Here is a 56405-nt window from a genome sequence, read left to right as displayed (position 1 = left end):
TGCACCGCTCAGCAGTGCCAGGGGTTCATGTGTAACAGTGGAGACTGTATCAGTTCTCAACTGTATCAGGACGGTGTCGTGGATTGCAGTGGAAGCCTCGAAGAAGATGAATTGATAACAACTACTAATGTTACAGTGAATCCTACGGTTTATTGCAATGATGATAACCACTGTACGACTAACTTCACAAATCTTTGTATGGAACCCGATAAACAAAGATGTTCTTTCAATTCTCCCCACTGTTATTCAAGGCGTCACAGATGTATTTTTGAAAGATTCACAAACGGTTACCCTGTTTGTAGAAATCTCGAGCACGTATTGAAATGTGAAGAATTTGAATGTCCAGCTGGTACTGTAAAATGTCCAGCATCGTACTGTATACCAATCAGACAGGTGTGCGATGGTCAATCTGATTGTCCCAATTCAGAAGATGAACAAAATTGCGAGACATTTTCATGTACAGGAATGTTTAAATGTGGCCTGGAAAATCGATGTATCCCACAACCTGAAGTTTGTGATGGTGTCGTTAACTGTAGACTTACAACTGATGACGAGGCTTTCTGTATAGTCACATGTCCGAGAGGTTGTAAGTGTCTGGGGTATTTTGTTGATTGTGGAAATACTGGTATAAAAGACATCACTGATCTTTCGGCATCAACTCGGATTTTGATTTTGTCGAATAACGAAATTATCTTTGACACGTCAACATTCTTTTCCTTCATCTATTTGCGAATGCTTAACATCTCCTCCAATGAATTGTCGTATATTTTGCCAAACTCGTTTTCAAACCTGCATAATCTGCATGCATTAGACCTTACAAATAACAACATAACATCTTTATCTGCAAATACATTCACCGGTTTGTATAGTTTGGAAGAATTATTCATAACTGAAAATCCAATATGGGATTTAGAGGATGGCACCTTCCAAGATTTGAATTCACTAACATTTCTCGACCTTCACGAGTTTCATTTGACGGTGCTTGGTAGCAATGTGTTTAGAGGTTTATCTTCATTGCAGTCGTTGAATATTAGCAGTAACAGAATCCATCATATTTCGCTTTACGCATTTTCTGGATTAACTTCAATTGAAATTCTGGATATAACCAACAACTACGAAGTTATTTCTGCTGACAGAAATGTTTTCAATAATCTTACATCTTTAGTCTCCCTTATGTCTGATGCTTACAAATTCTGCTGCATGGCTCCGAATGTTGACCATTGTTTCCCTGAAGCTGATGAATTTTCCTCCTGTTCTGATCTGATGGGTAACACAGTCCTCAGAACTATCATCTGGGTCATAGGTTCATTCAGCTTTTTCGCTAATGGAATTGTCGTTTCTCTTCGCATTTATGCGATTAAATTCTCATCCTCAAATTCATCTTCCGACATCATCATCATTAATATTGCTGTGTGTGATTTCATGATGTCTATATATTTGTTTTTGATCGCTGGAGCCGATTACATTTATAAAGGTAACTACTTTCTCTATTCTGAATCATGGACGGACAGTTCGTTTTGTCGTCTTGCTGGAATCGTGGTGTCTATTTCTTGTGAAGGTTCATTGATGTTTTTGCTCGTCATGACGCGTCATAGATTTTCAAATATCGTTGATCCATTTTCTGGAAGCCCGATTACATCACCGAGGTATGTGTGCATTATTTGTGGAGCATGTTGGATTGTCTTGTGTTTCATTGTATTACTACCTCTTACACCTTTCCCTTACTTTGGAAACAATTTCTACGGTACGACTGGAGTTTGTTTACCCATAAATCTAATTTCTATTGATGTCAATGCCTGGCAATATTCATTCGCTATTTTTTCTCTATTCAACTCCATGGTACTTGCTACGATAATGGCAACGTATGCGCAGATGTACAGACACGTATCTAGAAGCAGGTCCGGTTCGGGTAGAGCTGATCCTACCGAACTGATTATGGCACGCAGGAGTTTGGTGATAAATCTGTGTAATTTATTTTGCTGGCTGCCGATAATAATCGTTCAGTTTTGCGCAGTTTTCCGGGTAGAAATACCGAATCAGGTGGCGGCTTGGCTGGCAGTTCTTTTCCTACCGATCGACTCGTCCCTCAATCCTCTTCTCTACACAATACTGACCATCGATATGAAATCCATACGAGCAAAAACCAAACGCAGGCAACATCGAAAAGATAAATAATATACCAACATATATATTGCCAACGCACCACCTATAGATGTCATCATTTTCTAGTGGGATTGTTTCCTAGAAAATCATTTTACACTATGGTGCCAATATCTATGTGGAGGAATAAAACCCGGGTTAGATTATGGACAGAAGACAGCTTTTCTTATTGATTTCCTATGGTTACCGATCAGGTCGCGTTCCCGAATTGGTGCGGTCCTGCGCCGAGCTTAAGTTTCGAAGTATGGTGTGTCAGTGAGTTTTAGAGTCCATTATCTTTCCGACCATGTGACAGACTTCTCATGGACGATTGCTCATAAGGCGCAGTATCGAGGCCCGAACGCGTTATAAACTCACCACCACGAAGTCAGCGACTTCTTTGTAAAAAATGTATTTATCATCATTATCGTAGTATTAAATGAAATACTTAATTGAGCAGATTAGTGTTTATGGTGCATTCTGATAAAAGTTGAATTGTATTTAATGCATTATTCACGAAGTGGTATTATACTCCTGAACATAACGACGGATCAAACCTTACAGGGATGAAGGTACCGCGAGGTGCGAAACCCAGCCTCATCCTGCACCAGCAGGGACCCGAATGTGAATATAGAGAACCTACCACAGCACAAACCCCTATCTCAGTAGACTTCATGAGTATACTTCAGAGCAAGAATATATGGATGGTGACTGCTGTTCTAAATCATTTAGAGTGTGTTGATGCGCTTGATGAATTTCAAAATCTAATACGGGATAATGAATAAAATGTGTTAATATCATTGTTTCGTATCATTGTTCGCTAAAATCAAGGAACTCTTAGATATTGATATGGATATTTTATCCACTACAGACCAATTGTCCTTGATCCTAGCGAGTGATCACATTATTAATCACGTCTGTAAGTTTGTAAATGATGTGTCCATTCTGCGTAATGCACCGCCATGATGCTAACCAACAGAACTTTTTGTCTTGTAAGCCTATATAGGCTGGCTTTTATTTATGTATAAAAGATGACAATAAACTAATTATACATATATATCAAGATTTAGATATAGTATATATGGTGATTTTCGGTAATTTCTAGCCGAAACGAATTGTTATTTACGGGTTTTCCATCCATATAAAATATGCTCATTGCTTTACATCATATATAAAAAGGGAAATAGAAACTCAGAAAACTAAAACGAGTTCGATTAAAAGCTTACGTCATTCACATGTAAAATGCGCCATCTGCTGACCGCATGACTTCGCTGAGCAAAGATGTCTACGCGGCCCGAAATTGTCTAAAAAAAACTATAGTCTTTTTGAAGGGATTTGTCGCCCATAAATATAACATACTGTCATACTGATGTGTTTATACCAGTTTAATACGGCTCCACTAGGAATCTTAAATCGATTCTCATAATGACATACTTGCCACGCACCATTGAATTGAATTTGGAAAATTTACAAAATTGTCTTTACAAAAAGAGTACCAGAGGCTTTATTTTACGAAGTTTACACTCAAATCAAACTGACAAAACACCCATCTACCATACCATAAGTATACGATAAGATTTCTTGATTTATTTTTACTCGAATAGACAAGTGTAATGTATTACCATTATTCCCTTTTGTTTGTAGCCGCCTACTGTAGCCGCCTAATGTATTTATATTTGTACCATGATAAACATCAAATAAATCAAATCAAAATATATATATATATATATATCACTGAATAAACTTGAATGTGTCTAACTCATAATACATCTTTATGTCACGTTTACAGATTTTGAATTTGAAAAAAAAATTGAAATAAAATGTACTGAGTATTTAAAAGACAGATTTATACTCGATATTTCAAACCCTGTTTACCACAAAGTCAAACTGGAAATAACGAAAACACTTATTATACATACACCTAAGAATGCATGATCTATTTTCACTACGACAAGTCAAATACTTCTTGACTTACATAATTAAATCACTACATATACAAGATGACTATCGCTAAATTTTTGACAAATGTTTAGGAACTGAGTATTATTTTGAACTCTAATTCGTATTTAGGTCACATTTACAAATCGATATAACCTCGTACATAATTGAACGTAGCTCGTTGACGGCTGCACACTTTGACTATTGGATACATCGAGCGAGTAATGTTAATAGATTAGCGGTTAGATCGATACATATTAGCTGGTTGTATGAATTTTCTCTGTTTACCGATCAGGGTAAGGCGAACCTTTTTCCAAAACGTAGAACGGGCTTTATCGTCTCGCGGGTATTTCATGTAAACAACATTTGAAATGATCGTCCGCAAGGATTCGGGCATGCGCGATTCGGGTATATGATCGATATCGAGCACGAGTATGATGTTATTGCCCTCCTCGACGCACCGGTTTGCCGCCATGCTTATTACAAATTCTACCCATCTTTCCTCGATGAATGATTCGGTCAACAAAAACACGACCCACCGAGACCCGTAAATAGCGTCGATATTGTTCTGTTGTATGTAGGCACCGATTGTAAAGTCTCGAAACTCGATGCAAAACTTCGAAGCGAAATCTTTGGATTTTTCTATTTCGGGTATGAAATCCAAATAGACAAATTGAAGGTCTTCCATGCTATGGCTCAGAAATCCGTCAAATTTCATATCATCAGAACGGCTTACCGTCGCTATACGTAATAGTTTCGGTAGAAATCGATTGATTTTTACCATCCACCAATAAAAGATTTCCCATCGCTTTTTGGCGACAATTCGCCCAATAGCCATAATAATAGCAGCGACGCATAATGTCGAAAGAGAAATGACTATATCTTTGTGGTTGTCACATTCTATCCAATGTAACTGAAAGTTTGGGATAGGAACTCCGGATAGTTTTCTTGGTGAATTACAAAGGAGTTTGAGCGTAGTTAGATTGTGTATGGCTTCTGCAATAAAGTCGTAATGATAATGCTTCTTTGGTCTACGACTACCTAACTCTTTAAGCCAATTTTGCAACTTTCTCAGTTGACAATCGCATTCAAATGTATTACCGAGAAGAAAAATGGATTTGAAATGTTTTAAATTCATGATTTCAGTAGGATCGAACGTTTTTAGTTGATTTGATGCTAAATCCAAGACGCGTAGGTTCTTTAATGGTTTTAACAGACCCGGTTGAATCATCGTCAGTCTGTTATGCTTCAGCCTTAGAAACTTCAAGTTGGGGGCTGTTTCAAAAGTGGTTCCATCCAAATGTCTAATTCCATTTCTGGAGAGTTCGAGGTATTCTAGTGAAGGAACTCTAGTCAGGATATGACGGAGTACACGACTAGGACAGTTGCCAATAATCGTCCCAGCAAGGACGAACCAAGTTAGTTTATGAAACGTCCTATTCCACATGAGGCTTTCACACGCGTTATGAAGAGTTCGTTTCTTATACATATCAGACGCTCCTGCAAGATTGCGTATAGTAATAAGAGTCATCGATTCGGGCAACAGATCGAACGACTTCAGGCATAAGAAAACAAAAGAGCTTGTTATTTCAAACATTAAGTAGCGCAACTTCCTCAGGTTCGTTATGTCCTTTCTCAAATAGAAATTTCGGTCTAGGTAACCGCGTGGACCACGACACGGCGATTCAGCGGAAAATTGTCCAGTAACACTACATGATAATAGTAACGATAACAGTCTGTTGTTTTCGGCAAATAATAAGCGACTATCGAAGCATGTTAAACCCACCGAATTCACTGCATTAAATTCTCTCAGTTTCGGGCTGGATATCAGGAATTGTGTCATATTTAAATTACGCATGTTGTTCCGTGTCAAATCAATTCTACGAAGATTAACGAGTCCTTCGAATTGACGCTTTTTAAAATTCGTTTTGCAATAGTTCATCTCCAGGATTTTCAATCTTTTGAACCCACGAAAAAAGCCTATATCTATTTCGGGTATCCGATTATACATTAGGCTTAAAACCTTCAAATTCTGTACAGGTAAATATTTCAATATTGATGCGGTCAACGAAATTGCTTCAGGCAGCCACGCACCTCGTAAATATAAATATTCTAAGAAAGCGCAATTTTGGAAAGAATGAAATAAATTATGAATATCTTCGACAGTGTGCTTTGAATGACACACCTTTCTGACAAATGCCGCTGGAGGTTTGACTAACAGAACAAAATTGTAAGCGAATAATCTCAGATGCTTATTCTTCATGAGAGCATGTTTGTCAATAAACCGTACTGGATTACATGAAACATCGAGATACGTTAGACTCGGTAGATAATGAAGTGATTTGCGTCCCACCAGTGAACTCAGTGCGTTTTCCCGTAATCCTAGCCACGTCAATCTCGGTAGTCGACGGAACGGTTTTATGCTCTTTATCCTATTCTGTGACAAGTAAAGAATATTTATGTTATTCTTTATTCGCGGGAACTTCGTGAGTCCTTTATTCCTGCAGTTAGCGATACCGAACCTGAAAAAATATGTTCAGGTGTTAGTGTTGCGGAATAACGTTTTCTTTAAAGTCGTTGAACGCTTTCAATCAAACAACTGCAGTGGTAGCAATAAATACAGTCCGGATGCTGGGGTGAGGTTGTTTCGGGGTTTGGAACCCTACATTTAGAGGTTACCACTTTGTCCAGACAGTGATCACAAAAATAGCTTTTATTCTTTTTTTACAACGCCTGCCGATATTAGATTTAGACCCGCTCCTGAGTACATTTCGACTTACCCGCGTTGATAATAACAGCGACACACTGACGGGCAACCGTAGTAAAAACGTCTGCTGAGGATATCGTCGCGTCGGTTTGGACGCCGCTTATCGTCGACTATTCCAGAATACAGCATCATACTACCGCCGAGTGACCGGTATTTCTCATAATCTAGTAAGTTACTTTCTAAACTCCACGGCGTTCTGTCGATTTCATCGATAATTTCCGATATGGCACCACAGCGGCACAGCAGTATCGCAACCACGAGAATTAGAAGTTTAGTCGCGGACATTTTCTTCAGTTTGTCACTGATCGCATCGAACAGACGACCAATATACCGCGAATAACGTTCACCAAGAACCTTAGTGTCTGATTATGGTTACACTAGGATCATAGTAGAGCGACTGGATCTCAGTGGAGAGAGAATGACTACCAGGACTGGGTGAAGCACAACCATACAATGGATTATGCGCTATAAATTGTATATGATATGAATTGCCAATTCCGCGTACAAGGATACAATAAATGAACATAGAAATATGGAATATCAATTCAAGCGAAGCTTCCTTTTCCGATTTTTTTTTTCATACATTTCCCTTTCAATTTCAATTATTTTTAGATAATGAATTAGATAATCATAAATCACTAAGCGGACTAATTTCGCATTACATATTACTGAAGAGAAGGGGAACAGTCTCGAAGGCCAGGCTCGAAAGCCCTTAACCAAGTTTCCACGGCCATACGACAATCACGCTACACAATCAAGCAACATTTTCACAATGCACGTTTGAAAATAAATTCAAATCCAAATCAGAATCTAACCCCTGCCCTATGAGCTCATTACAAAACATGAGAAACCAATTAATATAAAGATTACGAAATTGCATTTCCGTTTGCAAAAGCATCGCTGAAAGTGTTTAAAACATATGATTTTCAAAGGTAAAAGGGGTTCTGATTTCATTTGAACGTTCATTAGAATATTCATTCTATGAAGTCAGCTTTGGAAAATTTACCCTGATGAGATGGTGGCTAGCAAAAATGGATTATTCAGAATTTGAATTTGGTTAAGTCGTTTAAGCCGTCACACATAGTCACGTCATGTTTAATTACGAATTCATTATTATTCGTTTCTAAAAATGTACAATCTGGTGTTTTTGTATAGCGCAGTGTAGTCGATGTCCTTCTGCGTACTAGCGAGATTCAAGCAAAAGAATTGTAAGTAAAACGTAGTAGTAATAATAATAATAATGATAATAATAATAATAATAAAAACCAGATTACTGTCAATTAAAATATTGCCTAAAGAGAAATTTTTGTCAGCTTAGTTTTAAGACTAACTAAATCACTGCAGGATCTTATTCCAAAAAGGTAAAGCGTTCAATGAGATTGGAGCGGCTAGGGCAAAGGCGCCGTGACTATAAAATTGAGTGTTATCTGAGACACAGAATTTAGTAAAATCGAATAAGTAGATCTTTAGGATATTAAGTCCAGTTATATTTAACCAAGGTGACTTTATTTTGGACCTTTGGAATTTGTCTACAATTGTAAAAATAGGACATCGATCTCTGACCTCTAAGTCGGTAACATAGGATAGGCCTTACTCAGCGAGCTGTTATCTTATAAACGCATAAATTGTCTCTGTCACAACAGGAATACCAACGACTGAATCGAACTCGAGAACCATGGACGATCGTACGTACAACGAAGCCTTCAAAATCTACCATCAACACCGCAGTTACAACCGCCACCGATTGCCACAAATACTACGAGGATGCTACTCCGAAATACCCGAGGTTAAAGATAGAAGAGGGTTGCGGATTTTATCGGTAGGTCCGGCGCACGGGCATCTTCTGGAAGAGGCGCTGACCGCCGTCGGCGAAGATGTGAAATTCGACCGTTTGGATTGCGTAGAACCGAGCGAGCTGATGTCCGAAGAGTTGACCGTCCGTATGGGTTTACTAGCCGAGAAATACAACTTCGAGTATAAGTTGTTCAAACGGAAGTTTTCGAACGAAAGCGCCACCTTTTTGCCGAACGAATTTTACGATTTGGTCGTATTTTCGCACGTATTCTACTATTTCGACGATCAGGCGCGCGTGTTGCAGACGACATTGCATCGACTGGCGCACAAAAACGGCCGCGTCTACATATCCGTAATCTCGTCCACGTACTCGAATTTGGCGAACGAAATTCATCAGTTGAAGGAGCGAGAAGGCTTTGTAGCTAACGTCGACCAGGAGGTGGTGACCTTCGCCGACCAAACCGGGCTGCAGCAAGTGATGGTCGACGCTCGCGCGAAGGTTCTATCACACGCTGAAGATAAAGAAGGTATTTTCGTGCACCTGGCACTGAAACCGGCTCAAGCGTGCCTCTGCGAACACGACACCAACATGCGCTATATCGGCGACCAGATCCTAGCGTTTCTCGGCCACGGGCGATTTCCAGAAAAATTGCGAGCCCAAATCCAAGAGCTCGTTCGCAAATACACGGTCGACTGTTACGGATTTCCTATCGTTCCGATAACGATTCTCAACTATCTAGTTACCAGAGACGACTGATCGTCTGCTCCAGGAAGTTTTGACAAAAGCAAGACCAAGCGCGTGGGACCGATAGAAAATCATCAGGCCAAGTTTCACTGAGTTGTGAGTTAGTTTATTGAGTTTAACTCAGAGTTAATTGATTAGTTCATTATCTAAGTCTGGAGACAGATTTTGTCCTCGAATTTTGATTTCCTTTCGATCGATTGGCGCCCTTGACACCGGGAGTTAACGGAACTCAGGTCCCTGCTCTTATTTAGTCAAACTTACTGTCAACAAAAAAGTAACGTTTCCAGAATAAAAGAAAAGTTACGTAAAATTTATCTATTTCGTTTATTGTTGTGTTTTGTCAATTTTCCTTCGTCGATACAAGGCAAGTTATATCGTTATGGGGAAGAAATCGCGTTATGCGGACTCACAAATCTCTTCACGACCACGGCATCTAGTGGCAGTATGCAAAACTACGATTCATCCGGCGAGGGGTAACTGTACGGATGTTTGTTCGATTGGTTATTTAAAGAGATTCTCAATTCTCAGCTGTTTGTTTTGCTTTAAGTCGTTCGGACCATGACTTCCCGAGACTAACCCTGGAATGTTCATTAGTACCTAGCCAGTGTTCCTCAAACAACCGAGGGAAGGGAACCGTAACGACTGGTATTCAGACTACCTAAGATCCACCTCTGGGTGTTCCCCGCACTCCACATCTACACCCGTCAAGGCATTCGAACCCACTAAGCTGAAGCCGTTCCGCGAGGCAGTGGCAGCGAGTGCGGGAGCGACACCATCCTCCCTCTGCAGGGACTCGAACCTGATGGCATCGCTACACTCACGGCACGAACCCCTGCATCAGTAGACCGGGTGCGCAGGTACATGCGCAGCTATCCGAACGAAAACTGGCGGCACCAATCAGATTGCTCGTTGTATAATCGTTTCAAGGAAGAACTATAAATAACGCGTTCTCAAATGTTTTGATACTTTCTCAGTTTGTATCAAAAATATTGCCGATTTTTGGTCCTTAAGTCCTGAAAAATGATAAATTTACAGTGTAAAATCGTACAAACGTGTCATCTATACCTCAAAACACTTTATTTCCTGACCAATTTATGATGTTATGTGTGGGCCATAGACCTCAATATCTGCCTGTGATCTCAACTTTCAATTAAGATTACGTAAGCTACTCGTGCCCAAAACGCGGCAGGCGCACAATAGAAAGTTACGCGCAGGGTACTTTTATTGTCGCCGACATAGAGGACCGATATTTTGCTAATTGGATTCGGGAGGTTTAAACCTCCCAATGTCAATTTACTAAAATTGTGACCTTCAGGGAGATTCTACGAAAGGCCGATCGTTATCAATTTTGGTTGAACTTGATACCATAATGCTCGCTGGTTTTAATGTCAAACCATGTATTCCATATTTGGTAAGTTGTAAATTACGTAAAACCGAAAGAAAAACCAATTATTGGATCGAGTTTTTCCTAATTACACGAATTACGTGAAATATCTAATAAATGAAATGTATACACAATACCAATAAGAACAACCTGATTTGATTCTGTTCAGAATTCATTCCTATATTTTCGTCATAAAAATCGGAGGCAGTATTTCTCATTGATTTTTTCAATAGCGTCATTTCAGCCATGGACTGTAAAAAAACGTTACTGATTCCGTGGTTAAGCTCGTTTTCGAGTAAAATATTGCATTTGATTCATTTCTCGTTGTGGTTTTGTCAAAGCTATATTTTCACAGTCCGATCAGTGATACAAATAGCTAGTCAGTTACCAACGGTATAGCCAATAGTCTACAGAACCACCCGAACAGCGAAAATTAGCAAATTGTACCAGTGATACCAGTTTTTGTCATGATTTTATCGAACATGTCATTCAATAATCGATGTGATCGGGTAAAAACTCGCCCCGTAAAGGTCCCTTTCAGTAAAAATCCCCTTGTTAAATATACCCCAAGGTAAAGGCCCCAGGTAAAAAACCCGAATAAAGATTTTTCAGTGTCTAGTTGGATGTTCTTTTCTTGTTCCTCTGTATACCTGTATACCTTCTCTATCAGATAGAAATGTTGTTAACTGCAACTATCCGTTAATCAAACTGTTGAATTATTTTTGATAATCGGGAGTGATGAAAAGTTAGGAATGAAAATTAACGGTTTAGCTACTTATATATAGTTTAAAATCATGTGTTCTGCTTTAACAAATGCACTGTTTTATCTAAAAATATTATCTGACCCGAGTGCCTCAATCACAGTCCATCTCACTGATTACTTCATCACAAATAATCACCAGCCATTGAAATGTTTAATCCTCATACAATACAATACAATTATCTCAAATCTAAATTTCATGAGATAAATGCCCCTAGATTTCATAGGTTTTATTCCAACTGTTGCGACAGTCATATCAAAACTGGACCATTCATATCAATAGACGTTAAACTGGACTGTTAATATATGAAAAGTCTTTAAGGCCATATCATATATCTGAAGTGCGCTATGTTTTGCCTTGCAGTAACAATTTGATTTGTCACATGATTACTCCATATCTTCATATAATTTCCAAATAAACGAATACATTTCCATTGTTATGTTAAATGACATCAGCAAAAGCAAATAGACACAAACTACTACACTACTGTGTTTAGGATGGTTTAAGAGATTGGACGCCGATTGATACGAAAAGTAGATTTCATGCAATCATTTTCTTTCTTTAAAATCGTTGCGAATTAACGCGCGAGTGTTCGACTCTGGACGAACGGTTAATAGAATTTTATCGGGTTAGTCTTTCTATAGCCGACTAGCTATTGAATACCAGTGATTAAGCCATAAGTAAATAAAGAAGTTACTTGGGATGTTTAATCAATTGATGACAATGTACAAGTAAAACCAGGCCTATGAGACACCCGTAATGTAAAATGATATCATGCAAGATATTCATATAAGCGTATTTTAGTCCTGATTTGAATGAATGTACCCACATTTTAGGCAATGAATCGAGACTTGGTTTTATCCCATAGCGTCAGCGCTAGTACATGCTTGAGATGAGATTTTTGTTGGTTTATATTTTGAACTCTGTAAAGAAGTTTTGTACATTTAAGCGTGAATGACGCACTGTGATGAACTATGTACGAAATAACATATTAAATTCAATGAAAGAATCTTAATGTTCCAAAAGGAATATAAGTGTAGTTAAGATTAATAGTTGTTTTTTTTTCTTAATGAAAACCGATGATATAAAATAATTTAGCTTATTATCCCCAAAGTAAAAATCCCCCGGTAAAATATTCCCAATATTTGATTTAACTAACATAAAATCAACACAATTTATTATGTTCAAAAAAACTCAACTCATAGATTCAAGATTTTATTGCACTCTATTAACTGAAGATGATAGTAATGATGTATAGATGTATAATATGATGAACGAACGTTTGATGAGGAATAACTACTGTGGTTAGATACAATTCTCATTCTTAGGATACGAATCGGTTGATTGAATTCGGTCGTTGAAACTACTGGCTAATTTACAGTGGTCACTATTGAAACGATTAATTGAAGTGCCCTTGAAATCAAGATAGATTCCTGTTGCGTAAATTAACTAATTTTTAAGCGACCACCTTCTATTGTCGGTATTCGGTTAGCTCTTGGTTAGCCAGAGGTTTTACCATACAGACTCGGACTAGATGATTGAATTAAATCTTTGAATCAAAATATTGTCACTGGAGTAAATATATATTCCTTATTACACTTTCAGCAGTGATCATATTTTACATGTAAATTGAAGGTATTACTGTCATCTAAAGTTAATAAGGGATTAGAATCGCAAAATTTAAGTTGTTCAAAACCAACATGAAAATGAGAAGAAAATACACAATATCCGTGTATGGTGAATAACGAGACAAATCCCACAATGAATTCAGCTAAAAATCAAATGTTCTACGAGCAATGTTTCGGCTAATGCTATTAGCCATCATCAGGCCCCCGTCAACATGAAAATATTGATACGTAAATCGAATCCATATCATAAGCATACTATACCACAAGTTAAAAAGAGTTATTTAGTTCGAATTAAAATATAGTATGAATAAGAATATGAAAAGATAGTATGAATAAAAAGTTCATTAATTTCATTTATTCTATGAATTTATTTAAAGATTTATTTCATCAAAAGAGATCAATGCACAGTTAAATATATTGCAGTTGTATTGTGGATGAATATGTTTGAATAAATATCGTGCTTTCAAATGTTCTTGAAAAATCGCCAAGTGAGGATTTTACCTAGATTTTACCCCAGGCCCTAAATCCAGTAGGTTTATGGCGAAAGGTTAAGATTAGGAATGTATTAGCAATATGATTTTTTGAAACAGTATTTTGTCTCCCGATGATTTGATTTGCAGGTCAGACTTATTGTTGACCAAAGTTCTTAAAGTGAATCGCTTTAAAGTAATAAATATCAATGAAACAATATCATAAATTTTGGAGTGAGTTATTTTGTAATAATCCAATTTAAGTGCACTCCGATGCATGCAAAATTCTTATAAATTCATTTATAAATTCAATTTATACATTTTCCCTCCTCACTTGTAATTCTATATTAGTTTTACTAATGAACATAACAGTGACTTGTGCCTAATGTCAATAAGCAGCGATTGGGTGCCGCCTTTCTGTGTTAATCTATGACGAAAGATTTAACTCGATTAGAGCCGCTGAATACGTATTTCTTTGCAGCCTAGAGTTTATGCATACATGTTCTAAATCAAGACAATATGCTCTATATCAGAGCCTATACTAAAGCATGCACTCATAATTCGTTGAAGAGTCCGAGGCTTAATTGTGAGAGTTGTTATACAATGAGTAATTAAATGGTGGGATTACAATGGGAGAGATCATTTCATCAGCCACATCGTTGCCCCAGGGAGTTAGTTATATTCGTTATAGCCAAAATACCTTGACCATGGACTCTAAAACGTCCATGACTTGACAGAATATAGAAATTTGCCCAGAAAAAGTTATGCATATTCCAACAAAAAAAGAATCAATAAAGACTTATATTATTTGAATTTAAATGAAGAGACGAGTAGTACTTTAAAGGTTAACTATTTATTTCGACGCACGAGCTTTCGCTTCTGATGTATAGAAGCTTCAATGAGTGAATTATTAGAATTGGTACATTTAGTAAATTCCGGAAACAAAACCTAGTCTTAAGAACTACCATTAACCAAGTTTCAAAGAATTTTGTTCCCTTATGATATTGAATGGTGTGAAATTGAAGTGTCCCTAATGATATATCTTTATGTAAGTTCAACTAACTTACCCAGTTAGTGATGATAGTTGAATAATTAACAAAATAATAGTTGGAATATCGTTTAGGACAAATTAGGATTTTACCGGATAAGTTTTTTCCTAATAGGCTACCTTTTTGAAGAGCATGCATCCTGAGATACGTATACAAAAATTCGTTTGACGCTAAATGCAGAGTTTTCACGGTAGAACATATTTGGACATCAATTAATCACGTGAAGGAGATGAAATGACAATTTGTCACTGCTGAGCTTATTTTCCTTCACTGAACTTTTTCTAAGTTTTTTTCAATATTCTCTAATCCGACATTATATACGCTGCGTACTAACTGTACACAATTTCGGGTTTGGGTTGTTTTTGGAAAAAACAGATTCCCAGAAAATTGTAATTTTTGGGTTCTTGAAAACGGTCAATATGTTATAGCAGGTTAATGTATAAACCGCATAGAATAGCTACAATAAACAAAATGTATCCAGGAAAATATATATTTCAGAACACGATCGATTTCACTGAATTTAGCCTCATCATGTAGGATAAAATGAACTTCTGTTGATATTGCGATTGTGCTGTCGTTAGCTGTCGCATAGCTTATTCGAATCGCTATCGAAAGTAACAAAACAATGGTCACATGTGTCAATGAACTTATCGCTATTCGAAGTAATGGGCGTATTGAAAAATTTCTCAAGCACTTCGAATTTCCGATTGCTTAATCGCCAAATTTGCATTCGAAATATTAAGCCAATCTATTCTAATTCATACCTGGTCGTGTTATAAGCAATTCAAGCGTTTAGTTTGTACTTTAAAATAGAATGAAATAGATTTATTGATGAAATACAAAACAAGTCAAACAAACACTCAACTAACTGACTACTGCTGAGTTATTTATATTTGATGAAAGAACATATTCTAGTTACTGACATTGGCTCGCACCTTGATTATTGTCTAAGTTGTACTATAACTTACATGCCAATGGATGTTTGCATGCGCCTCTCTGATTGGCTAGAATCCTTGCATTCGATAGAAACTGACGGCATCAGTGAACTAACGGGGAAATTAGAATTGTATGTTTGACCACGGATTCTTCGTTTTTGAGTCCATGGTTTTGGCTCTGGTTTTATCGTGAGTTTGATTAACGTACATTGTAGAGAACAATGGTGGGGATTCGAATAACGTGCATCCTTTATTCAGAAAGAGTATCATTATGTATATACATATAGAAATTAATACAATAACTTTAATCAGAATTATCTCATCACGCAGAACCAGTGAAATAGCCGTTGTAAAGCCGCAAAGTAAATTGAATGAAATTGACATAATGTCAACGTCTTACGGTCAACAAATGAAACATATTGTACAATAATGAACGAATCAATGAGTAGTGCTCACGCATTTGTTTCCATTTCATAAGAATCAATTCCAAACAGATGAATCAGATTCGAATTTTTGCTTCTTCGTTATGCAAAGTTTTTTTTTATACCAGGGACTCTTAAACGATTTAGGTTTTAGAGTCCATGGTTATATGAATATCTTATGATTTCTCAACTTTCATCAAATACTTAGGAATGCCATTGAAAGATTTTCAAACCATTAAACGTTTGGGTAAAAAGTTCTGCTAAATTTGATTACCATCGGCTTTTTAGATAATCTCCACGAAGGTCACAATTTTAGTGATTTGACCTTGGGAGGTTTAAACCTCCCGAATCCAATTTGCGAAATATCGGTCCTCTTCGTCGGCGGTAATGAAAGAATAAATAGAGCGAAGTTTCTATTGTGCGCCGGCCGCATTTTGTTCACGAATAGCTTACGTAATAAATTGAAAGTCGAGATCACAGGCGGATATAGCGCTCTATGGCCCACGCTCAATTCATAAACTGGTCCGCAAATAAAGTGTTTAGAAGTATAATTGACACGTTTGTACGATTTTGCGCTGTAAATTTATCATTTTTCAGGACTCAATGACCAGAAATTGGCAATATTTTTGATACAAACTGAGAAAGTATCAAAACATTTGGGAACGTGTTAAATGGGAAAACCCGGGCTAAAATAAAACGGGATTTCTGATTGGTTAAAAATCACATCATCTGAACTGCGCACTCGGTCGATTATGGCAGGGTTTCGTGCCGTGGCAATCACGATGCCATCAGGTTCGAATCCCTGCCGGGGGAGGATGGAGCGACACCGGACCACTGGCAAGCGAGGATGCACACTCGAACGGCCAGAATCAGACTGAGAAGATTTATCAAACCATTTGTAAACGAGGGATGACGACTTCAGTTTCAACAAATCGAAATAAAAAGCGAAAAATAATCGGAATAATTTATCAATCATAATTCTAATTACAAAATTTCATATTTTATTCAAAATCAAAATACAGCAGCCATTTTTAAAGGACCATATAAAATATTTCGTAATAAATAATACATGTACATCGTAATAAAGTATATCTCATAATCACACGGTTTAGTTTTGATCGATTAAGTTTTATTTTCTCGTTTCGCGGACTGGTTATCAAAGTTATTGCTGCTCGGCTCAAACGGATCTGATTGTGTTCACGGCGGCATCGTCGCGCGCGCGCGCGCGTGTGGCATCGGAGGTTTTATATCTCGTTGTAAGCAGATCGACCGCGCACTTTTCCGACGACGAACATCGTGCCGTCCTGAAAAGTCGAACATCGAAAATTAAACAATCGCGACATCAGATCTGAAAAAAGGCGTTATCTGAAAGAAAAGTCCCATGAATCGAATAGGATCAGACATTGAGCCCTCTACTCCACCCTCTCCCCTCATCTTGAAGCAGTAAAGCTTGAGCATAAGTTTTAGTTTAGTAAGCTTATCGTTGGTGGTAAGTAAGCTCGGATGGGCTTACACCAACGTGAAAATATCCGATCGTGAAACTAAACCAGACAGGTTACTCAAAAGTTGGTTAGTGTTTAACCAGTGGATAAATATTGTGACAATTGAATTTGTATTGTTACTAATCCATGGTATTTGCAGGGTTCTTTCCGATCTATAAATCCAAAATTCCCTGATCTGTAAGAACCAACCCGCGATCAGCCCTCGGCGGTTTTCAGCACTTTTGGTGCAGAAAAAGTAGCAAAAGTAACTTGAATTGCGCCCATGATTAATTTGTAACTCGTCATGATTTGTCAATCACTTATGTGATTTATGTACTAGGACATGTCCATCCTCCCCCGGCAGGGATTCGAACCTGATGGCATCGAGATTGCCACGGCACGAAACCCTGCCATAATCGACCGTGTGCGCAGATACATGCGCAGTTCAGATGATGTGATTTTTAGCCAATCAGAAATCCCGTTTTATTTTAGCCCGGGTTTTCCCATTTATAGTTCTTCCTTGAAATTTGCCTCAACGATTATACAGCGAGCGATCTGATTGGTGCCGCCAGTTTTCGTTCGGAAAGCTGCGCATGTACCTGCGCACCCGGTCTACTGATGCAGGGGTTCGTGCTGTGGCTGAGTGTAGCGATGCCATCAGGTTCGAGTCCCTGCAGAGGGAGGATGGGACATGTCTAGCGTCAACTCAAAGCCAGTGGCATGGACAATCAGCTATTTTTTTTCCCTGAAAAGTAAGCTCAAATCAAGGACCTTAAAAAAGTAGCACTGCTTTGTGTACGCTCGCTACGATTTACAAACTACGCCGCGATCCCTCCCCGATATAAATCACTATTTGATCACCTTAACAAGACGGGGAAAATCCGTCCAGAATGTAACGTTCGGTATACGCTTCACGCCTTCCTCTTTCTTCCAAAACGTCAGAATCAATACACCGGCAACTATATAAACAATCACCAACACTAATAACCTGAAACGAATTCATTCATCCGTTAGACAGGGAGAAAATGAAACGATACACCGTACCTTGTTTCCGCTAATCGGCCGGGTCATTTACGTACACTGTAATCAAATTTGTAAAAACAAATGACTGTAAATCCACAATACGAAGAATTATTATAAGTAGATTTTGACGTAGGCTCAAATGCTATGAGCCATTTTCAAAAACATTATCAGTTTTTGAAAATGGCCCATTCGAGCTGACAAGTCAAAATCCTCTTACGGATTTTCTTTCGATTGTGGGTTTTGTTCTTTCCTCACTTTGACTCTTCTGAACTGCTTGCGTCCACTTTGCTAGGGACAATCTCCACTACTGATCAACAACTCTGGGCAATGAGAGCCATCTCGGCAATGTGTCTGTCGCGCCTGATCCGATATATCAACAAAACTGTCGTTGGGAAGTGTGTCATTCAAGGATACAGCGTAACCTGATTACAGCGTAACCTGATTACAACGCACTTCAGGGCCCCAGAAAATCATTTCGTTATTCAGCATGATATTAGTAAAATTTTCCTATTTGGGAGGAACGAAATCTAGGTTTGTAATAACCAATAAATCCTAACAATAATTTATATGCTTTTTCCACAAAGATCAAACCCCCAGCCCCAGGCCCAGCCCCAGGCCCAGCCCCAGGCCCGCCTTGTTGTACTTACACTATCAGCAGTATAGATCCGATACTTAGACTGTTCGACGTGTAACATGCGTACACCGATTTCAGTTTGAATTTCTGCAAACAATTGAAAGAGATTTCATCAGAGCAGGCGGTTTTTAAAAACCGTGCATCCATAAGTAGGAAATGAATCCCACGCTGTTTTATCAGCGTGGGATTCTCGACTTGTAATGTTACAGCACGAAATAGTGTTTCTTCAATGGTTACCGCGCATCCAGTTCCATAACACATGAAAAATGTAATTAGTTACCAGGAAAGTGACAACGGCGTTATCAAAATTGTTAGGCATACAGCCGTCAATTCAAAATGGAAGGAAAATTCTTTTTTCAGACCATTTTTTGATTTTCCATACATTTTCCATAGGAAGAGAAAAAACACAATTTCCATAGCTTTTTTCAAGGCCTGAAAATCCCAAATTGCAAGACTTTCCAAAACCGGTCAGAACCCTGCATCAGTCAGTAAACCTTGCTTTGCCCAACTCGAAACTTATTAAGTTGAGACCATTTTTGTGAGTCCATATATCATATTTTCACTTATCATCAACTCGGGCTTCGATAACCTCAGACCGATATTGTCAGTCCAAGTTGGTACTAGTTAGGCGAGGTTTACTGTAGCGCAATATTTTCAAATATTTCAGCTTATCTCATTAAATTTTAAAATGTTAACAGTCAGAGTCTAATTTCAACTCATAAATCGAAAGCTTTTCAAGTATAACTTTGTGAATAGTTCGTTGAAAGTTTCTTACGTAATGTAGTTGTGGGTTTTCCCCTAGGAACAGAAACTCTGTATCGGCATCAGTGCACTCCAGCAGTACATGCATGTACCTGCAACGAAAAAACAAATCATCTCATCACATGAAATTCACAAGAAAAAGAAACCCCTACACCACGATTTGATGGCAGAACTTGACATCAGGAAGACTTAATAAAGGCGTTAGAGGGGTCAGCCCTTGGCAGGGAATTGATCCTGATGACATCGTGAGACTCTGCCATGCTCTTCCCTCGGTGCGGATTCGAACCTGATGGCATGGCGACACTCAGCCAGGTTCCTCCCTACTGTGATGTAAGAGGATTGAAAAAAAATCAAAACCGCCGTCAACCATGTACACATCTTCCTTTCGTAGCTATTATGACATGATTCAAACTCCCCCCAAAACATCAAGCGCAAGGATTTGCAGTTTGTGGCCACAAGAGAGCGCTGCAGGACACCGAAGTTCAACAGATGGCCGAAAAAATATTCAAGCTGTTACAACACAGTGGCGCCCCCGGTGACCAGATACAGCAAATATTAAAGCCATTGGAATTTACGAAAGGAGAGTGCACTATGTAGTACTAGAAAATGGAAATTTCTTTTTCTCAGTAAACTTGACAATTGCGCGAGGTGCGGCCTCTATAGCTAAATAAAGCCATTCCAGATTTGCATCTTCCAACGAGCCGCTCATTGATACTAGAGATCTACCCAATAGATACACTGTGTTAATACTGCCTAATGGACGTTGGCAGCCCTGTCAAACAAAACGAAAAATTTAGATTTCAAATAGCAGGGGATGGATTTAAAGGGGGCCCGGGCATTGCTTCGTTTTAAAATCACATCGAAAGTCTATTTACAGTCTATTTACTTTAAAGAAAAGGAGTTTTTAAACGAAATTTCGCACAAAAAATTGAAGCACAAAAGACCGAATAGGCCTAAGCCCCACATGGAAGATCTTCATTTGCCAAGTGGAATCCTATATATTGCCGCAGTATAGTTGATGCCCAACTGTACACACTAGCGACACCTGGTGGATCCCCACTTTCCACAAGTGGAATCATCCATTGCAGCGGTAAGCATTGGAGCACTAAGCCTCTCTGATTTAGCTCATTGACTCAATTGGATTGATAATATACATTGAATCATTTTTCGTAAGAAATAATGTTTCGTAAGAAATAAAGCATTAAAAATCTGTACCATTACAGAAAAAGAGGTTGAGATAGGTAGGTAGGGAGTGCGAAGGGTGAAAACAAAAAACTCAAACCTATGTCCATCGTTAGAATTAGCATCATAAAGAAAAGTTAACGTCTTATTTTCAACTGCTCCTTGTACAACCATTGACTTGACACTAGCTAGCGGGTAGGCAATTGAAGCGGAATTTTGACAACCCTGCAAATAGTGTACAACAATAGCGGGTGTATAAACATTCTTATACCCCTTTGACATCATCAAATCGAGGATGTAGATCCTCTCGGAAAGGATCATAAATTCGTCTATGACATCATTTAATTGTCTAATCATGATTTGATCTATAGGCCCTTTTAGAAAATTATGTCTGCCTCCATAATCTCCCTATGACATCATCAAATTGTCTACTAGTGATTTGATTTGTAGACACTTCTAAGAGATGTCTGCCTCCATAATCTCCCTATGACATCATCAAATTGTCTACTAGTGATTTGATTTGTAGACACTTCTAAGAGAGATGCCTGCCTCCATAAATCCCCCTATGACATCATCAAATTGTCTACTAGCGATTTGATTTGTAGACACTTCTAAGAGAGATGTCCGCTTACATAAATCTCCCTAAGATGTCATGAAATTACCTACCTATCGTCCGAAGATCAGGATCAATTTGTTGTCGTTCAATATGAATTTTACTTACCAGAACTTGCGAGCAGCCGGTGGATGATGTGAGAGTGTATGGCGAACATGGATTAAACGTATAGTCATAAGTGTCAGAACCACTTTTGTCCTGCACTGTAAAACTACAATGAAATTAAATACTAAATCAAGTGATGAAGAGTATTAATTTAGCCACCATCATTTTTAAAACTGTCGTTTCACAGTAAGAAAGCTCTCTGCGGATTACAAACTATCTACGGGCCGCTTCAATCATATTTTAGTTCTTTTCTCGGTAAAAGTGCAGATCCGCACCTCTCGTAAATGGTTCAATCAATTACATTAAATATCGCTGTTTTTAAATATCACCGTCACGATTTTTGAACCAGACACCATATCGGATGGGTCAATCTAAAGTGAAGATTTGTTTAGAATATTTGCTGAAACAATGTTTCATGAACCACTCAATTTGTGGAAGAAAAATAAAAATCTTGTCAATTTCAACAAATATATCAGACAATTTGGCTAATAGCCCTGGTGATAGTCGACAAAAATTTGATTAGTTTTATGCACTGATTACCCTCACATCGTTTCAGCAAACACTCTAGACAAATCTTCACTTTAGATTTCCTAATCCAATAGGGCTATTGAAAGATCGTCACAATTCAGAGATAATAACCTGGACAAAAATCTACTTTCTAGTGAAGATATCATAAGATATCATAAATCACTGCATTGTATTCCGTGATTCTGAAGCTAGAACCGTGATTTGTAACTCAGTAGATTGCGTCAATCACAAGAGGTGCGGATCCATGGGCGTCTCTAGGGGAGATTCGGTAGTTCGAACGAATCCCCTTTTTGCAATTGCTGAATTAGCAAAATAAAATCGATACATTCAAAGTAAATGGAAACCAGTCTATCTATAAACTGGAACCAGTCTACCTATCGGTCTCAGATTGTCCCAGAACGCGCCTGCTTGCAAGAAATGTTCAAAAATTTTGAAAAAAAACGAACCCCCCCCCCAAAAAAAATCCTGGGGATGCCCATGGGATCTGTACTTTTACCCTTTTCTCTATTCTGAAAATGAACTTTGGGTAAAAGTGCAGATGCGCACCTCTCGTGGTTGACGCAATCTGCTGAATGACAGAATCCAGGCTAAATCTTTCTACTCTCTCTAGTGAAGATATCTTTAAATTAACCAATTTCAATGTAGGCCTACTGAATTGCTGATGACATTTTGATGAGTCTGAAACAATTATATTTCATGTAATTGATTGAACCGTTTATGCGGAGAGGAGCGGATCTGCACTTTTACCGAACTTTGCTATCTTGGAAACGAACGTGCCAAGTCTAACTCGAAATTTTGTCCCCAAATTTTCGACAACCAACAAAAACTTGGACGAATAATGCGAATGGATTGACGTTGATCAATTCAATCAAGATTTTATTACTAACTCACATGGGTTTATTGCCGGTATCGAGCGGTTTCAAGTCAATGACACCCCGACTGTTCGAACAAGAGCAATCCGAGTTCGCAACCTTAACGCATGTCTCCGTCGAGCACGAACTCAATGCGGTTAGAAATATCAATATTGGGTAAATAAACGAAAGTGGCGTCTCCGGCAACGACATCACGGCTACAGTTTAATTCGCATCCGACAAATGCTAGTTTATTGCTCACGGATTTGATTTGTATTGAAATGCCGAACGCGGGGTAGTTCAAACGGATCGAACCCCAAAAATACCTGGAATTTCATCATTCTAATCTATTCGATCGTGCCCTCGAGCCTCGTGGTGTTTGAATTTCAGAAACTTTTATGAGAAATGAAAGTTTTATATTTAGCTTCAAACTCGGATATGATCCTCAGTTATTTATGTTTAAAAGATGTCGTGTGGGAATTATGAATGAGGTTGGTTGTTGAATGTTTCGCTATTTAAATCTGGCTTCTGATTTTCAATATTTTAAAAATCTTTCAGTAAAAAACGTTCTGTAATATTTTGAAGCTAGCTTGGCTTTGGTTCGTATTAACTGGCTATTTCTTGTACATATAGGGTGGCCCTGACAAGGGCCGATAGGTTATCTTTCGATCTACGATTCGAAGTTCTTATTTCTTAGCTGCTGCCTTCTTTTTCGGAGCTGCCCTCTTCACCTTCTTAGCCACGACTTTCTTCACTGGTTTCTTCGCTGCCGGTTTTTTCTTAGCTGCCGCAGACTTCTTCGCCTTTTTCGGAGATTTCGCCTTCTTCACTTTCTTGGCCGCGGTCTTTTTCTTCGGTTTCTTGGCCTTCTTCGCTTTCGGTTTCTTGGCCTTCTTGGCGGCTTTCTTTGCTGGTTTTTTCTTGGCCGGTTTCGGTTCTTTTCCGATGCGGAATCTTCCAGTAGCGCCGGTGGCAGTCGAGCCTTTCGGTCGAACGATAGCTCCGGTCTTCAGGCCTCGAGCGATGGCTAATTTCAGCATGCCCGGTAGCCGGCTGGTATTCGCGCCCGGGTGATTAGCCATAATCCATTTCTTGATACCGGCGTAAGAGGCGCCTTTGCGATCTTTCAACGCCTTGATAGCGGCTACGACCATCGACAGAGTACTTGGACCAGTCTTCTTTCCGCGTGCCTTCCTGGTCGGCGATCTCTTCCTTTTCGGCGACGCTTTTCGTTTCGGCGACGACTTGCGCTTCGGTGACGCTTTACGTTTCGGCGAGGCTTTACGTTTCGGAGACGCTTTTCGCTTCGGTGGCGATACGGATCTTCTGGGAGATCGACGTGGCGACGCCGGACGTCTGGGCGAGACGGATCTTCTCGGTGATCGGCGCGGTGAAGTTCGTCTTTTCGGCGACGCGGCTTTCTTGACGGCCTTCTTCGTCGGCGACCTGGACGTCGAGCGTCTCTTAGTCGGCGAGCGGGAACGCGATCGGGATCTCGAGCGGGTTGAACGTTGACTTGGCATGATGAAGAATTCTTTAAGTTTTCCAGTCCAGAGACAAATGCGGAATGAATCCGAGCCGCAGCGCGCTCTACTGAAATTCCCCGATTACCGACTTCGATGTGTGCGCTGCGCGGATACGATCAAAATAACGCCCGCTCCGAATCTAAAAATGACTCCTACAACCTTTTCAAGCTTATTCTATGCCCTTTTCCTATACTTACAGCGATTCAATGTCGAATCGAATCGAAAGTACGGATTCGAATTTAGGAATTGGTTTTTTAAAATTGTCAGAATTCGCCATTTCAGATGCGGAAATATCGCGCTGAAGTTCAGTTTTTCGATCGGCCCGTTTCACTTCTTCGATTCAGAACAAATTTAAGCTTAAAATCGTACGAATCAATTCTGAATCTTACATAACATTAAAATAGAGACTGTGTTTTAGTAAATGATGCATTTTATTCGTGTCTTTGTGTTGAAATGATGGGTTGAATCGGGCCGTAAAGTGACCAGACCGCGCGCTTCAAATTCTAGAAAATCCAAGATGGTTCCTTATTTCTGCCCAGTTCATTTCACATTCATCCGACCCCTGGTCTTTTCTTCTGAATCAGACTACGATTTTACCAATGTTTAATATCCTTTTCGGAAGCGTTTTAAATCAAAAGCAATGAATGCCTTGTTTTTCGTGAAATTAGATGAATGAGGGCAGATTTTTTGCCACGACGAGAGTCAAAATTTAGGCCTAAAACCTCGGCTCATGTAAAAAGTTTTGCACCGTCAATCTGCCTCGAAGTAATCTCAACTCCAGACTTTACCGGCTTTTATGCGGTGAGGTATAGCCCAATATGCACGGATAAATAAATACGGTACCGAATATTTCGACTTCGGCTACTCAAGAAAAAAGGACCGGAATTGTTTGTAGGGTTTGAGGCTTGAGATTGGCCACGGGGGTAGGGCCAGCCGGGGTGTTCAGTTTTCTTCGAGCCCTCGATCCCAAGTCCTAAACTCTGCACGATAAAAATATCACCTGATATCATAATGAAGAATTTTTGAATGATCAAAATGACTTGTACTGGTTCTTCGAGACTAGACTAGGGAAGCCATTTTAGTGTGAAACAAATCTACCTGAATTTTTCTGTGTTAACAAACTATTATTCTTCGGTGAAATATTGCTCTTATATGATATCTGCCCTTTATATTGAATTCCTGGATTGTGGGAATAATGACAAGAAAATATTTATCTAATACCTGACGCGGATGAGATGCGGGTTTGATTCAAGACCAAGCCATATAGATCAGATACCGGTACCCAGAAAAAATATATAAAAAAATCATTTAGTCAACGACTCTCTGCATGCAGAATACTCAAGCTTTGTACCTCAAACGACGGTGACGACGACATTGATCGGAAGCTCGAAATTAAAACAAAAACTGTCGTCGATTTTATAATAAGTAGTTTTTTTTTATTCCGTTTTTCTTTCATAAAAATACGTTACATATTTACATACATTATATTATGCACACATTATCATTATCATTATCATTATCGTTTCAAGTACCCGCAGAATGAAATGAGAGTTCTGATATATTATCAATATAAACTATTAATACATGATTGATATATTCGACAGGCTGGAAAAAATGTTCCCACACAAAATACTCTAGAATATTCATGATATATATTATTATACTTTGATAGATATTATCAACATTTGAAATGACTCCGAATCAGTTAAACAAAAACCCAAATAATTACATCTTGTATTCATCTAATTTACTAAATAAATTAATTACACGCTAGATATTCTATTCTATAGTATACTATAAGACAAGTGAGTGTCACTAACCTATAACGGACTATTTTGTTTCTAAGACAAGTGAATGTTTGTCATAAATTTGAAGAGAAATCCCAGAGTTCTACGGAGACAAACTAATAACGAGTAGTGACGTAGATTCAATATTCCAGCCAGCTTTAGAATTTTCAGGCTCATAGAATTGCTAGGCGTCACTAGTCAACTCCAAGTTTCTGGGTTAATATTTCCTGGGATATTATTTTCTTACGTTTTATTTGCTTATATATAAATCTAACTTTTGTCCATCCGGGCTTCGTAGCCAATCAGATCATACGTTGATCATACAAGGCTTCCGATTGGCTGAATAAATGCTTTGATAAATTTGAGCGGTAACCAGTCTTCATAACACGATATGCGCAGTGCCGTAGAGGTTTAGAGAATTGAAACTCTTCTAGTTAGAATTTATTCGGCATTCAATTTCGCAACGATCTTATGATTCAAGCTTCATGCTTAGCTTGGACTTAAAAAGCAATTTCATATCCGCTTTTGAATGACTTTGTAACCAGCTCACTGTGAGCCCGGAAAACGAATCATAGGGTTGCACAATCGCGTGGCTTTGATTACTTAGTTCTCTTACTAATCTAATAACTTAAACCCAGTCTTGTTTTAGTGCTATCTAACAAGGTAAAGACCGGTCTAGGCACAATTTAGTTCTATAACCATTCTAACAACCCACATGGCTGCATACCCCAGTAACAAATTGAATTTTTTCAGAACGTTTCATTCAAATATGAACGAAAATGTTCTAATCAATCAATAACTAACAGCAAGACCCACAGTAATATCGTTCATATTTCTGTTCAAAGTAATCAGTAAACAACTTAAATTGGACTTTGTTAAGTCACGACTGTTCCACTGGGCCCTGATTTCATGCCCATAAGGACTTCACTGACACACCACATATCCACCACCACCACTCACAGTCTAAATGCATCGCGATTCTATTTTTCACTTTCAAGGACCCTGGATTAAGCGACCCACTAGTAGGCTACCAGATCAACGCCAGCCAGTCCTTCAAAATAAGTCCAAAACCACAATTTTGGCGTTCAAAACAATTCGCCGATGACCCGGAGCCCAGGGCTTTCACTCTTTGTGCGTATATCAAACGATTTGAACGGTGTTAGAGGAAACTAACGATGATCAGTCGATCAGACTTCGCTTCCGTCGTGATCGGTGTAATGGTATAGATCCGCTTTATGAGGAGGAGGCATCATATCCGTATTGTCTAAATTCTCCGCTTTCTGGCGTTTGAAGAAACCGCACTGGAAAAATTAAATCAAATATAGATTAATATCTGCCTTCATTGACGCCATATTTTGTCAGGTCCAAAAATTGTATTGTCTTAAATACATTCACCAGCTTCTCACCTTCCAGAGCATGATGCTGATAAGAATGAGGGCTAGAAGACCCAGAGCTACTCCTAAAGCTATCACCCATAGTGGCACTCGATAGTCATCAGTTGTCATGTTGCCTGCTGTGGCGTATGTGCTAACCTATCACAAAATAAAGACATTCAGAGTCAAATTAAACCCATACAACTGTGGAACTGGATTCATTGTCAAATTAAACCCACAAAACTGTGGAACTGGATTCAGAGTCGAATTAAACCCACACAACTGTGGAACTGAATCCAAAATCAAATTAAGCCCACACAACTGTGGAACTGGATTCAGAGTCAAATTAAACCCACACAACTGTGGAACTGGATCCAAAGTCAAATTAAACCCACACAACTGTGGAACTGGATCCAGAGTCAAATTAAACCCACACAACTGTGGAACTGGATTCAGAGTTGAGTTAAACCCACACAACTGTGGAACTGGATTCACAGTCAAATGCAACCCACAGAACTGTGGAACTGGATTCAGAGTCAAATGAAACCCACACAACTGTGGAACTGGATTCAGAGTCAAATACAACCGACATAACTGTGGAACTGGATTCACAGTCGAATTAAACCCACACAACTGTGGAACTGGATTCAGAGTCGCATTAAATCCACACAACTGTGAAACTGGATCTGGTTATTTTGTGGCAGTGTTCACGTACCTGGAATGTATCAATGGAATAAGAGATTGGTTTTATATCGTAGGGAACATCCATTACTTGCGCCACTCCCTCCGACTGAATCACTACGTCATACAGTTCATTCTGAAACGATCCATCAGAAAAAAAACTGTAACAAAACTTACAAATCTAATTACATAATTCCTCGAAATTACCGTTGAACTTTTAAAAATAAAACACTTTAGATAAAATTACAACAATTTCTATCTTCAGTGAGAACTTTAGGTGGTTACTGTCAATAAAAGTTGGAAAACATTTAGGCGTACTTACCATCATCAACGTATGAAGCCATAGTCTAGATCTGAGTTGTATGAGAACACTGTCCGACTTGTCCATACGCCCGATATTACACCTGATCACGCTACACCACCGACTCTCACAAACCTGCAAATATACAACATCGCGACACGCTATCATAGAAATCTAACCCACAAAATTTCTACGCCCAGTTCACACATGGGTGGGGCAGATCAAGTATTTACAAAGGAGAGGCTGCTCTGCTGATGATTTTGAAAGATTGGTCTCCTTTCATACATTCTTCATCAAACTATCGTGTAGCATCCGAATCGTTTATGCGTCCAAGGCCTATACAACAACAGCCATCCGTTCACACTATACTTTAAAGAAACACTTACAAATTTCTTGAAGTAATTTCTCTTTTTTGTTGTTAGAAAGCGTTTTTCTCGTTGTTTCGTCGAGCGTTTTTCTCGCCGTTTCGCTGGTGCTGTTGTTGCCGCTGCTGTTGATGTTGCCTTTCCTTCAATGACCGGTAAATATTTGACGTCACCGTCTTCGCGGTATTGCAACTAGTATATCGTGAATAAAAACAAAGAAATGTATCGTGCAATAGAAACTGGTATTTTCAAACTGTTAACACTGTATTGGGAACGGACCCCTTAACATCAGGACTGTGGAATTGAGTCTAGAATTGAAACTGGATCCAAGTTTGTGAAACTGGATCCAGTTCCACAGTCATGAGTAAGAGTTAACTGTGAGTTAAATTTAGTTCATTTTCATTGAGTTAACTCTGAGTCAAATCTTAACTCAGAACTGTGGAACTGGGTCCAGGATCCTGGATTGTGGATTTGCCCGCTGAGCTGTGGAACTGGCTAAAACTGTGGAACTGGATCCAGAACTGTCGAACTGGGTCTAGAACCTGTGGAACTGGAACCAAGAACTGCGGAACTAGATCTAGAAGTGTGAAACTTGGTCCGAAACTGAGGAACTGGGTGCTGTGGAATTGGCGCCCCAGCTGAATACCTTAATGTCTTCTGGATTTACATATTCCGCAACGCAATGACCTTCGCCTTTGATGACCTTGGGCATCTCGACCAGGTAAAGCAGATGTTCGTTGTTCTCCGAGATGATGCTTGGCCAGAGGATCTCCACGTCTGCGCGGCTGATCGAACTGGGTCCGATATTCTTCAGCTGGTACAGATGAGTCACCTCAGGTCCGACATCTCGTTCTCGCAGGTATTTCGCTGGTAACTTCACGAACTCAGCGGCGTCGGTGATGTTAAATACCAGTTGTTCCGGGTTCGAAACCCTGTAACGTAAAAATATAAAAAAATAAATATAAAAATATAAAATATAAATATAAAAAAAATTACATAAAATGAACACGACTCCAGTCGTTTGTTTTAAGTCGAGACCTTTAAATTTGCTACGACAGCCATTTCGAAAATATAATTTACATAATTTATGCACGAATCATTTTCGTGGATGGCGACTATCCTGACTAGCTAAGTATAATGCTCTTTTACTGATGAAATATCGTTATGAAATAGAAAAAATTATAGGCCTATAAAAGTGTCATCTAAGAAGGCAAACGAGATATGTTACATATCCATGGTACTTTATGTCGTCCTTTTGATATAGATCGATAGACGCGTTGAGGCCTAGTTTTTTAACGACTCGGTACTTGAAAGTGATGATACATATTATATCAACATTTATTACATCCTCAGTTTTGTTTTATAGGCCATTTCTTAAGTTATCATACGCGTTGCATTCACGAAGGACGAAATGTTATTCGTGTTCACCGATGCTACGATATTTTACTATATTGCCCGGTCAGCTGGAGTATTATTGACTTGCCCGGTCAGCTGGATCTGTGCTACGACTCTGATTGGAATATGGAGAATGACAGCGTTGTCAGCCGACGTGCTGATGTTTTCCGCGTTAGTGCTGCAAAGAAAAAAAATAACATTTAACAATAATTATTACCGAGTCTTCAAACAAAAACTAAAAAATCTTTGTAGAATCTCAATCTAGATTTACAGAATGATATCAACTTACGGGGGAAGACTCAATTGAAAATGAGTCAGACACCCAGGTTAAAGGTATCTAAATTAACCGGGGGTAGGTTTTACAGACTGGTCTTACCTTTAACCGTTGGGTTAACTCAATTGAAAATGAGTCAGACACCCAGGTTAAAGGTATCTAAATTAACCGGGGGTAGGTTTTACAGACTGGTCTTACCTTTAACCGTTGGGTTAACTCAATTGAAAATGAGTCAGACACCCAGGTTAAAGGTATCTAAATTAACCGGGGATAGGTTTTACAGACTGGTCTTACCTTTAACCGTGGGGTTAACTCAATTGAAAAAGAATTGAATTAACCCCCGGGTATAAGGTAATGTCGGTCTGTAAAACCGGGTTCTGATTTACCTGTTCACGTTTAATTCAAATTTCAAAGAGTCAACCGTTGCCGTCAACTGCGACGTCGTCATAGTAACGGTGAATTGCGATTTTGATTGGCCGATCAACGGATTGCCGACGCTGCAGACTACGTAGCTACTGTTATTGATGCTGGACAGGCCGCAACTGACTCCAGATTTCTGAAGAGAAAATGAGGAAAAAAATCTTCAAGAAATTCACATCAATCAAACCATGCTTATATTTAGTTTAAAAAAAAAACACTCGGCCCGATTCCTCTCGCGCTGGGATTCGTCAGAGGATACCTTGCTTTGACGGTCAGTTGTTACGAGATGGCTTTAAAGTAACCCCTTGGTATCTTCGTATTACTTCTCCTTTTACCGGGTGTTTGCGACAGCGGCCTTTCGCTGGCCCAAACGAAAATCTACATTGCTCTTTCTATAATACAGTGCTTGGTGACAAATTGTGAATTATATTAACGTTTATCCTTTTTTCATCCCTTGAATCTATAGCCTGTCATACACAATCCAGGATACAACGTAAGATCTCGACTACACTTCGCAATTATTCGGGTAGCAGTATCGCGGGAGGATATTAATTTTACTTGTGTAAAGAGGGGATAGCGCGAACGCAGTCCCCCACTACCAGAAATTGTACACCCGAGTCTCCCACATTTGGGGAGATCGTATGGGTCAACCAGTCTTTGTGCAATGACAGGCCTCGCCATAGAGGCACCGCCTTCCAGATCACGGTGGACCTCTGTGCCAGGTAAGTATGCTTACGTAACGTCCGCCATTTTATATATACGTCTGACCCGGTTTTTATGTGACCGGTGTTCAAATTATATCATAAATCGATCAATATCTACATTTACTCAAATTTATTTTCAATATTTCACTTGTTGTAATTCCATCAAATATTGTTTGATATTCTCAAGTAGATATAAAAACGTTTTTGTTAAATATGTAGCGCTATTTTGATACTTAGACTCCAACTGCTGATTACAATAAAAGCCACTACGCGGCGCTATTCATAAGATGGCGACTTTTTTATTTTTCTCTCGATATGTAAATATTTGCGATTTTTGCGATGAATTAGCATAAGATTTCCGAATACAATGGATAATCGCGTATTATGAATACCTTTTCTTTCGTATCGATGTTGAAATATCCGACACCAGGGGGCAGTTTAATATAAACGGTCGCCTCGTAAGCATCCTCTAGTTTATTGAGAATCGTCGTTACGAATTCTATGGCGTCTTTGCTGCCGATTGTGTGAAATTTAGTGATTCTGAAATAAAAAAGAAACAGGTTTTCGTTTCCTACTTTATTCAATTTACAATTAATAATGTAGATCTTTAAAACCGAAATGATGTCTGCCTACACAAACCCCACTGTGACGTCATCAAATTACCGAATAGTGATTTAGCTTAGAGACCCTTTTAGAAAAGATGGCTATTTCGATGAATCCCCTATGACATCATCAAATTGAAGCAATCTAATGACGTCACAGGGGGATTTATGGAGGCGGCCAACTTTTTCGAGAATTTCGATCAGATCACTTGGAGATGATGTCATAGGGGGATTTATGAAGTCTGGGTAAAAATGACCTACTTCTTAGTTTTGACGACCAAATCTGGAATACAGATATTGTCGGGGCCACAGTTAGTCTTAAACCTCGCCTGAAAATTTCAAAAGGAACGACTTTTAAAAAATCCTATCCAAGATGGAGAAAATTAATTCTATTGACCGAGTCTGGAGTTGATAAATGACGAGTCTTACCTGGGATACGAGTAGGTTACGAGTTCCGGATTGAAACTGATCCAGTATCGGCAGCAATTCTTTCGGTTTCGGGTTCGACTTTTCGACCAGACGATATTTCAAACTGCTCGACAACGGCGTCAGTTTATCGCGAATCGTTTTCTACAATTCGAATTTGAAATTAACGAATTTTACCTTCTACTAGTGACACCTGGTGGATCCTCACTTACGACAAGTGGAATCCTATATTGCCGCAGTAGTTAATGCCCTACTGTACACTAGAGACACCTGGTGGATCCTCACTTGCCACACGTGGAATCCTCTTTTGCCGCAGTAGCTGATGCCCTACTGCACACTAGCGACATCTGGTGAACATGTTGATTACTTACCGATAAATAAACGATATCCTCGCGGCACCAGAGCGATGCTTTGTTTAACTGAGCGCTGATGTTGATTCGATGTGGATTCAATTCGGTGTTGATGAATAAAGCACGCGGTGCGTCCGAATTCAAGTGATCCAACTCTAATTCTAAATGTAACTCTAAACAAAAAACAAACAAAATAACATTAAAAACAGTGAGCGATTTGTGAAAAATATTGTCATTAAAATTGTGAGGGTCTAGAGACCAAATTAATAAGCGGAGGTCAAAGGTCAAGTTCGATGATGTCATTTGGGGATATGTGGAGTCAGCCATCTTTTCTGGTGGAATGTGTATTGATCGTGGCACACATCTTTGAAAAGGATTTATTGGACAACTCACTTGTAGGTAATCTGTCGATGATGATGATGTCATAGGGGGTTTATGGTTCTCACTCACCTATTTGATCGGGTACACCAATACCTCCATACAGCAAACATGTCCTCAAAGTTAAACTACACAAGAAAAAAATGAAACGTCTTGAAAACTGGCCAAGTGTTAGCGGCTCACTTAGATCAGGGCTAGTTGCACATTCATGGCTCAGATGTAAGACCAGTCTAAGAACAACTTTAGGTCTATAGCTAAATCTAAAAGACCGGTCTTAGTCTCAAGGTCTATATACTCTTTGACTTAAGTCACGACTGTGCGACAGGAGCCAGTTGCACAGTCATCGCTTGAGACCAATAAGTCTCTTAAGACTTGTCTAAAGTTGTTAGAATGGCTATAGAACTAAGTTGGTCTTAGACTGGTCTTAAGTCTAAGTCATGACTATGCAGCCAGCCTCTGATGTTTTCACACAATTTGAGATTTTCGAGATTTGGAAAATCTTACCAAGTCACTTTTCGTCCGTTGCCAATATCGCAATCGGCGTCGTCGAGGTCTATCACATCGGGAATGAAATTCATCGTCGGGTTTAGTTTTATTATCGGTCGAGACCTAGAAAATAGCAGGAGAGGACAAATTATCACTGAGGAGAGAATCAGTATGCAATTGAATTTGACCAATGGGAGGCGAGGTTATTTGAATCTAGCCAATCAGAGACGAGATGGAATCTGATTAATCAGGGACGAGATATAATTGGAATATGGCCAATCAAAGGCGAGATAGGATGACTCTGACCAATAACCGTATTCAAAATTAAGATTACTACGCGCCAATCAGAATTTCGATGTTATTGTTACTGACCTGAGCACGACTGCTTTATCGGATTCGTACGCGCCGATCAATAAGTCCGGGTAGTGATTGTCATCTAAATCAATCCCTCCAGATATTGAAAACCCGAACGTTTTCAAACCCGGCGAAACATCGTTGGCTTTTATCACCTAGGAATAAAAAACAACAGTTGCGAATTCGAAGGTCTTTGGCGAAAATCTGTTTTATATATTTCCAACTCTGATAAATTTCAATAAATCCCATAAATTTTCATCCCTGACTTATTCCCTAAATTGTCAGAAATTAAAGCAAATTAAGATTTGAAATATCAAAGGTCGCAGTTTTGTGGATATCAGATTTTCATTGTTGCCCAGTCGCTTGCCAGAGCAGGCTTGATGGAAGATTGTTTACATGAACCGGGACCGAAATGTCTAATTAAGTACTTCGATTATAACAGAAAATTCCGTAAGATCGACTCAATCTGGTACTCGGAATTCGATTTCTGATTCAAATCGAAACCCCGCTTTCGTTCCGGCAAGCGTGATGGGTTTATAACACGACAAGTAGAATCAAATTTTATCTTATAGACAAGAAGGAAGATCATTTAAATTTCTAGATGAAAGTCTATGCGCTTACCTGGGACGGTTCCCGTATGATACCGTCGATAGAACCGTGGTAAATGTACACTACCCCCTGTTCGTCCTCGTACGGGGCTGTCACTGCTAAATCTGTACGTAGAATAAAATAGAGTTGTTTGTGAGATGAGGTCGATGTTTATATGGTTACAAAGATAATAATAGTACATATTTTCAAATCAAGGATTGTTTGACGTTTGCTTCGCGAATTAAGTCCCACATTTAGCAGACCGAAAAGTTAAACTATCAAAATGTTTTCTTATAATCAAATCCCAATTTTCGGTATTCCACTAAAAGAACCATTTTCAAGGAACATTCATAATCTAAATCTAAACCATTCCTTTAAATGGTTCTAAATCTAAACCATTTCTTAAAATAGTTCTTAATCTAAACCATTCCTTTAAATGGTTCTAAATCCAAACCATTCCTTAAAATGGTTCTAAATCTAAACCATTCCTTAAAATGGTTCTAAATCTAACCATTCCTTTAAATGGTTCTAAATCTAAACCATTCCTTTAAATGGTTCTAAATCCAAACCATTCCTTAAAATGGTTCTAAATCTAAACCATTCCTTAAAATGGTTCTAAATCTAAACCATTCCTTTAAATGGTTCTAAATCGAAAACCGAAAATTCGGATCTTCAGCCGATGAATAATTTTAACATTTTGAAATTCTAATTTTCCAGCTCTCTGATTGTGGGACTTCTTGTAAATAATATACATCATTATAACGGAATATTGGTGTTATTTAAGAAAAATATTTAAAAATTTCATTAATTGAAAGAAAAATATTTACCGGCTATTCCGTCGCTGTTGATATCGTTGAGTTTGGTCAGCGCCTGTCCGAAACGAGACTTGTGTCCGAACCCGTCGATGTAGTGGTAGTTATCCGTAGAGAAACGCTGAGGACTCTGCGCGCAAAAATAGACGAAGAAGCCGCGATCAGTTTTAAAAGCGAGAAACTCGGGACTCGAACCCGGCGTAGTTCTTCAAGGTCGATGGAAGTTCGGCACCCCACAGAAAGGGTTAATATTTGATCGTTCGACTTACCCCTCTCGGATTTTGGTAATAAATGAAAACTCGACCTGTGTCGTAATTTTCAGATTTGTAACTCGAGTAAAATGGAGCCCCCACAATTATATCATCGGCTCTGAAAACATTTAGAACAGTTGAAGTAGTTGTTTAGAATAAATCTCCTAGGAAAAATAAACATGCTAATCGGCGTTTCGTTGTAAAGTTCTCGTGTACAGAACTCGGTCCGCAGAGCCGTCAACACGTCATAACGTGACCTTTTGTCGTACGCGCCATAAACTGGTTTGTACCAGAACAATCCGAAACTGACCTATCCGGTCAATCTATAGATCGCGCATGAGTGGACTTTGAAAGGTTCGTTCGCCGTTTCGATCTGAGCGCGATCTCTCAGACCGTGCCTCGTAAAATGATAATTCGAATATCTCAGAGGTGCTACGACGAAATCGAGTTTCAGAATTCAGCCGTGCGACTCGGTCCTACTTATGGGGAATCACCAAGCTCTACTTACCCATCTCCGTTCAAATCGACTACAGCCATCGAATATCCAAAATATGCTCCAAACTGAAATTGTATAAATGACTTTTTTTCAAATCAATTTCATTATCAAAAATCTTTCTAAGTTTTTCATACTTCAACAACGGATTTTTGTCCGTATAGGCTATCTAAAATTGGCACTTGAGAAATTTGCTATTGATATGAACTATTGTGAACTTCTAATCCAATTAAGGTGAGAGATGGCTTATTTTTCAATTGGTTCAGAGTCGAATAAAAGCGACGTACCTGTTCTCCTGTTATGTTATGAAGATATTCCATGTTGTGGTCATAAATCATGACTCGACCCAGCAGACCATCCGCCCGGGGCACACCGGCCACATAATCTATTTAGTTAAAAAATCAAACATGAACAAATTTCAAATTCGACGCTACGTGTCACATGTAACAGTATAAATACGTCAGAATTATCATTGAGTTAGATATCGATTTTATCAGGAATTAATTAATCTATTGCTATACAATTGGAGGAAGCATCGATTGAATTCGTACCTGGTTTGTCGTCGAACGTAAATTCGCCGATTCCGGTGGAATAGCCTATAAAATGTACGAATAGTTTTCTTAGATGAAAACCAGGAGGCGCTGATACCGAAAGGAAATCCCTAGGGGTAACTTTGATACCCAGTCTATAAAACCGGGTCCAGGTTAAGGATTTATCCCTAGGGATAACTTTGATACCCAGTCTATAAAACCGGGTCCAGGTTAAGGATTTGCACCTAGGGATAACTTTGATACCCAGTCTATAAAACCGTGTCCAGGGTAAGGATTTATCCCTAGGGATAACTTTGATACCCAGTCTATAAAACCGGGTCCAGGTTAAGGATTTATCCCTAGGGATAACTTTGATACCCAGTCTATAAAACCGGGTCCAGGTTAAGGATTTGCACCTAGGGGTAACTTTGATACCCAGTCTATAAAACCGGGTCCAGGTTAAGGATTTATCCCTAGGGATAACTTTGATACCCAGTCTATAAAACCAGGCCCAGGTTAAGGATTTGTCCCTAGGGATAACTTTGATACCCAGTCTATAAAACCAGGCCCAGGTTAAGGATTTGTCCCTAGGGATAACTTTGATACCCAGTCTATAAAACCAGGTCCAGTTTAAGGATTTATCCCTAGGGATAACTTTGATACCCAGTCTATAAAACCGGCTCCAGGTTAAGGATTTATCCCTAGGGATAACTTTGATACCCAGTCTATAAAACCGGGACCAGGTTAAGGATTTATCCCTAGGGATGACTTTGATACCCAGTCTATAAAACCAGGTCCAGGTTAAGGATTTATCCCTAGGGATCACTTTGATACCCAGTCTATAAAACCAGGTCCAGGTTAAGGATTTATCCCTAGGGATAACTTTGATACCCAGTCTATAAGACCAGGTCCAGGTTAAGGATTTATCCCTAGGGATAACTTCAAGACCCAGTTCACAAAATCTACGAGGTGAATTATGTTGAAATAATTGCTCGACAGATGAAGCCGCACCCGAAAATAAAGTCATACCTTGATAGCTGTAATCTTCACTGTAATGACCTTCCCTTGTTTCCAAGTGCTGTTTCGACACTTCTAGTAAATTGTTGGAAAAAAGTTGACCTGGAAACAAAACCCCGAAATTATCGAAAGTAAGAATGTGTGCAGAACAATATATCTGTTCTTTTGACGTGTCATCAATTCTTTCGATGTGCAAAAATATAGTGTTTTCTCTTAAAATTATTGTTTTAAGAAAGTTACCTTGCCAAAACCAGCTCCCAACGGCTCCTATCAACAGCGTTCTGCCATCCTAGATATAACGAGGAAGAATGAAATTTGAAATACGAAAAGCAGAAAATCACAAAACAATTGCCTGAGAAATTTATCAATACACGTGTGCTGAGTGTCTGATAAATCTGTGTTACGCAGCTTTAAGATTAACTAAGTATAATTGTATCTAACTTTGATTATTTAATCTTTTAGAAGGTAAGGTAGGTAGACCTGGATGTTTTCTTGAGGATGGATTGTTGAAATGCAATGATAAAAGACATGGGTGAGCACTGGGTGGGCCATGAAAACAGAATCGAACAAAAAGCTACAGATTGTTCCATTTTTCCCTTTATTGTGTTAAATGCCCAGCTGCGATATACGTGTCGTGGTATTTATAATATTCACGGATGCATTTTCTAATTGTTGTGATTTTGCTTATAGGCTAAATCGATCGTTCGACTTTTCAAATTCAACCGTTTTAAGGTGAAACTTATTTCACGGAATTTAACCCCGGGACGGCATCGCGATCGTAGCGATCATTTTTTTCGAGGATTAAAATTCCGATCGCGAGTCGTTTTCAACTTATCGTGACCCGAAGAACAGCTACGAACTGCGTGTATTCCTGACACGAATTGTTCGAGTAAATATTATCAGAAATCGTAGACGGAGGTCGCGGACCTGGCCACCATCATCGGAGAGTAACCCTCTCGTCCGCGCGATCTCGAGTTCATAAACACGTGATCGCGGTCACTTGAAGGTTACTATAAACTATACGAATTGACGCCTGTTTAATCAAGTATCGTCTGCGTCAGATATAAAGATTGACTGTTGGATAAACTGTGAAGTATTAGCTCTATGTATTTGTAATCTGACGATGCTTTCGGTAACACAGAGCACGCGCGGTCGACTCGTAGTATAAACCATGCACGCTCTCCTCGACGTGTTTCACTACTGTGTATTCAGGACGAGAGATAGAACTCGAAGAATCTCAACCCCGCCGCCTTAAAGTGCAAACTAAGAGAGCCTTGTCGTGAAAGGTTCGATTCGACCAGAGGGGACAGATCCGAGAGAAAGAAGCAACACGTCTGGTTACTACGAAACCTTGGAAGTGACTGATTTTATTTCACATAGATGGAGAATAAACATAAACAAGATGTCATCCACAGTAAATATATAAACACAAACCAGATGAGCGGCTTAGTAACCGAACTTTCGAAACACTCCCGGCGGCGGGAAGAAAAAATAGGATGTATAATCAATTAGGAATACCTATGAGGTTAATAAGCCTACGTAAAAAATGAGAAATTAATCAATTTCCAATTTCATATCAGAATCACTAAATCTTCGATACATCAAGTTTGCATTACTCTTAATCTTCATTTAACACAAAACTGAGATTGCTTTGACATTAAACATTGACATTAAGCTTTGACGTTAAACTTTGACATTGCGTTGTGTCTCAACTAAAATATAGGTGTATACATGATAACTAGGATATTGTATAGCATTATTATGAGATAACAGATTACAATATTGATTGACGTATTCTTGAAATTAAAAACATGTGAATATCAGAAATAAAAAGAACATTTACTCCGATATATATTCAGGTATATAATAGAAAGGAAATTACATAATATTTCAACATTAATACAATTTGTGCTTGAATGTATACATACATGATTTTCACTGTTAAGATTCAACTTACATTTCAATTAACATTAAATTTTACATATATACTATGGTGATCGTCATTTACACATTTTAATAATTGAAAAACATAGAAGAACATGTTCTTAACATTATAAATCTTCAAAAATGAAATTAACTCATATTAAGAAACATTATGAACATAAGTTTGAATTATACTCTGATTAGGCTGAACCTGTGCATTAGTCGACCAGTTTGTCACACCAGTTTTTTATTTTATTTCTAGCGTTCAATGCTGCATTTCGTTTTATTTTCATTGGGGGTTGAATATTACTAATTAGAGGCGATGATTCATCATTCATTTTCTCGCCACTATCAGAATTGACTTCTAAGGGGTATAATTTTTTAAGGGGTCTATTCGTAATCCCGCTTTTAGTACGAATTACCGCGGATCTCACAAGACCGTCGTTGCCCTTGTTCAGACCTTCAATGATAGCGAGTTGCCAAAAGATTCTCTTTTTTGAGTCATCATGAACGATCACTATATCGCCTATTTTGACATGATTTTCCGTAATGCCACCCCGCTTTAGCGTCTGACAGTGGTTTTCCCTTAAGGTTGGCAAATATTCATTTCGCCACCGTATCCAGTAATCTTGGAAAAGACTGTCTAAGTATTTCATGCGTTTCTTCGCGTCGGAGAAACCGATGGGCGGTAAGTTAAAATTCGGATCAATTAGTTCGTTTTCTTCAACTACCGGTTGAGGTAACAGAGTAATCATTCTCCCACAAATTAAATGTGATGGAGTTAAGGGAATGATCTCATCGTCATCATTTGTCATGTACGTTAGAGGACGATCGTTTATTGTAGCCTCTATTTCAGTAATTAGAGTCGACAATTCGTCCAAGGTAATACACGCTCGACCAACTACTTTTTTCAAAGTGTTTTTCGTTATACCGACTAATCTTTCATAAAATCCGCCAAACCATGGCGCGCGTTTCGGTATAAATGTCCAAGTGACAAGTTTGTTAGACAGAAAGTTTCTGACTTTTGTTGATTTGAATATTTCTTTGATATCGTTTTCTGCAGACAAAAATGTTGAACCATTATCAGAGATCAATTGACTTGGCAACGACCTCCTGCTGGCAAATCTGCGAAATGCTCTCATAAAGGAAGCAGGCGTCAGATCAGTGACTATTTCCAGATGTATTGCCCTGGAAACGGCGCATGTAAATAGACATATGTATGCCTTGTTCTGTTTTGAGTGTTTCGTGCGATGATATAAATGGCCAGTGAAATCAACGCCTGTGATGGTGAAGGGTGGAGCTTCTTTTAGTCTACAGGCAGGTAACGGAGGCGTGATTGGCGCACGATATGATTTACCATCATGTCTAATGCAAACTGAGCATTTTCTAATAATTGGGCTAACTATTTGCCTAATTCTTGGTATCCAATATGATTGACGTATGTAACACAAAGTTGATTGTAACCCACTGTGTAGAACCATTTTATGGGCGTCACTAATTACTAATTTTGTGTATGGGTGCTTCGATGGCAATAATATTGGGTACTTAGCGTTGTAGTTAAGATTCGCGTTTTGAAAACGACCGCCACATCTAATTAAACCCTCTTTATCAGTGAATAGGTTTAATTGTTTAGTCAATTGGGTACCTCGTCCCCCTTTCTGAATACATTTAATTTCATTTGAAAATTCGTCATCTTGCAAAGAGCGAACCCACGTAGTACGAGCCAAACGTATTTCTGGCACGGTAATATGATTATGTCTAGGTTGACATGTCTTCTTCATAATAGAAATAAAGCGTAGTACACATGCTGTGACTCGAAGTAATTTATGCAGCGAATTGAATTGCTCGACATCTATTACTTTTTGTATTCCAGACGGTTCTGATGGAGTTGCGGTGGTTGATAGAACTGAGATAGAATTAGTACTAGCTAATTCTGCACACTGTTGAGAGTGCGATTCAGAATTATTTACTGAACAAAATAGTACAGTTGAATTATTCAATCGATCAATTGGCCAATCGCCATTAGGCAGCCAAGTTGGTCCAAACCACCATAATCTACTATTATCCAAGTCTTGGGTATTGATGCCCCGAGTCAAGAGATCAGCAGGATTGTCCTTTGTAGGACAATAATTGATTATGTCAAATTTGACAGACCGAATTTCACGGACTCTGTTTTCGACGAATGTGGGTAATTTCTTCTCACTCCGAATCCAATGTATTGTGATCTGACTATCGGACCAAAGAACACATTTTGTTAAACTTAAATTTGACTTGTCGAATGCATCACGGATAAATTTCGCGAGCCGTGCAGCGATCAGTGCTGCCAATAATTCAAGTCTAGGGATAGTAACCTCTTTTAATGGTTTAACCCGTGATTTTGCCATAATGATTGAAGTCGATTTGTCAGTTTTCAGATAAGCTACAGCCCCATAAGCATTGGGACTGGCATCAGCAAAAATGTGTAGTTCACATTCACTAGTCGGTTGACCAAAATATGGTCTTTGTATAGCTGTATGTTGACAGGCGTATAACTGCTGATGTATTTCAAACCAGAGTGATGATAATTCATCAGATAAGGGTTCATCCCAAGTTTGTTTAGATTGCCACAATTTCTGGATAAACATTTTAGCTTGAATATGCACAGGCGAGAGGAGACCAAGGGGGTCAAATAGTGACGCTGTTACGCTCACAACTTCCCGCTTAGATACCACAGACTGAGTGCACATAGCTGGGTCTTTTATGGCCTTTGAAAACTGAAGAGTATCACTAATCGTATCCCATTGTAACCCTACGACATTGACGATTTCATTATTCTCACCCATTGCCTGTTGTTTTATCAACGATCTTAGTTCTGGGTCGTTTGTAGCCCATGATCTCAAAATAAATCCACCCCTGCTCATAGTATTCGTGGCTTCTTCGAAATATTCAATTGCTTTTTTAGCGTTATGAGAGCCACTGAGAACGTTATCGACGTATATGTTTGATTGCATATCGATTGAGATTTCTGTATTTTCGGACTGTAGATGCGTTTTCACTACAGAATTTAAGATGAATGGTGAGCTAGTGGACCCGAAAAGTACTGATTTGAAACGATAGACCTTGAAGGGACTATCGGGATCCGTAGGATCTGATAGCCATAGAAATTTTGTGAAATTTCTATCGTTTTCACCGAGTTTTACATTTAAAAATGCCTTTTCAATATCACTTGTAAATGCGACGTTATTCGTGCGAAAGCGGATTAATATCTGCACAAGATCATTTATTAATGAAGGACCGCTTTCCAGACAGTCGTTCAAACTAGGATTATCCCCTTGTTTACAACTACAATCATAAACAATTCTAATCGGTTTTGTGGTTGATTCCTTTTTAACCGAGTGGTGGGGTATGTAATGGCCCTGGCTCTTGTCATCATTTTCTACTATCTCAATAAATTCGCGTGAAAGTTGCTCTGCTATTATCGCATTATATGTCTGCCTCAGTTCTGGAGACAAGCGTTTAACCATAGATCTAGTTATAGCGGTACAAATATCAAAATTGGTAGGGAGCGGTGGATAATCTTCTTTCCAAGGTAAATTCGCTATATATTTACCACTGGTATCGCGTTTAAGGTAATTGTCTCGATACGTTTCAAAATTCATTGTTTCAGATTTAATCGTTTCCTTGATGCCAATTACTTCAAGATCCCAGTAGTTAGATAATTTTGAGAATTCATCGTTTGAATGTATAGTATTCAAAAGACAGGTAGTATGGAGTACCGATGTATTCGCATTCAAATTGATGGGTCCTGATAGAAGGAACCCGAGTTTGGAACTGACAGCTGTCGGGCCAGCTCCTCTAACCACTTCATTCTCTACGATCGACCAGTAATAATCAGCACCGATTAATAGATTAATTTCACAATTGCTGGTGTTGACGTACGGTGCTAATGGTAAATTTCGAAGGTACGGGTGATTTGTCACAGCAAGTTTTACATTGTTCTGAATTGGTGGACATATTTCCGGTACAACTAATGCACGTAAACCAATTTCGCCTTTACGCGTACGAAGTTTTAAATCTATACTCCGTAGAGTACGTGCCCCAGGCGAATTCTCACCAAAGGTGGAAATATTTACATCTTGCTTTTCAAATTTGTCCAATCGGACACCTAATTCATTTACCGACTTTTTAGTGATGAATGAGCACTGCGCTCCTTCGTCAAACAAGATATTTACCGTGGTCGAATTCGAACCATAATTTATTTGACCAATAGCCGATTTCAAGAGAACAGGACTTGAAGTTGGAGCTATATTGACATGAATATTTTTTGATTCAATATGCGTATCAGTATTTCGATCTATATGAATAGCAGTGTGGTGTTTGCCTTTGCAAACCTTACAACGATATTTCGATTGGCAAGCTGTTACCATGTGATTGCCAAAACAGTTATAACACTTACGATTTGCCTTTATGATGTCTTGTCGCTTTTTTGGGTTAACGATTATATCGCATGAGAACGCCGTATGTGGACCCTTGCAGAACGCGCAACTGTTGTTTTTCGAGGCCGGATTTTTCCTCGTTTTAGTGCTTATATGAAGAGCGGATAATTTTTCATTATCGAAGTTGACGCAGCTCGCTCCTGCCTGTGTAGCTTGTATTTCCTTTCGGATCGCGTCGCGTAGTTCTTTAAGTGTCCAGGCGCGGTCTCCGTGCTCCCGTGAAATTTGTGTTTTGACGGGACTCGGTAGCTTATCGAAGACTACCGGAACGAGTATGTCACCGAACGCATCTTCCGATTTCCCGAGCGCGCGCAATCCTCGAATATATGTTTCCAAAGAATCGTAAAATTCGCGTAGACTCTCGTGATCCTGCGGTGGCTGCAAATCTAATAAAGCTCTGATGTACGCGTTCACGATCTTGTGAGGTTGACCGTATCTTTCTACTAAGATCGTCAGAGCTTCTTTGTAGTTAGCGCTAGTTATTTGCAGACCTTCTATGGTACGCGCTGCTTCGTCAGTAAGTTGTGCGACCAAATATTGAAACTTCTGGATATCGTCCAAATGCGGATCGCTATCGACGGCTGAGATGAAATTATCGTAGAAAGTAGACCATTTCAAAATGTCACCATCGAAATTTGGGAGAGCCAATTTTGGTAGATTGACTTTTTTACTGCCGGTTGAGGTAGTACTGCTTCGATTGATGGTACTTACAGATTCGTTTAGCGATTGTGGTTTTGGTATCTTCGCTAGTAGATTATCCAAGTTCAGTTTGAATCGACCGAGTTTGATTTGTATCTCAGTGAGATAATCATCTGATTCAACTATAGTGTTAGTTAACTCGGTTTCATCAGCGATTTCATCCATTAATTGTTGGTCTAATTGTCGTAAATATTCGAATTTTGTGAACAGCGCGTCGATTAAAGTGGAGAACGGTTGAACAGTTTCCAGAGTTCTTGAACTTTCATCGACGAGTAGAATCTCTGCTAGTTTTTCTTCCGTTTTTCCGAAAATCTTCGTCATTTGGCCCCGTTGGGCCCTTCTGATTGCCGTTAGCCTTCCTTCTGACCCCATCCTGGTCACGGCACCAAAATGTCGTGAAAGGTTCGATTCGACCAGAGGGGACAGATCCGAGAGAAAGAAGCAACACGTCTGGTTACTACGAAACCTTGGAAGTGACTGATTTTATTTCACATAGATGGAGAATAAACATAAACAAGATGTCATCCACAGTAAATATATAAACACAAACCAGATGAGCGGCTTAGTAACCGAACTTTCGAAACAAGCCTATATCTTCGCAATAAACGATTGCTATTTATAATGATTCTTGATGGAAATGCTTAATTATTAACCCAAGAAGAAAATCCTTACGGATCCCCCTATGACGGCATTTCGTCCTTACGGATCCCCCTATGACGTCATTTCTTTTATCTACCTTGGTTTACGTCGTTCGGATGATCTCACGACACTAGGCCTAATTTTCGAACGGGGCCGCGACCTTTGAAGTGTTACCCGCGCACACAATATAAGCAGCCAGCAGGATTCGAACCCGCTCTGTCACTCAGCACTGATGCAAGTCTTCATAAATCCCCGGCCCCTTAAATCCACCGGTATTTCGCCAGTATTTAATGATAAGAATGATTCAAGGTGGAAGACATCTTTCATGAAATGTCAATAGATCAAATTACTGTAGAAGATAATTTCATGATGTCATAGGGGGATTGATGAAGACATCTTTTCTGGAAATGTCTATGGATCAAATCGATAGAGTGGACAATATTTTCTTGAATGCTAAATACATAAAGATGTCATCAATCTGTAACTCTACACACAGCTGTAGATCCATCGGTTAATCAGTCGATATACTTTCCCCGAGAGGAAGAATATTCCGACAAGCTTTTTCTCGTCTTGGTTTCCTGATTGCTGTGTGATTCACAGCTATAGATATAGATAGATCGATTGCTGATTAAAACATCGGTCAGTCTGCGATACAGGTGCGCGATTATACGATCAATACATGCAGAAACTAACCGGGCAGACGGATTTTATTGAATGCCGAAAATTCTGATAACGGTTGTTTTCAAAATTTGAATGGCATTCGGACCAGCCCACTTATGAGATACTCTGTTAGAGCCATCCTTAGGGCTCAGTGGCACCGCTACGGGCTTGTCGATCGAAGCCACATCATGGTCCACATCGGGCCATACATAATCAAACTGTCGTGAGCTATATCGTTCGGTACATGGTCAAAGAAGAAAGGCTTACTCCGGAATCTGCGTCAATGATCAAAATACCATTTCATTTCTTAGACTTCTACTGGAAAAATTCTAAATTTCAATGCGTTTTACTGGGTCTATGAAACCAAGCCCCGTGGAGCTCATTGCGAGTCCAATATAATGGAGCACCATATTGATAAATGGATTCAGTGAATACACGATGAAACCATCTGGACATCAGTATATATCTATATGTATAACGCGGTAGATAGGTATTTACAACTTTCTCATTACAAACAGGCGGCCGGGGAGTTGATGATGTGAGCAACTTCCACCTTACCCCCTTGTACTGATGAGAGTAACACCTGACTGGACATACTACCCCATACTACACATAATGTACTTAGTACTTCTATAATGAAGAAAGTTCGAGGTTACCCGCAATTTATGCACTTAAATAAACTGTCCGTACTGTGCGCGTTCAAACTCACTGGCTACATCAATCGCGACACCGAAACTACAGAATATATATATGCCTCCACAAATCTCCTTATTCGACAATCTTAATATGGCTGAGAGCATAAAACACCCTATGACATCATCAAAATCTCTACTAGTGATAAGACCTGCTGACAAAAAAACCTTAAAAAGTTCCCCTATGACATCATCAAATTACCTTCTTTAAGTACCCTTTCGGAAAAGTTGATATCATCAGAATAGCCTACTCTTGATTTGTTCCATAGATACTTCCAGAAAAAAAACGTCTGCCTTTATAAATGCCCCAATGACGTCATCGTGTTATTGAGAGATTATTAATTGCCAACATACCTTAGAAAGTGTAGCGCTGAATCCCGCCTGACAATGACCTTGTTCGTCGTAGGTTCCGTATCCGGTCCGACAGGGCGAGTATTCGGGAAATCGAGTCGTCGAACCCATCGCTACGAAACATGTTCCCACTGGTTCCCGGCTGTCTAGAAACCGCGTGAAATACACGTACCGCGGAGCACACGCCTTCAAAATAGACGACATGGAATAATCAATGATTTATCATTCAGACACATCCACATTAGTGAGTTCAAAAATCAACTTGTTTTCCGGATCAGAAATCGGAATCCGGAGTTGGTCGGATCTGACTTTTAGCGATTTCTATTTTAGGCACATCTTACCCAAAACTGTTTCTATCGAACTGGAATCGACAGTTTGTGATGTACCTATAAATAGTCTTAATCTTAAGACAGGTTTTTAAGTTGTTGAACTGGCTTCGTAACTATGTATATGGCTGTCTATCGTAGACTGGTTCTTAAATCTATAAGCGATGACTATAATAAGCAAGTGGCTCCCAAATAATTTAGGACGGAAATTGTTCAACGTTTTTCACGAAAGGAATAAAAATTGCCAAAAAAAACAAATAAGATTTGGTAGAAACGACACGTACAGACGCGGAGAACAGATAACAAGTTTAAAACCAACCATGATACGAAGTTGAAAAGGTTAAAAACGAATTTTCTATTTATAAAGAATTAAAATCAAAATACACGAAACGAAACGTCGTGTATTTTTATTTCAACTCGTGATAAATCAAATTCATTTTTAATCTCGATTTTTAATCTCTTAAATTCTGCATAACGGGTGGTTTTAAACGTTTTAGTTCAGTGGATCCAGTTCCACAGTTCTGAGTTAGAGTTAACTCTGAGTTAGAATTAGTTCATTTTTCATTGTTTTAACTCAGAGTCAAATCTTAACTCACGACTGCGGAACTGGGCCCAGATTTCTACGAATAGAGTTTTCATGAACAAGATTACCAGCGATATATTTTCCTATCTAGGATCGTTTAAACCACGGAATAATAATCAGACACAATAAAATAAACAATTATCAAAGCCACAATTATACAAATATAGGTCCTTATTTTTTTTAGGAATTTCTGGGAACGGCCCGATTGTTTCAATCACTGGATCTATTGTAGAAGCTGAAACGCGAATAGACGGTTTCATTCACGCATCTCCGGGTTTGAAATGAACAATTCAGAAAACAACGTGACTCATTTCACATGCCATCCGCTAAAAATGCGACAATTTTCTGCTACTATTAACAGAAATTAGGATAAACGCGTCGCTGACGTCTGTCCGTTTAAATGCATCCTGATCTTTTTTGTTCCTACACTGTTCCATAAACCGGGTTATGAATTGATCGCGGTCATAAATTGATATCGCCAACAACAAATCTGTACTATTACGTATTTGATATTTCATCCCGATGTATATTATTTATATGGTAGATTATAGTCACATTCTGACGTGGTGAACAGATAATAATAAGTTTTAAACCCGCTAATTTACCGAACGTCCAAGATTGAAAACAATTTTATTTATCAACGTTTCGAACTCTCGGCCAGAGATCAGCGTCAGGTGTGATTTTATTTTGAAATAAATTAAACTAAATTAGCTTTTAGTCTTTTAAACTTTAGTGGTTTTTTAAATTTATATTTTTCATGATTTGTCCACCTCTTACCAAGAGAAACAATACCATTTAAACCCCGAACCTACGAACGCCAATCAACTCCAAAAATAACAAAAAAAAATATATATCCGAATACCCCTCCCCCTAAAATTCAATATTCCAAAGAGCTGTTGCAGATAGCTAACAGCCTAGGGTACCATTTTAGAAATCTAACTGTGGTTTAATTTCATGATCAGATATATTTTCACTAAGTAAATTAACACAACATACTCCAAATTTACATACAGTCATACGCCCCAAATGAAAACAAAATCAACTAGATTGGAAAAAAAAATATTTGAGTAGAGGCGGCGGTTGTTTTGATGTGGCCTTTGAGATAACAGAAAGCACAGCAACACCAGCAGCAGCAGCAGCAGCAGCAGCAGCAGCAGCAGCAGCAGCAGCAGCAGCAGCAGCAGCAGCAGCAGCAGCAGTGCAGCAGCAGCGTGGACGCAGCTTAGGGCCTGAGATAACAGAGAAAATAGCTAGAAATAAAAATATACCTTGCCGGAGTGTCTGTTTTCATATTCGACTCAGATGAAGGAAATATTAAGTCAATTAATCGATGTAGTTTTTATTCCCCTGAGCTGCAGCGCTGCTGGGGGTATTTTCATCAGGAACGATGTTTTCAAGGCAGGGGGTTAGGGGGAGGGGGTTAGGGAGAGGGGGTTAGGGAGAGGGGGTTAGGGAGAGGTGGTTAGGGGAGGGGGTTAGGGGGAGGGGGTTAGGGGGAGGGGGTTTAGTTAATCGTTAATCGGAAGCTAAGAGAGTAGCAGTCGTCACTGATTCGAAAAAACGCACTGGACCCAGTTTTTAAAAAGTTAAACTCAAATTTTTGGTGTAATTGCTATTGCCATTGGTTACTTCGTGTTTTCGATGAGGACAACAATTCAAACTTAACCGTTTTAGGCTTAAACTTGTTCGTGAAACCGGAAGCTGGTGGTCTCTCGTCAATCCCTGGGTTTCGAATCACAACGGCGGCAGATTTTTTTGTAGATGGTTCTTCATCGAAAACGGAACCAGTTTTCGATACAGGGTTCCTAGCGGCGCTCGGCGGGTCGAGGGGCAAGATGCCGTGAACATTGAGTGTTAAATAATGTACTCACCACTATAACTCCGTTTTCCGACGCCGATAAAGTGGCTCCGAACCATTGGAATGACTTATCTTCACTAGGTACGTACATGGTACCGTTCCACGTCGTGTCGGGACCTACACGAAAACACCCACAATTTTAGAAAAAGCTTAACAACATTATCAACGCAGTCGAATTTGTTTCCCGGTTCCACAGCTAGGACATCATTTTCTGCTCGATCTCGGAATAGAGAATGATTTTATTTCAAGTTACTTGTGTTCATAGATTCTCAAAATCAAACACAGAGGACGCGACCTTCAAAATATTCGACATCATCTCTAAGATGTTCACAATGATTTATCATATAATCAATTCTCCACGTTTAAGTGTGGCTATTCTACTATCATTTCAAATGTTTTGATCTCGAAATAGAGGTGATTTTTTCGGTCTCATCTATTTTTGGCTGATTCTGTAAAAAATTGGTGTGTCCCATACAAACCCTCTAGTCACGACCTGTCCCAACGAAACCAGTTAGCGCGGGATTCTCGACATAAACGATACAGGGATGCATTTTTATATAGGCCTACCTTTCGTGTCGAACGGTACTATCCCACACCTGGGGTCGTCAGGTTTACATCTATATACCGCCCCGGCTTTAGTTACCGACGCTTGTCTCGTCTGAGCTCGCGGGGCCCCGATCAATACCCTGAAAAAATCAAATCAACCATACATGAGTATACATTCTTAAAAAATGTCTGATATTCACTACAGTGTGCCATATATTGGTTTTAAACTCGGATCGCCAGGTGTCTTGTTTAAACTAGGAGTGACCGTGGATACAACGATTTCCAGGACTTAGGAAGGTTTTAGCTTTTATTGCAGAGGGGGGGGGTACTCCGAGATAACAATTAGCTAGTTAAATTCTAACTCAAAACCGCAGAACCGTAGAAGCTGACTGAAGCTGTTAGAATTGTAGGATTCCCTCCTTTACATCTTGTTAACTTTCGATCAGCGAATAGTTATTGCAATACCGGGGTCCACGGTTATATTCACAGACTCCGCTCAAGTATCCACTGAGAACTCAACTCTCTTTAGTGACAGTTACAGCAAAATAAAATCATACTTCAGCCGTGAATACTTTCAACAAATTATCAAACATCTTAGTATTCGAATGAAACAATCCGTACACTGTGGATAATCGAAGAAGTCCCACAATTCGAATTTTGTGGAATTCCATCTGATGACGGCCGTTAGTCAACAGCCGAAACGTCGTGGTTTCAAAATAATAAACCTTATCGTTAAAAATAAAGTCGAATTGTCGGACTTCTTCGATTATCAAAAATCTTGACACGAACGCGTGTCAGTAGGTCTACCGCGCAGGTGTTGACACAGTAGCCCCCGGTTACAAAAGGTCATTAAGTGCCACCGGATGCAACGGTTATTCTGATCAGGCTGTGAACTGTTTTGCTTACGTCACGATAGATTCGCCGGTCATCGGATATAGAACAGCCTATAACGAGCGCGCCTGGAATGTGTCACGTGTCACGTGTCAAGACAAGTACGTAATTCGCGACCCAGCAATCGAGGATGTTACGGTTTGTTGTCAAAACTAAATCGTCTGTTTTGATTTCTAAAAGAGGTCGCTCTAACGATTCGGGGATTTGTTTTCTATGAAGTAGTTGAAAGGTTGTTGAAGATTTAACTATTGTATGCAGAAGTAAACATCATGAACATGTACTTGAAGGGTTGATATAACAGTGATTAATAATACACTCGATATATTTTGAAATGAAATAAATCCCTTTATCTAAACAAGACCTAAAGAGTCTCCGTGAAGAACGCGGACCTCAGAGATGTTTTTAAAATAGAGAGATTGGCCCTTTTATTTATTTGATTGGTAGATTTCGTTTGATTTGTTTTCGATTTGGTGGATCCCTTACAAACTCACCACACCTGCTGGGGGTTCGATTTTGATATCGGAAATCGAAGTACCTACAGATGTTTCAGCCCAGTTTATGAACAGGGAAACCCCAATCCCGTCTCTCCCTCTCCAATATAAAACTGGAAACATTTCCCCAGTTACCGATAAGAAAATAATAAACAGGGAGTCCCCTCTCTCTCTCTCTCCCTCCCCCTTTCTCGCTCTCCATTCCAAACGGGCAAGGAGAAATCCAGTAACAGCGAGCCCTTCTCTCCCCCTCTCCCTCCCGCCATCATAAACTTTGGGAACTCTCACCCAGTTACAGAAAGCCCTCCTCTCATCCTCTCTCACCTTCTCATCGTCAACGGGCGAAAGAGTTACCTAGTAACACACTATAACGAACAAGGAGCCCTCTCTTTAAAGATAGATCGAAGAAATGTTACATCATTAGCGCGCAACAGTTCCTGTACTGTTAAATCGCTAAGACGGATTGTTTACGTTTCACGCGCTACTGCTGCTGCTGCTGTTGCTGCTGTTGCAGGAGCGAGAAGATTTTCCATCATCTCTTATCGCGGAGAAATAAAACCGGTGGCTTTCGACCAATCATTTCTGACACGTATCAATTAACTCTCGGATGTGAGATTAATTGGAGAAGTCCCGCAATTCAAATTTTATAGGAAATAATTTATTAGAGTGAAACCGCAACGTTTCGGCTGTTGACTAACAGCCATCATCAGGTGCAATGACCAGAAAACAGAACAAACAGGACATAAACAAAAGCGATGTGTCAGAATAAATGTAAACAGAACAAGTGACATATGAAAACAAACAGGGGTTCCATAGAAACCACAAAATTCTATAAACAGTTAGGATGAATACAAATTATGTAACTGTGAGATGTTTATCTAATTCTCAACTGAAAAACGACTTTAATTTCCACGCAAGGGTTGGACCATGTAGAACCCAGAGGGCCTATCGTTCGACGGTTCTGGTCTGATTGAATTTGACTCGAATCGAAAAATTTGATTCAACTCATCGAAACTGAAGTGATTTGAATTCAGAGTTAACTGAAACTCACAACTGTGAAACTGGATCCTGAGTTCAGTGTTAACTGAAAATCAACTGTGGAACTGGATCCTGAGATCAGTGTTAACTGAAACTCACAAATGTGGAACTGGATCCTGAGTTCAGTGTTAACTCAAACTCACAACGTGGAACTGGATCCTGAGTTCAGTGTTAACTGAAACTCACAAATGTGGAACTGGATCCTGAGTTCAGTGTTAACTCAAACTCACAACGTGGAACTGGATCCTGAGATCAGATTTCCTGGGCCCCTGAAGTTCGTTGTAATGAAGTTCCACTGTATTTCTACAATATCAATTCCAGAGATATATTATCAATTTGATACAAATCTTAACGGTTTACTATATAACTGGGTCCAGGCGATCTTATCTGATGATGTTTATTCGCGCAGTTGACTCTTGGCGTATGAGTTAAATCTTTTTAAATTCCCGAGTCAAATTTCAACCAGCAGGGAACGAACGGAAACGCCTGGCTCTGAGAGACCACCAGTATTTGTGTAATATTTATATATACCAATATGAACGCGTGTTTTTGAACTTTCAGTTGTTTTCGAAATCGTTCGCATATTTCAACTTTTCCTCTTGTGAATATATCGTGGGAGTACGCCGCACAGACTAAACAACGCTCTTTACTATAACGGCAAAGCGAGTACAAATCGTATATATCCAACTCGCGTATGTAATATCAGTCCATCATCTGATAATACAGATCAGAAAACAACATCTATATTGTATCATATTTCGTCTGGCGATCTGCGCTGATATGCTCCTCGGTTGTGACTTAAACTTCGCATGTGGTCTTTTGAATCTTAACACTGATCTTAAGTTGTTAGATATGGGCGCAAAATAATGAGCTTAGACTGGTCTGAAGTTGTTTGATTGGTTATAGAACTGTAATGAGCTTAGACTGGTCTTAAGTTGTTAGATTGGTTATAGAACTGTAATGAGCTTAGACTGGTCTTAAGTTGTTACATTGGTTATAGAACCGAAATGAGCTTAGACTGGTCTTAAGTTGTTAGATTGGTTATAGAACCGAAATGAGCTTAGACTGGTCTTGAGTTGCTAGATTGGTTATAGAACCGAAATGAGCTTAGACCGATCAAACGTTGCCAGATCGGTTGTAGGACCACGAGGCTTGACTGTGCAACTTTGTTTTCGAGATATAACCCATACAGGTTGATCCGAGGGTCACATCTCAGCGGGGGGTTCTGATAAAATATTTCGTGGTCATCCGATCCGGCTAATTGATTTGAACTTTTGTACAGATTCGATGTTAACTTTTTTAGAAAGTTTCGTTACTAAAATTATGTTGGAATTTCGAGCAATCTAACCCCACTCCGAGCAATTCCATCGACTCACAACTCACAACTGTGGAACTTGATTCTGAATTCAGAGTTAACTGTAACTCGAATCTGTGGACCTTGATCCTGAATTCAGAGTTAACTCTAACTCCTAACCTGTGGACCTGTATCCTGAGATTAAAGAAAAAGTATTTATATTCCATCCTACTTACCATTTCACATTCTGATCGTTGTGTTCGGCTACTGAAAACCCGAACATGCTGCCAGGCTTCCCCTTGTGAACGAACGCCGTTCTCAAATCGACGTTAAAACTACCCGTTAAACCGGCGAATATCCAACAAATAACGACCAAATACTGACAAACTAACGCAAACAGCGAACTATCCATAATTCGATAACTGATTTTAACGAAATCTGCTGAAAAGTTTTTCCGATCTGATTCGATTTGTTTTCTAATTCGCTTTATACGATTGCTGGAAGAAACGTTCGCTGGCTCCTGATTGAAATGCGATGCTCTTTATGACCGCTCGATCGGCAACAACAACACAGCGGGTATTTTTAAATCAAACTTTCACTTCCTAGAATCATGCGTTGATTATTTAGCGAGCGCTGAAGCCGTTGTCAATGGGTCCGACCACGCGTTTTTATATATCCGCGTCAGCGACCGAGCTCGGAACTTCTGGACGGAAAATCTAAAATCTGAATTTTACAATAGGGACTGAGATCTTTGAAACTTCTCGCGTCCAACTTTACTTTCGTCGGATTTCGAGATGGATTAATGGCAGACTTTCACGCGTAGACTGGTCAGATATCAGAGTTTGATCGTAAAACCTCACGTGGCGGTAAATCCTGTGCAAATTCCGATCCAATTTCAGAGAAAGTGAAATTATCCGAAGTTTAGCATCCTCTTCGTGTAGCTTAACTGATTAGATCCAACGCGATAGTCTTGTCGTCCGTTGATGTTTGACTGATCGTCTCGAAACTCAAACGCTCGCTATCTCAAGACGGTGCCGGTGTCTTTACTTTATGTTATTGACGAAAATCTTTTCCTGGCCGCGCGTGCACATCAACTTCACGTACATATCATCAGCAACAAAACGAAAGCTCTCCCACCACTTCACGGCACGTATCTATAAACCTTTCGTTAGAACGACAGGTGTGCTTTTAATACTGCGAGGATTGAACGTTTCGTAGCAGCAACACCACCTCCGAGTCGACAGAAGTAAGACCCACGCACCCGCGCTCGCTGGAGGGTATAAGAAAGACTGATGCTGTATAGCTCTCAAGAAGTTTTTCAATACGCGGCCGCGTTCACGTAGCGCGCATTCGGAAGAAGAGATGTTATATTTATAGATTATAAAAGTACTTGAGATTAACTCGACTGACTTCTGGTCCGCCGCGATCTGACGAACAGTAGATAGATATCGACGCGAGAGATTTCCGTTTATCATCGAGAGCGTGGATGTATTTAGATCATCAGAAAGAGGTGTGCCCGATCGTGTGCGCCGCGGTCAGCTTATCAACCAGGCACACATCGATGATTGGTGCATTATCTCTTTTCTTTGTAAGTTCTATAGACAGGTCGAAATGT

The 56405-nt window shown here is 39.3% G+C and overlaps 4 protein-coding genes and 1 non-coding gene across 7 annotated transcripts; all 5 read right to left on the bottom strand.

The window, feature by feature from the left end:
* Positions 1–4065: 4065 nt before the first annotated feature.
* Positions 4066–6511, bottom strand: LOC141912109 (uncharacterized). Its single transcript, XM_074803327.1, has one exon. The coding sequence runs from the start codon at positions 6338–6340 to the stop codon at positions 4313–4315; it is 2028 nt and encodes a 675-aa protein (XP_074659428.1). The 5' UTR covers positions 6341–6511; the 3' UTR covers positions 4066–4312.
* Positions 6512–17063: 10552 nt separating this feature from the next.
* LOC141911917 (cation-dependent mannose-6-phosphate receptor-like) lies at positions 17064–23436 on the bottom strand. Its single transcript, XM_074803019.1, has 7 exons — positions 23252–23436; positions 21836–21938; positions 21215–21339; positions 19946–20024; positions 19184–19257; positions 18375–18501; positions 17064–17336 (listed from the first exon to the last, which is right to left on the bottom strand). The coding sequence occupies exons 1-7, from the start codon at positions 23422–23424 to the stop codon at positions 17277–17279; spliced, it is 741 nt and encodes a 246-aa protein (XP_074659120.1). The 5' UTR covers positions 23425–23436; the 3' UTR covers positions 17064–17276.
* A 461-nt stretch (positions 23437–23897) lies between these two features.
* Positions 23898–24734, bottom strand: LOC141912199 (uncharacterized). Its single transcript, XM_074803412.1, has one exon. It carries the CDS (start codon positions 24732–24734, stop codon positions 23898–23900), a length of 837 nt encoding a protein of 278 aa, XP_074659513.1.
* Positions 24735–26186: 1452 nt separating this feature from the next.
* On the bottom strand, positions 26187–55332 carry LOC141911870 (integrin alpha-8-like). Of its 3 annotated transcripts, none has more exons than XM_074802946.1 (27): positions 55027–55332; positions 51098–51216; positions 50544–50647; positions 47767–47949; positions 38565–38613; positions 38337–38426; positions 37329–37373; positions 37065–37162; positions 36793–36845; positions 36303–36402; positions 36049–36163; positions 35255–35346; positions 34652–34788; positions 34298–34402; positions 33866–33921; positions 33437–33588; positions 33069–33209; positions 32901–32968; positions 32430–32577; positions 31300–31469; positions 30728–30817; positions 29891–30176; positions 29266–29436; positions 28901–29014; positions 28613–28714; positions 27931–28056; positions 26187–27825 (listed from the first exon to the last, which is right to left on the bottom strand). In XM_074802946.1, the coding sequence occupies exons 1-27, from the start codon at positions 55200–55202 to the stop codon at positions 27712–27714; spliced, it is 3204 nt and encodes a 1067-aa protein (XP_074659047.1). In that variant the 5' UTR covers positions 55203–55332; the 3' UTR covers positions 26187–27711. The 3 variants fall into 3 exon arrangements, with proteins under 3 accessions (XP_074659047.1, XP_074659048.1, XP_074659049.1); XM_074802947.1 differs by having other exon boundaries at positions 33437–33576; XM_074802948.1 differs by lacking the exons at positions 50544–50647; positions 51098–51216 and having other exon boundaries at positions 55027–55161.
* LOC141912388 (U1 spliceosomal RNA) lies at positions 31901–32063 on the bottom strand. Its single transcript, XR_012620166.1, has one exon. It is a non-coding gene; the product is annotated as a U1 spliceosomal RNA (small nuclear RNA).
* Positions 55333–56405: the final 1073 nt, after the last annotated feature.

The sequence above is a fragment of the Tubulanus polymorphus genome, chromosome 10 (assembly GCF_964204645.1).
Source record: "Tubulanus polymorphus chromosome 10, tnTubPoly1.2, whole genome shotgun sequence".
Taxonomy (NCBI): domain Eukaryota; kingdom Metazoa; phylum Nemertea; class Palaeonemertea; order Tubulaniformes; family Tubulanidae; genus Tubulanus; species Tubulanus polymorphus.
Note: the sequence above shows the minus strand (reverse complement) of the source record. Positions and strands in the feature narration are given on the sequence as shown.

Excerpts from the sequence above, each read along its gene's own strand:
- LOC141912109 (XM_074803327.1), bottom strand. The coding sequence starts at position 6,340 with ATGAAGAATAAGCATCTGAGATTATTCGCTTACAATTTTGTTCTGTTA.
- LOC141911917 (XM_074803019.1), bottom strand. The coding sequence starts at position 23,424 with ATGTCGTTGCCGGAGACGCCACTTTCGTTTATTTACCCAATATTGATA. Across the intron at positions 21,939-23,251 it reads GATACCGGCAATAAACCCAT|TTTTACAGTGCAGGACAAAA; the intron begins GTGAGTTAGTAA and ends ATTTCATTGTAG. Across the intron at positions 20,025-21,214 it reads AATTCTAACGATGGACATAG|GTACATGCATGTACTGCTGG; the intron begins GTTTGAGTTTTT and ends TTTTCGTTGCAG.
- LOC141912199 (XM_074803412.1), bottom strand. The coding sequence starts at position 24,734 with ATGCCAAGTCAACGTTCAACCCGCTCGAGATCCCGATCGCGTTCCCGC.
- LOC141911870 (XM_074802946.1), bottom strand. The coding sequence starts at position 55,202 with ATGGATAGTTCGCTGTTTGCGTTAGTTTGTCAGTATTTGGTCGTTATT. Across the intron at positions 36,164-36,302 it reads ATTACCAAAATCCGAGAGGG|AGTCCTCAGCGTTTCTCTAC; the intron begins GTAAGTCGAACG and ends TTTTGCGCGCAG. Across the intron at positions 33,589-33,865 it reads TGGTGTACCCGATCAAATAG|AGTTACATTTAGAATTAGAG; the intron begins GTGAGTGAGAAC and ends TTTTTTGTTTAG.